The sequence below is a fragment of the Danio aesculapii genome, chromosome 15, assembly GCF_903798145.1.
Source record: "Danio aesculapii chromosome 15, fDanAes4.1, whole genome shotgun sequence".
NCBI lineage: Eukaryota > Metazoa > Chordata > Actinopteri > Cypriniformes > Danionidae > Danio > Danio aesculapii.
Window position 1 is genome coordinate 28,110,669 of NC_079449.1, and position 63,506 is coordinate 28,174,174.

At 34.1% G+C, this 63,506-nt stretch overlaps 4 protein-coding genes and 1 pseudogene across 5 annotated transcripts in view; 3 read left to right on the forward strand and 2 right to left on the reverse strand.

The window, feature by feature from the left end:
• Positions 1-1,773, forward strand: part of LOC130241794 (calcineurin B homologous protein 1-like) — a 4,312-nt gene extending 2,539 nt beyond the window's left edge. The window contains 5 exon segments of the mRNA XM_056473754.1: positions 846-970; positions 1,211-1,272; positions 1,340-1,396; positions 1,399-1,464; positions 1,563-1,773. Of these exon segments, the coding sequence (XP_056329729.1) occupies positions 846-970; positions 1,211-1,272; positions 1,340-1,396; positions 1,399-1,464; positions 1,563-1,616 (364 nt within the window). The 3' untranslated portion in view covers positions 1,617-1,773.
• A 15,275-nt stretch (positions 1,774-17,048) lies between these two features.
• On the forward strand, positions 17,049-22,403 carry LOC130241660 (calcineurin B homologous protein 1-like; annotated as a pseudogene).
• Positions 22,404-23,001: 598 nt separating this feature from the next.
• On the reverse strand, positions 23,002-25,493 carry LOC130241826 (cytochrome c oxidase subunit 7A2, mitochondrial). The gene is given in 7 exon segments (XM_056473788.1): positions 23,002-23,117; positions 23,120-23,143; positions 23,250-23,265; positions 23,267-23,307; positions 23,310-23,334; positions 24,164-24,250; positions 25,384-25,493. Coding segments are annotated over 7 exon segments (240 nt in total). The 5' UTR covers positions 25,399-25,493; the 3' UTR covers positions 23,002-23,085.
• A 2,327-nt stretch (positions 25,494-27,820) lies between these two features.
• rnaset2l (ribonuclease T2, like) lies at positions 27,821-33,775 on the forward strand. Its single transcript, XM_056473314.1, has 10 exons — positions 27,821-27,900; positions 27,975-28,068; positions 28,265-28,322; positions 28,415-28,482; positions 28,696-28,753; positions 28,860-28,927; positions 30,959-31,072; positions 31,150-31,198; positions 31,294-31,368; positions 32,923-33,775. Exons 1-10 carry the CDS (start codon positions 27,891-27,893, stop codon positions 33,112-33,114), a joined length of 786 nt encoding a protein of 261 aa, XP_056329289.1. The 5' UTR covers positions 27,821-27,890; the 3' UTR covers positions 33,115-33,775.
• Positions 33,776-35,854: 2,079 nt separating this feature from the next.
• supt5h (SPT5 homolog, DSIF elongation factor subunit) lies at positions 35,855-60,144 on the reverse strand. 2 transcript variants are annotated; one of them, XM_056473312.1, is made up of 29 exons: positions 60,041-60,144; positions 59,462-59,560; positions 58,030-58,186; positions 57,816-57,881; positions 54,842-54,853; positions 52,801-52,870; positions 52,652-52,720; positions 51,486-51,551; positions 51,361-51,391; positions 51,189-51,257; positions 48,765-49,016; positions 48,511-48,600; positions 47,279-47,349; positions 47,078-47,183; positions 46,900-46,993; positions 45,103-45,239; positions 44,786-44,941; positions 44,551-44,697; positions 43,129-43,275; positions 42,896-43,021; positions 42,728-42,812; positions 41,390-41,512; positions 40,717-40,819; positions 39,898-40,025; positions 39,715-39,820; positions 39,481-39,639; positions 39,229-39,397; positions 36,289-36,492; positions 35,855-35,971 (listed from the first exon to the last, which is right to left on the reverse strand). In XM_056473312.1, the coding sequence occupies exons 2-29, from the start codon at positions 59,540-59,542 to the stop codon at positions 35,870-35,872; spliced, it is 3,126 nt and encodes a 1,041-aa protein (XP_056329287.1). In that variant the 5' UTR covers positions 59,543-59,560; positions 60,041-60,144; the 3' UTR covers positions 35,855-35,869. The 2 variants fall into 2 exon arrangements, with proteins under 2 accessions (XP_056329287.1, XP_056329288.1); XM_056473313.1 differs by having other exon boundaries at positions 59,462-59,580; positions 60,041-60,118.
• Between the last annotated feature and the right edge of the window lie 3,362 nt (positions 60,145-63,506).

The following is a 63,506-nucleotide window of genomic DNA, read 5'->3' on the forward strand; positions in this document are numbered from 1 at the left end:
TAGTTAACCTAATTAACCTAGTTAAGCTTTTAAATGTCACTTTATAGAAGTGTCTTGAAAAGTCTCGATCTAGTAAAATATCATTTACTGTCATCATGGCAAAGATAAAATAAATTATTAGAAATGAGTTATTAAAACTATTATGTTTAGAAATGTGTTGAAAAAATCTCTCCGTTAAACAGAAATTGGGAAAAAAATATCCAGGGGGCTAATAATTCAGGATAATTAGGTGTAGGCTATACAGTGTGTTATTAATTGCAGCGCTCCTCTATTGAGAAAAAAAAAAAAAAAAAGTTCTGAGAGAGATCAAGCCTCAGCCAGCTAATAAAAATTAACGTAACACATTGCTTTCCATAAAAGGTAAAGCAACTAGTTACTTTTTTAGGGAGTAACTTAATATTTTAATGCATTACTTTCTAAAGTAACTTTCCCCAACACTGGTTTTTGTTTGGGGTTTTTCGAGTGTTTGCGGAAGTTGTGGATTAAAGTAATAATTTTGTAAATAATGTTCAATTTCTTGCACAACTCAATCATTTTGTGACCTCAGACATCAATGCGTAGTCGAGACAGAATTCATTTTGTGGTGTTTGTATGTTGTAAATTTTTTGACACTCAAAAAGCCTGTAGCTGTTGACTTGCATTATATCACTAACATTATATCATTATGTCACTAACAACAAATAAAAACAAACAAACAAAAAAATACAAAAAGTCGATTAGCATTTTGGTCAGATAGGCCACCTTAAGTTGTTATTTGACAATATGAAGACGTAATGATCTAAAAAAAATTGTTTCACCAACAATAATTATAATCGTAGTCTTTAATAGTGATGTTACCTTTTCAGAAAGGACACGGTGGATTTTCACACTTTTGTAAAGATCCTGGCTCATTTCCGGCCCGTTGACAAGGATCGACCCAAAGAACCCAATTCTCCTGAACCCATCAACAGCAGGAGCAACAAACTCAAATGTATGTTTACTTTTACCCAGATTAACCTCATCCTCTCAATAGGACGACATTTCTGCTAAGATAACGTGCATTCAGATGGTCATCATCACAGAATAAGCACATTTATCATCCTAAAAGGGTTTATGTTATGATAATGGACATCTGTGTACAACATCCTGCTTATTACTCTCTTCTCAGAATAAATGAATAAATAAATGGCTTTCAAATGATCCCCACATTCCGTTAAATCTCATCCTGCAGTTGCGTTTCAGCTGTATGACCAGGACAAGGATGGCAAGATTTCCAGAGATGAGCTTTTAAAGGTCAGTAGTTTTAATGTTGTGAGATGTTCTGCTCAAATAAACATAACTGACCGCAGATCTGGCACAGGTTCTGCGGGACATGCTGGGACTGCAGGTGACCGAGGAACAGCTGGAGAGCATTGCAGAGACCGAACGATACAGGAAGCAGATCTAGACCGTGATGATGCTATATCTTTTGAGGAGTTTCGCAAGGTATGACCCAGAATTCTGCATTCAGTGTGTTTTGTTTTCTATCTGATGTACTGTTAGTGGAATGCGATTGTTAATACTTATTTATTTTTGCATTTTAGTCTCTAGAGAAGGTCAACATTGATCACAAGATGAGCATTCGCTTCTTGCGCTAGACTGGGAAAGCTTCTACAACTTTCTATGGCTCTGGTTCTCAGTAAATGGAAGAAATATCCTACATGCACAGGACAGTCTTTTCTGTCTAACAGGAATTTAATGCACTGATTTTGACTGGCAAAAACTGCATAGATTTTCTCTACTATTTGGAAGACTGGAGCATTTTAAGTAGTTTCTGCTTAAAGTAAATGCTGCGCTTCTTATATCTTCTTATTGAAATATATACATTTCAGTTCATCAAAGCATCCTGAAAAAGTTTTCATAAAATATGAAGTAGCTATTTTCAAACTAAAAGATGTTTCAAGAGCATCAAATCAGTGTATTCAAATGGTTTCTCAAGGATTGTGTGACACTAAAGAATGGATTAATGATGCTAAAATTCATCTTGCACACAGGAATGTGTTATGTTAAAATATAATATTCAAATACAAGCAGGAGCACAAGAGACTTCAATTATCTTAAGAAAAAATCTTACAAACTCCTACATTTTAAATAGTAGAGTAAATGTTTGCGTCTTTACATTTCTGTCTTACAAATATTGTGTCTTATACAGTATTTTGCTGAATTAATTATTGAATTCATTAGTTTACTTTGATACATAATATTTGTTACATATAATAACTAGCATGTTTCCAGCAGGGAAAAGAGTTTGTAATAATGTTTATAATGCAAAGTGTCATATGTCAACATGGACGGCTTGTGGTATTTTTTTTTTTTTTTTTTTTGTTAATTTTATGATGCCAAAGTAAGATTTGACAAGTTTGAACATTTAATGGATTAATTAAAAAAACAATTCATCTCAGTAGAGGTTTTTCAGCAGGCATGGTGCTTTTCTTGGATTTTTTTCTCTGACTTTATGCATCCTGATTAAAACTGGATTTTCCCCTGTGATTTAAATATGAAAACCTAATTCCTTCAGTCCAGTTATGCTTCATGCAAGTGAGAAGAGCGGCTACCTCACATTACTGCACTTAATGCATGCTGTGGCTAAACAGTTTAAAAAAGGGCTTTTTTCATCTTTGTATTAAATGTAACTGACTTTTGAGAATGTTATTAAAATACATTTTGGCAAAGAATTGTTTTGCATCTTTGTGGCACAAATATTTATTGAAAATACCTGAACATCTCAAACCTTTCTTATGAGTTATATTAAAAGCCTTGTCTTGCAGTGTCCACTAGATGGCGCAAAGTGTTTATTAATAACAAATGATAGTGTAAACTGTTCAAATGTTTGGGGATTTAAAAAACCTGACAGTAAAAACATTAAAAATATATTTATAAGAATTATAATAAAAAAACAAAAAAAAAGTTAATATATTAAGCAGGACAACTGTTCTTTTCGCGCTTATTAGCTGACTGCTTACCTCCATACGGATGGCTTTCCCGTTGTTACCAGTTTGACCACTAGCTCGCTATGTACGTCGGCGGACTTGAGACACAGAGAGGAGTTGACCAACATGACGGGCTTGAGTCTGGCGATTAACGGTTCCAGAAAGCGGGTAAGACAAAAACAGAATCCAAAAAATTAAATAAACAAGTAAATAACAGGGTGAAAATGTGGTAAACATCTGATTAGGGCTTTTCTTTTTTTGGATTGCTTTTTAAAATTGTTGGTTGGGTTTAGGAAAAGTGGGTGGGCAGGTCAATCGGTGCTAATGAAAACACTATTGGTTGGGTTTAGGGAAGTAGGAGGGTGGGTCAGTAAATCGGTCAGTCAGTCAGTCATTCAGTCAAAACATACCTCCTGGGACATATTTGGTGCTCTCCAGAAATGTATATAAAGGTACTGTACGTTTAGAGTAGTCTAACACTATCTCATGGCAATTCGTATTTTTTTAATAGTGGCTAAATCATCTGAAATCGTACAAACTCATTGTACAATTTAGTATAATTTGCTTATCTGCCAATGACATTTGGGTTTAAGGGTGGGGTTGGGTGCCATGCCTCCTTTTAAAAATTGAACCGTTTTACAAATTACAAATTAGCCACTAAACTGACAAAACATAAAATAGTCATGTTTCCTTGTTAAATCAGGCTGAGAAATCTGTTTTGATTAGGGTAATTGAGCAGTGTTGTGGACAGGGAAAAAGAGCAAATGTAAAAAGTCTTGGAAATAATAGAATTTTGATAACATTCCGATGCACATTACATTTGCTTGATTTTTTGAAATTAGATCTTTTATTTTGCTTTTTCATATTTAAAAGCTCATGAAACCTTTTCCCAATATGCACATATTTGCTGACCACAGTAAATTAATGTACAAATAAATGCACAGCTTTTCCCAATTGTATTGTGTATCAAAAATATAGACGAATATGTGGAAACACTACTTGAGGGGGTGTTCAAAAAACTGTCATGAAACCTTTATAACAATGACATGACTCAACAACTGTTATTAAGTGTCAATAGCCACTTGTGTCATTTTAAATGCAAAGATGACATTGTTTGCTATGACAACTTGACAAACAAATTCATCACAACCAGTCTTCAGCTTTGTCATGACATTTTGACATTACCAAGACGACATAACTTGTCATAAATCTGTCATAAACATGATTGTCATGAGGGATTAAAAATCTGTCTTGAATATTTTTCTGATCACATTTTCAGTGTAACAAACTATTTGTCATTAACATTGTAATTAAAAGTGTCATTACTTCATTTTTAAATCGCATGATTAATATTTAATGACATTTTAGGGACAAATTCAGCTTGTACCACTGTAGTTGAGGTAAAAAAAAAAAAATTAGATTTATGACAAGTTTTTTTGTCTTGATAATGTCAAAATGTCATGACAAAGACAAAAGCAGGTTGTGATGTATTTGTTTATGTCAAGTTGTCATAACAAACAATGTCGTCTTTGCATTTAAAATATCATAACAAAGCTAAAGAGACTTAATGACAGTTGTTATAAGCATGCATACTATTTTGATTATTAAGGTTTAATGACATTGAATGTTCTTATGAACACCCCTTCAAGTAAAGTGTTACCAAGCATAATAGATAATACTAGAAGCTAACATTGCGTGTGTTGCATTCTGGGTAACAGTGAGTTGGCTGGGTCAGAGAATGGAATAGTGTGCTTTCACTTTCGATTTCCTCAGTTACTGATAGGTGCGATAATAATTATAGACATACTCGGATGAAAATAGCAGCATAGATTTGACAGTAATGAATATCCTGCTTATTAATTATTTATGATGTAAAATGTGTGTAAGCGGCTAAATCACATATAGAAGTACTTATATATAATAGCCTCTCTTTTGCTTGATTTGTTATAACAACACTCAATAGTTAGGACAATAGTTAATCATTTTCAGCAGCAGTAATCAGCAAAATATGCCAGTTTCGTTTGGTTCAGTGGCATTATTTATGTTCTGCTCTCTGACTGATGACGCATCATGTAAAAAAAACTCTATATCAGAGTTAAAATGTCCCACTTTGAACCTCAGTGCATTCCAGGCAATCACACAACAAAATTAGGAATTAAAGCAGAATTCAGCCTCTCCCGAATCCCTTACAGTAAAAAACATAAGCATCACATGTTAAAATTACATATGACTTATGTGACCCTGGACCACAAACCCTGTCATAAGTGGACATTTTTGGAAATTGATATTTATATACAATATGTGAAAGATTAATAAACAAGCTTTCTATTGATGTATGGTTTGTTAGGATAGATTGTATTCGGTTGTATTCTGAAAACTGAGAGTTATAAAATATTTCCAAATTAAATAATAGCAATACATATTACTAATTAAAATGTTTTTTAAATAGGAGATTTACAAAATATCTTCATTAAACATGACCTTTACTTAATATTCTAAACTTTTTTGCCTAAAATGAAAATCAATAATTTTGACCCATACACTGTACTTTTAGCTGTTGCCACAAATACACCCATGCAACCAACACACGACTTTTCTCACGGATTTGTGATACGGGTCACACATGTGAAACAAATATGTGGTTTTGCAACATTTTATAGTGAAACTCATGTGATTTAATGTTTCCCCAAATGTCGTCATCAAATGTTCCAAAACCACACCATCTGTACATGTTTCATATATGTTTCGTGTGTGTTCCACATATTTTACATGAGATTACAAATGTGATGCTCATGAAGTTTTTTCTGTATGGAATTTGTTATTCAAAACTTGTAAACTATCTAATGTCAAATATAATTACATGCAGATGTTAACACTAGATAGTTTTCTGTCTAGACGTTATTGCAAAAGCAAACTAGATGAAAATATAAGCATTCGTTGAAACAGAAACCATTTGTATGTTTTTATATACCATTGTTTATTTATTTATTTTTTTTAAATAATTTATTTTCGGGGTTTTCACCATTATTGGACAGGACAGAGGAGAGTATTGACAGGAAAGCATGGGGAGCAGAGAGAGGGGAAGGATCGGGAATTGAACTCTAACCACTACATCACTGGCGCCGACCTTATATACCATTATTAATTGTGTATTGCATATTAATATAATTCATGGAACAAAATAAAACATTTACCACCGCTCTACACTATGGTCATTAGTATCTACCAACTTAGAAATGCTGTCAATCTGCCCCAAGTAGAATTTACAATTTGTATGTTTGATTTGGAGTGTCGGTCAAGATATGTAAACCCAGGCTGATTGTAAATATATCGTAGAGCCAAAACCTGAAATACATGGCTCCAGGTACATTCTGGTGCACTTTTCAAATGCCTTAAGAGGGTGCTATTACTTAAACATAACATGTGCACTGATGTGTACAAGAAAATTGTGTTTAGGTGCTTATAAGATGAAATTACATTTGCAGAAGCAACTACTCAGCTTTTTTACGCAGCAATTACACAGCTTTTTCTGAAACAATTATGCAATTACTTGTTTTGACAAGTCTTTGAACTTTTTCTTTATGCATTCTTTACAGTACTCATACAGAAGGACAATGCCATACCATGTGAACTGTATCACAGTCATTACATCAGAAAAGCTGTAAGTATGGAGCAAAAAACCTATCCGCTTGTTAAGTGTGACGTCACACGAAACGGCTTCCAGGTCCAAGCGCTATCAAACTTTATCGGGAGACTCATCAAATGATAATAATAAACGTTTACAAAGCACTGTAATACTTTCAAAATAACGATCGCAATATATATATGCATGCCTAATATCCGATGTCAGAAAGTGATTCATTTTTTACAAATTGTTAGAATTTGGGTATTTGTGATGCAGCAAGTCCAGAGACTGTTGTGTACACCTTTGATTCTATATAAAATTTACTCTAATGTGTGATAGGACTAAAAAGTGTCCATAAACGAATAGTTTCTCAATTCAAATAAGTAGCGGTTTGGACATGAAAACAGTATTCCGTACGTCACCGATATGTCACGACTTAACGTGGATTGAACTTAGCGGATTGGTAAAGTGCTTTTACATCTCATTGTGCACGCCTTTCACAAAAAAAAAAGCTTTATTCAATAAAAACAATCTGTCCCATAATCATCATTTGTGTAAACAAACAAAAGTCGTTGCCACAAAATGTCTGGATAAACAAGTTTTTACGGTTTTAGAGAATCGTTGAGAGAATTATATATTTCCTTTGAGCATGGCTTGCCAGATATTCAGGTTTTATTTAAAATATTCAAGTTTCAAGATGTTCATATGACATATGTGAGACTCACGGGTGAGCTAATGCTGTTTTTATACAATGGAAAGTGTGTGTGTGTGTGTGTGTGTGTGTGTGTGTGTGTGTGTGTGTGTGTGTGTGTGTGTGTGTGTTTGTTTTGTATTGTTAATCAAAATGTACTTCTTGTTTTTCTGGATGCTACAACCTATATGCCGTGCATATGTCACTGGGCAACAGGAAGCTTGTGCTTTCATAAAAATGCACTAGATTTGTTTGCTGAGGATTTGGATTGAACTGAAAGCAAACTCAATGTATGACTTCTTAAGACTTAATGTATCATCGGCTGCCAGAGTGCCATCCACTTGTGCTACTGTATGTGAATCAGCAAGGACCACAGTTTGAAGTAAAGAAATCTTTAATGTTTTACTAAAAAAAAAAAAACATCTTGAAGCCCTGAAGGTGTGTACATTTCCATTCATGAGGAATATAAACTACCTAATTAATTCTTAAATATTAACATGCTTTCTCCTCCAGCGAATGGTCACATTGTCTTCTATAATGTGATATGTATTGATTTTTTGTCACTAAGACTTGTTTTTTACACCTCTTCACAAATAAAGTGGAATTTATATTAAGAACATTGGCAAAATACCCATGTAGACCAAAGGTTCTTGTTTGTGACTCGACAGGTTCACCTTCTACACCTGAAATTCCCCTTTAGCGCTATCGATTAGATCTAATTGTAAAAGTTCCAACATATTTAAACTCCTGACAATGTTATTATGCTTTGTTCACACTTGGAATATCCCGAGAAAACAAAAACAATCTGCACAAAAGACCTTTGACCATAATTTCTGCATTCTAACAAACCTGGGTCAAAGTACCATAAAAACCAGAGCAGGAATGCGTCTAACAACTAGCACACTTTCACTTTCACAGATTTAACGATTTTATTTAAGCACATCTGATCATTCACTGAATCATAAAATATAGGAGTGACTATGCAGTGTTTTCTATCTCTCCTGCATCTGTATTTATGGTCTCAGATTACGATATTGACCTTTGTTGTGGGAACTCAAAAAGTGTAATGAAAGGTTTATCCTCTATTAATCACACCAACTAGTTTCATTTCCAGGCCTTGTGGTGAAAACAGAAAGAGGTGCGGGTTACAGGAATTACACTAAATGGAAAGACCAGAAGAGTTTTCAGCAGGTAAACCATCATATAGGCTTCCCCTTAATTCCAAACAATACCTGATTCTTTGTACTATCAGCCTAAAGGATTGATTTCGAGTTTAGCAATGCTTTTGTAGTAGTTTAAAGTTTTTTTAAGGAGCTTCTTTTAATGGCACAAATCCAAGTCAATTATTTACCATGCCATTTGTCATGTATGATTCACTGCTTGGCTGAACAGTAAATGATATCATGCAGGTTTGACAGTTTAAGGAAGTGTGAATTAGGGATCTTAAAGAAAACAGGTTGCATTGCAGATGTGTGTCTACACGTAATGACTATTTTGATAATAATAATAATAATAATAATAATAATAATAATAATAATAATAATAATAATAATAATATTAATAATGCATTTTATTTAAAGGCGCCTTTCTTGACACTCAAGGTCATCGTACGAGACAGCTAGAAGAATCAGTTTAAATAAAAACACAATAAAAGTCAATAGAATACAATACAAATTTTTAAAAATGCAGTCGGGTTAAAAAGAATAAGCTGTTCTAAACAGATGTGTTTTGAGTTTGGATTTAAATTGTGAAAGAGAGTCTAAATTACGGAGATCAGGAGGAAGGAGGAAGTATATTTAACCCTCCTGTTAACTTGCATGTCAAAAATATCCTGTGCACCATTTTTAACAGCACAAAAAAAAGTTTGGTGGCTTTTTCTAATTAACAAATTAGTAAATGTAATAATCATTTTTGTCAATTTTGACCCGCCAGGTATAAACCATTTTAGACCACAACACAAAAACTACAGTCACAGACTGTATGCACACTTCAACACACATACAGCTACCAAACATACACAAGAATAAAAATCTGCTGCTTTGGCCTTAATGGACACTGTCTTGCTAAACTTTTACAATTATGCAGGTCAATTTAGCTTTAGTAAATATGCCCTTTTACTTTAGTCAGAAACGAGTGATGCCCACTAATAATAGAAAAACTAGACATTCACAGAGTTTGTGATGAAGATAAGGTTGTTTCTTCATGCAAAATAGATTTGAGGATCGAAATTACATTTCATTGTTTTATTTTAGAGGTTTAGTGAAGGCGGGTCATTTTCGACCTGAGGGATGAATGATTTTACAGAATTCTAGGACAACACAAGGGTTAAAGTCCTTTAATTATAATATCTGCATAAATATGTAGGTTTAAAAGACTAATTTAATGATAATAAATAAAAAAGCAACAATAATATTAATAATATTAATTATTATTATTATTTAAATACATTTAAAGGGCACCTATGGTGAAAAATCTACTTTACAAGTTGTTTGGACAGAAATGTGTTTAAGTATAGTGTATAAAGTCTCATATTGGGGTGAAATAAACACACCCAGTCCTTTTGTTTTCAAATTTAACAACATAAAAACGGTGGATCAATTGGAGCGTTTTCAGATCAACCGCAACTTTACGTAGGAGTGTGGTCCCCCCGCCCACCAATATTGATTGACAGCTGCGTGCATTAACATGTCCGGTAGTCACGTGTTTAATCATATCAACAAGAGAGGACGAGCGCAAAGCAACCGGGAATAAAAGGTCTGTTCAGTTCGCAAGGATCATCAATCATCATCAAACGTGATCAAGAGTGAGTTTCACAAGTTTAAAATGTTTTAAAACAGAGCATGTGTGTAATGAATTACAGCGTTTTACTTCATCAGCACAGCCGCGTGTCAGAACAATTATAAAAGAAGATGCTTCAATCCCGGTTTGTGGACGTTAAATCAGGTTTATTTTGTACATTAACGTAACAGATATATATACAGCAGTGGAGATTACCAGTATCATGTCACATATGCATGCAAAACGAGTGCAAATCTTAACGCGCTGTCTCTCTCTCTCTGTGTGTGCGTATGTCTGCGCTATGTGTGTGTGTGTGTGTGTGTATGTGTCTGCGCTGTGTGTGTGTCCTCGCTGTGTGTGTGCGTGAACTTTGTAATGACATTGTGTGTGACTCATTGTAGCAACTCCACAAAAAAATGCATCAAATACTGATTATTAAAGTTCCTACTGTAATATTTCTCACACACGTTACGTGAGATCTGCTTCCTGAGGCAGCCGAGGGCGGCGATTGCTGACTAGCCTTAAAGGCCCAGTACAAAAAAACAGCAACAACTTTTTTTCAGCTATAATACAGGAACTTCAAACAGCTATAATAAATAATCTGATAGGTGTTTTGAGCTGAAACTTTACAGACACATTCTGGGGACACAAAAGACTTATATTAAATATGAAAAAAGGGGTAACCTAGGTGCCCTTTAAAACAGACAATTAAATATAATAATATATAATATAATATAATATAATAATATAATAATATAATATAATATATATATATATATAATATATATAATAATATATAATATAATATAATATAAGTCATTCATTTTCTTGCCGGCTTAGTCCCTTTATTAATCCGGGGTCACCACAGCGGAATGAACTGCCAACTTATTCAGAACATGTTTTATGCAGCGGATGCCCTTCCAGCCGCAACCAATCTCTGGGAAACATCCATACACACTCACTCACACTTATACACTACGGGCAATTTAGCCTTCCCAATTCACCTATACCACATGTCTTTGGCTGTGGGGGAAACCGGAGCACCAGGAGGAAACCCACGCGAATGCAGGAAGAACATGCAAACTCCACACAGAAACGGCAACTGACCCAGCTGAGGCTCAAACCAGCGACCTTCTTGCTGTGAGGTGACAGCACTACCTACTATATAATATAATATATATATATATAATATAATATGATATGATATGATATAATATAATATAATGAATGTTATTACTGGAAGGTTAAATCTTACACATTACCTAAAAAACCTGATTTAACAAGAACAATGAATAGATTACTTACATCAACAAAGATTAATATGCAATATGTATAGCTAATTGTATAATCACCTAATTAAATGTTATTGTAAAGTGTTACAGAAGACCTAGTATTGTTTGAGTCAGATAAAGTCAGTGATTTATATCCTTTGTTCCCCATGTTTATGGGGCATTCCTAACAGTAATTTTATTCTGACTCTTTGAAGCCTGATGAACTGAAACGTAACTGTTTGACGAATCATGTCGCAGTACGCCAGGATTAATATAAACAAAGGATGTGATTCTGAGAGCATTGTTTTTCTTTCTGATAAATATCAGGAACAAACAATCGCTGAGCAATGCAGACCTTCAGCACGCTCTGTGTGGGTGTTACCAGCATATTCGATAATTTCAACAGGGTTTTCAAAAGAATATGCAGATTATTTGTTCGATAGTGCCAATATTGAGATGTATGAAAGTGTGATGAATATGTGTTACGTTTAATATGGAGTGAGATTGAAGATAAAGATAACAGAAGAGAGAAATGAGTCAGTGTGGTAATCTGAGGTCTCAATGTGGGACTTTCCAGAAGTGGACTCTTCTTGTCCCCAAGGCTTTGTGCCATAGTAAAAATCTAAAAGTCTAAGTTATCATTTTAAAGTGTTTAAGTTACAGGTCATTGGTTTATTTAAAAATGATGTACACCCAACTCAAGAGTTAATCATTCTACTTTTACAATACCAAAAGACAAGCTTCTGTGTTTTACGCATCTTATCCAAAGACTGTTGTTCTGTTACCCTTTGATTTTTGTCTATGGAATATCTGAAAACTTCCACAGCATAAAGTTATATAGAATTGTAAAAGAGTCAGGAAATACTTTAGCTGTGTGATTATATCAAAATAACTGTACTCCATATTGTTTATCAACCAATCAGAATTAAGCATTCAAAAGTCCCATATAAGTAAGGATAATCGACATCTTGCCATGTGTTAAGGAATTCTAAATGCATGACGTAGAGGTAAAGAATCAGAATCAGAATCAGAAAGAGCTTTATTGCCAGGTATGTTCACACATACGAGGAATTTGTTTTCGTGACAGAGCTTCTACAGTGCAACAGGATAACAGAGACAGGACAAAAAACAGATAATAAATATATATATTTTTTAAAAATAGAAGTAGTGAATGCAAATATACAAATTGACAAGTGTATGTACATGTTTATTACTATATACAACGTTATGTGCAGCTGTTATGTGCAGATTGGCATGTAAAGTGTGTTGTTAAATAAGTGTATATGTGTATAAAGGTGTATAGCAAGTAGTGATGTTGGTTTCGCAATTATTATCATCAAGTGTTCATGAGATGGATTGGCTGTTCTGGTGCGCAGTGCTCTGTAGCGTCGACCAGAAGGTAAAAGTTCAAAGAGGCAGTGTGCTGGGTGTGAGGGGTCCAGAGTGATTTTGGCAGCCCTTCTGCCTAATGCGAAACGTGCTAAGTTATAGACACGTGCTAAGTGCTTAGAAACGTGCTAAGTTATAGACACATTTCAAACTAGTTTTACACTTTGCAGCACATTGTTTGACTGAATTTTTTGACATGTATGAGATCTCCGTCCCCTCCTAGAATACCCCTTATTTCCACATCCAAATGTTGAAAGGGATTGATGCACACCAGACATGTTGCATTCAATAGAAGACAGCACTGTGAATTCGAATATTGCTGGGAACATTTAGGGTAATGTAAGTACTCACAAATCATCCAAATCTTTAATATCGCTCAAGTGGGTTTTGGATTTCAGAGGATATTTGAACGCACAAAATCTTACTATTATATTTTCGATTTTTATTTAACCTTTATTTACCTAGAAAAAGACTCTCTGTGATTAATAATCTCTTTCACAGGAGTGTCCCAGCCAAGAAGATAGAGTTTACAAACTTAACAGGACAAACTACACATTTAAGAACACCTCAAACAATTACAAATAATACAATCACCCTCCATTTCCTGAGTGATTGACTTAAAATGATTCAAAGACAGCAGGTTTTGTCATTTCAATTCAGATTGAAGAATATTCCCAACAGACAGAGCTGCGTACATAAAAGCCTTCTTACCCAATTTAGTGCAAACAATTTTGAGAACAGAGGAATTATTCCCCTGAAGTTTTCTGTTATATAAGACAGCAGAGGTATGAAGGCAACATCCCCAAGATAGCCTTGTAAACAATCAAATACCAATGCATTTCTCTCCTGATCAACAGAAAAGGACAAGCTACTCTGTTATACAATGTATAATGATGACTTAAAGGTTTACAGTAAGTTATGAATCTTAATGCACCATGATGAACAGTGACAACTCTTTGAGGAGGTGACAAAAACAAGCAGAGATAAGAGGTTATAAAAAATTCACTATTAATCTGACAGGAATAGGTATTTGCATGCATTTACAAAACAAACTCTTGCAAATGTCTATTTTAGGTGCATCTCTGTCTAGTTAGCATATATAATTCTTCAGTACCCGCTTGAGTAGTTGATTTAATAAGCGGACTTTAATGGTGCATTTTACATCCCAAGGGAAACTTTTACACTTAACACAAAAAGACAGTAGATCTATGGGAAAGTTTCCATGTTACCTGCCTTTAATGTGACAGGGAAAACGTATGAAGTAAATCCCACCACTTTTGGTTATTTGAATAACCCAGTGTTTTACATCGGAAACCCTGATGGAGACAGCATTTCCAGATCTTATTACATGTTTTTTTTCTTTTGAAACAACTTTCTTTGAATTACCCCACAGGCTTTTTTGTAATGTCTTTCTCTATTATGCCAGAACAATTACATCGGAAACCACTGTACGTGATAATCTACCGATCATGATTGCTCAATTTAGTACTTACAAGTTGTTAGGATTCATGCCAGCGATTCTTATGGTGCTTTACCTGCATCACAAGGTCTGTGACATCACATATGTTTCCCTGTTCAACCTGTGTATTCACAAATATTCCACTTGGCACTCAAACCACCTTTCATTTTCCTAAATGTCTTAGAATATATATATATATAATATTTATTTATGCACACACAAGTATGGACAATAGTTTTTAAATAACTACTATTCAGAAATCAGTTGAAGGGTTTAGAAGTTTTGTAATTTTGCCTGTGTGTTATATTTATAAAAATATAATGCACAAATATCATATATGACATGTGCACATGCCCTCATGATAAAAATATGCAAAAACATCATGAAAGTCCCCACATCCCCATGCGGCGTAATATCCCATGTACAAACTGGTCAGTTGACATTTCATTGAATCTTCAGTGTGAACTTGTCATGCATTTTTAACACAAGATTCCCCAGTAATTTTACTAAACCATCTGTTTTTTGTTTTGTTTTGCTTCTTTGGTGCAATTATAATGCAATGTCATTGTTTGGCATTAACATTTTTGTTCCCCCTAAAAAAGATCCAATTACTCAAGGGAATTAAAACAGACCACTAATCACACATCGCTGCTGATAATAAAGCTTCCCAACAGGAGCGTGTTCTTAATTAGGTCCAGCGGGGGATAAATGGTATGTTCAGTTGACAGAAAACTTCAGAAGTGCCAACTTCATAAACGCAAAGCCCCAGTTTACCCGAGGCAATGAAATAACAAGCTTTTAATAGAACAAATTGGGAGTGTATACAGATGTAATGAACACATTAAGATTTATTGCGGAACAGAAATAAAATATAAAATTCACAGTGAAATTTGTAGGGCTTTAATTTGATTACTTCAAGACCTCACAGCTTAGCACGATTTGTTTACTGCCAGAAATTCTGGGTGGGTTTGTGTATATAATGGCTTTTGTTCTATTTTCTTTTTTTATTGTTGTTGTTGTTGAAGTCTCAGATAGTTTGCTCATTCACAAGACCTGGGAAAAGCTGCAGAACTGTTTAATTAACTATATTCTTTACGTTTTTATTTTTAAACACCTGCAGTTCCACATTGCAGAGATTGTTTTTTATGCTTGTGTTATGATAAATGGCACAAAATGGCTTCAGATATCTGAGATAGTGGATGATATGCCAAATCCTCAATAAGAGGTTTGTTGTTATTTCTTTTTTCAGTTTGGGATGAATGTCATGAAGATGGTAGAGTGTCTTGTCTACACACGCATTTTGTGTGTGTGTTGTGTGTGTGTGGTGTGTGTGTGTGTGTGTGTGTGGTGTGTGTGCGTGCGCGTGTGTGTGTGTGTGTGTTTTGTATGGGGTATGAGCTTTTACAAACATAAATGAACCCTTCGTCCAAACAAACAATGTGAACAACAGATTTATAAACATTAATGACAGCATAGGTTTTTTATGGAACTTTAACTTGTGTTAAACTTTTGAAACTTTATTTTTAACCACACACATTTAAACTTGATGTTTTGTTATTTTTATTTATGTAAGAAAGTTGAATCAAAATTGTTTAAGTTGAATTATTTAGGTTGAATCAAAACTAATTTTACAAGTAATAACTTGTAGAATAAGTTTTGATTCAACCTAAATAATTAAGGCAGAGACAGATACTTTTTAAAAGTGTGAATCAGTTAATATTTTGTTATAATTTCAGTTAAAGAGGTTCCTAAATGATCAGATGATGATCTTGTGATGAATTGCCTAATCATTAAAGTCCCCTGTGAATCTATACAGAAGCAGAAAAGACAATTCAAATGATTGATTGTACCACAAAACAATACCATCAAATGAAGGATATATTAGTTGTTTAAGATGCAGCTGAAATGGAGCAAACAGTTATTTTATGGGATCATAACAATGACAGAAACGGACAATCCACTGTAGAGACAGTGGACCTCTGATGATGGATATTTCGGATATGTGAAAGACTCTGGCGCCATCCAGTGTATTAAAAGGCAAAAGGCCACATATCGCGGTGTATAAAAGCTACCAGATGCATCTGTCCTCACAAATTCTTCATAAATATGCGGAGGAGTCGCACTGTTACAGCCATGTTGCGGTATGCGTTCTCTCTCTCTCTCTCTCTCTCTCCTCTCTCCTCTCTCTCTCTCTCTCTCTCTCCTCTCTCTCTCTCTCAACACACACACGCGTGCGCGTGCACACGCACACACACACACAAATTGAGCAATGTTGGCATATATAAATAACTGGAGAAATGTGCAGAACAAAAATAACTACTAACAAAACATTTGATATATCACGTGCTATTATTCAGAATAAATGATTTCGACAATTCAGTGTGTGCCATGGAATAATAGAAAGTCCGACTCAATTCAGCAAATCGGTTCTTTTGAACAGTTTCGTAGAACCGGCTCATAAAATTGGTTCAATGATTCACTTCATACGTGACGTGATTATGTCATCACGCAGACGCTCAAATGAACTTTATACTCATTAATAAACAAATTTGTTAATATTCCATCGTGTTTATATTAGTTTTTAGTGATTAAAATTCTATGATTTTTTTTGTAAACAACCTATTGTATCCCTGCCATAGATATAATGCTCTATGATTTCGATGTACAATTATGCATTCTTCCATCCTATATTTAAACCTATTTGTTTTCAAAAGTGTGTAGATCAGATCAGGTAGTAAAATATTTTAAGTAAAAATAAATATTTGTTCATTACGAGTCTGACGTTCAAACAAAGATGGCTGTGTGCGTACACAGAAATCAGTGCATTTCATAAATGAATCGATCAGGATTCATTCAAAAGATCCGACCGCAAAAGAATCAAATTTCTTCAGTGTGGTGGGCGTAGTAAAACTGTGTACACAGAACGTGAGTTATATTCTGAGCACCAGGCACAAGAAACAACAACGGCGTATACGAACATCTTGCAACTTTTAGCCTTCCAACATCTCCAAACTCCTTAGTTTGTACGCATTTCTGCTTTCAGTTCTCTGGATATGGGCTAAATGTTTTGGAAGCGGTCGATGAATAACTAAATAACATGGGTTCGTCGAGCTCCACCCTATTAAAAAAAAATCCCAAACGTCGACGAGTTGATGCAAGAAACGGGCTGTGAGTGATTTAAACACGTGTTTTTTCACTTTGTTGTTGTCGCGCATGAACGAGTAAACAACGATATAAAATGATTCTAAGCACTGCACATTTGTTGCTATTTATATCTGTAACTTTCATGGGCGAAAAGATAAAAGTATGTCACCATTGTTGGGAAAAAATTGATTGCATGAGGGAAATTGTTCTAGAAATTGTCATGTTTGCAACACCCATCACACACAAAACACTTGGTCGCTGCACAGAAACTACATATAGAAGTTTGTGTGTGTGTATATACAGAGCAATGAAAAATATCAAACTGCACTAGATTTCATTATAAGTGATAAACTGCATCAAATATACAACTGCAATAGATTACATTACAATTGATTAATGTTCAGTTCAGTTTGTGTACGGTCCATCACTCTTGATGAACTCATCTCATTTCGTATTTGTTGAGTCATGGATTCATGGATGTTCTCTTTTTCAGTTTCGCCCTGCCCACATTATTCGCCTGTATGAACGCTTTGAAGCTCTGGATAAAGAACGACGAGGCCATCTCTGGTGAGATACTATCCATGGTCTTACACTGTTAGCATGTTTAATAATTAAATAGTTACCTGCTCATATGTTGTCTCATTCTCAAATAGTCCACAGGATTTTGGAGCCATAAGGAGCTGGCAATGAACCCCATTGGAGACAGAATAATAGATGCCTTCTTCTCCCCAGGGTAAAAACAAATCTTTAAAAAAAGAGAGAGAGAAAGGAAGTGAAAATCATCACATATTTAAGAATTGAATGTTTGATTGAATTGTCTATGAATTATTCATTTAAAGTCACGTGGTAAAATCAAGTGTTTAATAAAGTTTATATATTTATCTGGTGTTTTTAAAGACGGGCCTTAAAGACAGACCTTGCGTCTATATCAGTACTATAGAGTCCCAAAGACAGTCTCAAAATGCTGTACAATCTTGTAAGATTATGGGACAGTGCTTTTCCTATCATTATCCTCCACTGAATTATTTGACGCTCAAAGCATTTCCGCCCAAGGATGTTTATATTTCTAGCATGGTTGACTGAGATTACGAAACACAACATCTTAACTTTTGCAACACATCAGAAGTATAGCATAGTCAAGCCTAATGGTGGTATTAGAAAGTGGTAGAAAGTCGTACTTAAAAGTGATGCATTACATTCTGATGAAGTGACTGATACTGTGCCAGGCTAACCTGCATATTCATGGTTTTATGCCCACTAAATTCATTTAGTGTGTAAAGTTATTGTCAGGCCATTTCAAAATATCTTCTTTCATGTTCAACAGAAGTCAGAAACTCAACAGGTTTTGAACAAGTGTAGGGTGAGTAGATTAACATTAAGACACTTTTCATTTTCTGGTGAACTATCTCTGTAAAGGTATAAATTAGTGAGTGCATGGGGCTCTGGGATAGTTTTTGCCAGTGTTGGGGTAACACATTACAAGTAATGCCAAGTTACGCAATAATATTACTATTTTAAGTAACAAGTAACGCATTAATTTTCAAAAGTAAGTATAATATTTGAGTTACTTTTTTTGAAAATGTAACGCGAGTTTCTTTTTAGTTGGTTTTAAAATAAATTATGGCTAAATTAAAATTAAAGTAGTCAGAACTGAATCACGCAGTCAATGAGAGAATGTGTTCATTATTTTAAACACATCGAAGGAAAAAGATGATTATAGTCTCCATGGACAGAGATTTACTTAAAGACAAGAAGTACAAAAGTAGCACACACATTGCTTTAAACTTTTAATAATTTGTATATACGGCATGTATAGCTCTGGGGTCAGGAAGGTCTCAGATAACATTATCCTCAAAGATATTTTTGATGTGTTTTTTTAAACGGGGTTTGAGCAGGGTTTCACCAAGTTAATGTAAGACTTTAAGAAATTTTTAACTATTATGAGTGAAATTAAGGATTTGTTTTCAAATATCCCAGTTAGAAAAGATTTTTACTTGCCCTATCAATTTTTTTTTAATTAATACTTTAATAAGCAATAATAATACTATTTGCTGACATATTTTTTTAAATTAATCTTCAAATACAGTTGAAGTCAGAATTATTAGCCCCCCTTTTAATTTTTTTCCCTTTTTAAATATTGCCCAAATTATGTTTAACAGAGCAAGAAAATTGTCATAGTATGTCTGATAATATTTTTTTCCTCTGGAGAAAGTCTTATTTGATTTATTTTAGCTAGAATAAAAGCTGTTTTTATTAAAAAAAAAAAAAAAAAAAAAACATTTTAACAAAATTATTAGCCCCTTTAAGCTATATTTTTTCTGATAGTCTACAGAACAAACCATCGTTATACAATGACTTGCCTAAGTACCCTAACCTGCCTAGTTAAACCTAATTAACCTAGTTAAGCTTTTAAATGTCACTTTATAGAAGTGTCTTGAAAAGTCTCGATCTAGTAAAATATCATTTACTGTCATCATGGCAAAGATAAAATAAATTATTAGAAATGAGTTATTAAAACTATTATGTTTAGAAATGTGTTGAAAAAATCTCTCCGTTAAACAGAAATTGGGAAAAAAATATCCAGGGGGCTAATAATTCAGGATAATTAGGTGTAGGCTATACAGTGTGTTATTAATTGCAGCGCTCCTCTATTGAGAAAAAAAAAAAAAAAACAAGTTCTGAGAGAGATCAAGCCTCAGCCAGCTAATAAAAAGTAACGTAACACATTGCTTTCCATAAAAGGTAAAGCAACTAGTTACTTTTTTAGGGAGTAACTTAATATTTTAATGCATTACTTTCTAAAGTAACTTTCCCCAACACTGGTTTTTGTTTGGGGTTTTTCGAGTGTTTGCGGAAGTTGTGGATTAAAGGTAATAGTTTTGTAAATAATGTTCAATTTCTTGCACAACTCAATCATTTTGTGACCTCAGACATCAATGCGTAGTCGAGACAGAATTCATTTTGTAGTGTTTGTATGTTGTTAATTTTTTGACACTCAAAAAGCCTGTAGCTGTTGACTTGCATTATATCACTAACATTATATCATTATATCACTAACAACAAATAAAAACAAACAAACAAAAAAATAATACAAAAAGTCGATTAGCATTTTGGTCAGATAGGCCACCTTAAGTTGTTATTTGACAATATGAAGACGTAATGATCTAAAAAAATATTTGTTTCACCAACAATAATTCATAATCGTAGTCTTTAATATTGATGTTACCTTTCAGAAAGGACACGGTGGATTTTCACACTTTTGTAAAGATCCTGGCTCATTTCCGGCCCGTTGATAAAGATCGACCCAAAGAACCCAATTCTCCTGAACCCATCAACAGCAGGAGCAACAAACTCAAATGTATGTTTACTTTTACCCAGATTAACCTCATCCTCTCAATAGGACGACATTTCTGCTAAGATAACGTGCATTCAGATGGTCATCATCGCAGAATATAGCACATTTATCATCCTAAAAGGGTTTATGTTATGATAATGGACATCTGTGTGTACAACATCCTGCTTATTACTCTACTCTTCTCGGAATAAATGAATAAATAAATGGCTTTCAAATGATCCCCACATTCCGTTAAATCTCATCCTGCAGTTGCGTTTCAGCTGTATGACCAGGACAAGGATGGCAAGATTTCCAGAGATGAGCTTTTAAAGGTCAGTAGTTTTAATGTTGTGAGATGTTCTGCTCAAATAAACATAACTGACCGCAGATCTGGCACAGGTTCTGCGGGACATGCTGGGACTGCAGGTGACCGAGGAACAGCTGGAGAGCATTGCAGACCGAACGATACAGGAAGCAGATCTAGACCGTGATGATGCTATATCTTTTGAGGAGTTTCGCAAGGTATGACCCAGAATTCTGCATTCAGTGTGTTTTGTTTTCTATCTGATGTACTGTTAGTGAATTGCGATTGTTAATACTTATTTATTTTTGCATTTTAGTCTCTAGAGAAGGTCAACATTGATCACAAGATGAGCATTCGCTTCTTGCGCTAGACTGGGAAAGCTTCTACAACTTTCTATGGCTCTGGTTCTCAGTAAATGGAAGAAATATCCTACATGCACAGGACAGTCTTTTCTGTCTAACAGGAATTTAATGCACTGATTTTGACTGGCAAAAACTGCATAGATTTTCTCTACTATTTGGAAGACTGGAGCATTTTTAAGGAGTTTCTGCTTAAAGTAAATGCTGCGCTTCTTATATCTTCTTATTGAAATATATACATTTCAGTTCATCAAAGCATCCTGAAAAAGAGGTTTTCATAAAAATATGAAGTAGCTATTTTCAAACTAAAAGAGTGTTTCAAGAGCATCAAATCAGTGTATTCAAATGATTTCTGAAGGATTGTGTGACATTGAAGAATAGATTAATGATGCTTAAAATTCAGCTTTGCACGATAGGAATGTGTTATGTTAAAATATAATATTCAAATACAAGCAGGAGCACAAGAGACTTCAATTATCTTAAGAAAAAATCTTACAAACTCCTACATTTTAAATAGTAGAGTAAATGTTTGCGTCTTTACATTTCTGTCTTACAAATATTGTGTCTTATACAGTATTTTGCTGAATTAATTATTGAATTCATTAGTTTACTTTGATACATATAATATTTTGTTACATATAATAACTAGCATGTTTTCCAGCAGGGAAAAGAGTTTGTAATAATGTTTATAATGCAAAGTGTCATATGTCAACATGGACGGCTTGTGGTATTTTTTTTTTTTTTTTTTTTGTCAATTTGATGATGCCAAAGTAAGATTTGACAAGTTTGAACATTTAATGGATTAATTAAAAAAACAATTCATCTCAGTAGAGGTTTTTCAGCAGGCATGGTGCTTTTCTTGGATTTTTTTCTCTGACTTTATGCATCCTGATTAAAACTGGATTTTCCCCTGTGATTTAAATATGAAAACCTAATTCCTTCAGTCCAGTTATGCTTCATGCAAGTGAGAAGAGCGGCTACCTCACATTACTGCACTTAATGCATGCTGTGGCTAAACAGTTTAAAAAAGGGCTTTTTTCATCTTTGTATTAAATGTAACTGACTTTTGAGAATGTTATTAAAATACATTTTGGCAAAGAATTGTTTTGCATCTTTGTGGCACAAATATTTATTGAAAATACCTGAACATCTCAAACCTTTCTTATGAGTTATATTAAAAGCCTTGTCTTGCAGTGTCCACTAGATGGCGCAAAGTGTTTATTAATAACAAATGATAGTGTAAACTGTTCAAATGTTTGGGGATTTAAAAAACCTGACAGTAAAAACATTAAAAATATATTTATAAGAATTATAATAAAAAAAAACAAAAAAAAAAGTTAATATATTAAGCAGGACAACTGCTTTTAATATGTTGAAAAGCAACTCTGCATAGGTTATAAGGGGAAAAATAAAACTGAAATTATTTAGTAAAATAAGTGCTAAATTGCCAGGCACAAGTAATTTTAGGTAAACAAATACATATTTTAATATTAGAGTTTTTTTTAAACATGTTTATTGAGCAGCAAATCAGCATATGCTGTAACAAATTATTGAATTTGGTAAAATAAGTGCAAAACTTGTGAGCATAAGTAATTATAAGTACACAAATATTTATTTAAAACATTAGACGACCCCAGTTGTTTGAGTGGTAGTGATATCCTGTAAAAACTAATCACAATTATATGAAAGAGACCAAATGTAGAACTTAATTACATCTATGTTTATTGTTGAAGGGTTTTGAAATAAAATGGATTTTATACAGAATCACGGAACATGAGAAGAATTATGCTTTTCTTTTGGGCATAGCAGCGATCACAACCAGTAAAGGGAGTAGCCAGTACCTAAAGAGAACCACAGTGAAAGATTAGATTCTTTTAATACTGATACGGGCACATTTTTACAAACTTAAATATGACAGAATTTTTGTGATTTTAGGAGATTCTTTACCTACTACTGTGAGGGTTCATGGTCAGACGGTACAGAATTGCATCGGTGGCGCCTCCTTAATGTGGACAGGCAGACCATTATCCTCCTGAAGGTGAAAGTACAAGTTGCAAACAAAAATTCAACAAAGATTTGTTAATCTTAAAATATTAAACTCCAATGCAACATAAACTGCATAGTAAGTAAGCCCATGTATGTTATATGTTTAGCATAAATAATATAAAATACATTCATATTAATTCATTTAGCAGATGCTCAAAGTGAGAATAACAATCTTACAAATGAGAATAAACTAAGCACTTCAAATCACTAGAGCAACAATATATATATATATATATATATATATATATATATTATATATATATATGCCATGACAAGTTTAGGCCTTGTAGGAATGTGTTTGGTGTGTATGGAGAGGAAAAGGAGTGTCTACTACAGGTGGCTTGTAATGCCCACTCGCCTGTCTGAAGCACACTCAGAATTGCACAATGTTTTCACAGAAATAATAAGATGTCTGGTGTACATAGTGATAAAACAGTGTGTCGCCTAGCTGTGTCTTTATTAACAACAATATTAGTAATAAATGATTGAGTTTTATAATAATTAATCCAAAATACATTTATAATTATCCATCATTTATAATCATTTCATCTTTTACTTTTTTACATATTAATTACAGTAATGATTAATTATTTTATCATTACATATTGTTTACTTGGTATAAACCTGGATGTAGACACCTAAAAGCTGGATATTTACTTTATTAACGTTGACCGCAGTGTCCCCAGTGTCTTTTATGTTTACTATTTTGAGTTTATGATGAAATGTTAGACAGTGCGGACATCATCTGAACTGATCAGTATTTTATGTATGAGACTGCACTTTCTTCCTCATGTCAGGATGAAAATAGATCTTACCAGGAAAATTTTCTGTTTCTCCGGCACCCTGTTCTTCATTTGCCGGACTGTTGTGCTGAAGGCTCGTGAAGCCAGCTGTGGAAGTCCCTGAAAGAGAGAGAGAGAGAGCGTCAGTACTCTGTAAATGATTTGTATGACATAAGATTTATTGAAGCATAGCAGTCTATCAATCTGTTAGTCTGTATGTTAGTCTGTCTACAGCATACAGATTGCATAAACTTTTAAAACATTGTTTAAAACTTTTATCTTTGAAGTAATCCTTATTTAAGTTTTTGTTTGTTTTGTTTTAAGCCATTTCTAATTAGGTTTGAAAAAGTCATCAAGTCAAGTATATTTTTTGAGCTTCTTGTATAATCTTTTTGTACTCTCAGACCTAAAAAAGGTTAAGCAACTTCAAGCCTGAATATAGTGATTATATTCATAAAGGTCTGATTTCCTCAGATAGCAATCTACTCCAAAAGTTTGTAACATGCATAAAGATAGTTAAGTAGAATGAAATGTCTGAGCATATTAGGGTTTCGAAGGTCATCTCGGCTCATCTAGAGCAGATATGGAATGCTGTTTTAGCCAACGGCTGCTTACCAACACCTGCAGCAAACCAATCAGAAAGCAATAAACACTGGTGGGTTGGACTTCCCTGTGCACCAGTGTGTGTGTTTGTCTGCATGTCCACATGCTAAATGTGGAGAGGCTAATGGTGACATGACCTCCCCAATGTCCGGTAAAAAAAACAAAACACACTGATATAAAGATATATATTTTGATATAAAGACACTTAAAGCAGACACTCAAGTCAATGAGTTGTGTGTTTTTGATTCCGTGTAGAGTGTTAAAATGCTAAATAAACAGCCTGTTTAAAATAAAAAACGGTTCAATTAAACAGTTTGTAATAAAATGTCAAACTTGATTTGTTTGCTACAATATCAGATGACTGCGGTATGACCGAGTCTTTTCTGTAGAGGTCATTTACGATTGACACTCATTTAAAATCTGCCCACGTTTCAATCTTTATAACAACAGTGAAATTTGTTCAAATCAAAGCATGATTACCATCCAACAACTAGTTTCCCATGCAAGGTGTGCAGTACTGTGGTCATACAGTCTTTGTGTGACATAGTTCCTGTTTCACAAGTATTTTAGCAGTCGATTCTTCCTGATCTAGTCTACACCTGTTATGCTTCAAACTGTGCAGAAATAAAGAAGAACAACGGTGTATTTACCAGTAAATGCCTCATGTCCGATGCTGCTCTCTGTTATGCTTGTTGATTCTCGTCTAGTCGAGGCCCTTAAAAGGACACACACACATATTGCAGAACTTCTGAAGTGGAGCCAAGAACAGTCAGGCGGGGAAAGATAAACCAGCTGATTTAATACATGCACGTAACACTTAACTGCAATAGTAGCAGTAGTTGATTTTTCATGTTTTATGTATACAATACATACAACAAAACTTGCTGTGTAGACTTTTTTAAAATTTAACCATATGTTTAATAGCTCACAAAAAATGTAAATATGCTGTTAATTTACTCACCTGCAGGCCATCCAAAAAAATTCTTCAGTAGACCATTAAGGAAGTTTTTAGATGGTGTTCGGTGATCGATATAATGCGAATCAATCAATCAATCAATCAATCAATCAATCAATCAATCAATCAATCAATCAAAAAAAAATCAGGCAAAAACAAATTAGTACCTGTGGTACCTGGCAATACATTGTACAGGAGGCTGAAATTAATTTACAACGTAACTATTGCCCGAAGAAAAGGCCTTGAGTATATAAGTGTGAACACATTTTGTCCTGATGTATAAACATAAAAATGTTATTTATTAGGGCTGCATGGTGGCGCAGTGGGTAGCACGTTTGCCTCACAGCAAAAAGGCTGCTGGTTTGAGCCTCGGCTGGGTCAGTTGGCATTTCTGTGTGAAGTTTGCATGTTCTCCCCAGTGTTCAAGTGGGTTTCCTCCTGGTGCTTCGGTTTCCCCAGACATGCGCTATAGGTGAATTGGGTAGGCTAAAATGTCTGTAGTGTACGCGTATGTGTGTGAATGAGTGTGTGTGGATGTTTCCCAGTGATGGATTGCAGCTGGAAGGGCATCCGCTGTAAGGGCATTCCCTGCGTAAAACATATGCTGGATAAGTTGGCTGTTCATTCCGCTGTGGCGGCCCCTGATTAATGAAGGGACTAGGCCGAAAAGAAAATGAATGAATGTTATTCATTAACCGATTAAAAGCCTCCATCAGCATCATGCTGTAGGAAAAGTACAAAACACATTCTTTTGATAATATATTAAGCTATACTATTACCCTTTAACTTGCACTAATTATTTTTTCCATTTATTTCATTTAAATTTAAACCAAATTTTAAGTTTTTTTAAATCATAAATTATGCACAAAAGGTCAAACCAGCAGATCCTATGCCTGTAAAATGGTTAAAACAAACAAACAAACTTGCATCAAAAATCCAAAATACTGCAATTTACAATAGATCTGTACATATATACATATATATATATATATATATATATATATATATATATATATATATATATATATATATATATATATATACATACATACATATATATATATATATATATATATACTATACATATATACTATATATATATATACTATATATATATATATATATCCATTCAAGAGATTATGGTTGTGACAGTTGCTAAAAGATAATGTGACAGACTTCTCCAAAAGACTTGAACACACTGATTACAATTATGTAGAAAACACTAATGATAAAGTATATTTATTATTATATATTTCAAACTATTGTTACAAACAGCCCACATTCTGTGCTAAACTACATCCATTGGTCTTATACTGCTGCTGACCACCTTAATCCTAAAGTTAAAGACTATTTGACAGTTTAGCAAAATCATTATATTGACCTGACATCTATTCATTTTTTTTGTTTTGTTTTATACCTCAAGAAAGTTTGTCTGGCAGAAAAACACTATTACCATTCTATTCTGTATTGCACTCAGAATAGATTTTAAAGTATTATTACTTGTCTATAAATCACTAAATGGTCCAGGACCTCAATAAATTACAGATGTGCTGACTGAATACAAACCTAACAGATCACTCAGATCAAGTAAATTAGAAATTCCAAGAGTTCAGTCAAAGCAGGATGAATCCACCAGAGCTACTAAGCCCCCTGCTGCTGGAATTAGTTTCCAAAAAATGATCAGATGTGCTCCAACATTAAGCACATTCAAATCAGGACTTAAAACACATCTGTTTAGCTGTGCCTTTACTGAATGAGCACTGTGCTACGTCCAACAAATCACACTATTATGTCTTTCTTTAATTTTCATTCTTTTACAAACTGTTTTAACACAATTTCACCTGTTTTTATCTGTTTTTAATAATTTTAAATTCTTTAAATCATTTTTTGTCTTGTTTATTTTATTCTTGTTTATGTAAAGCACCTTGAAATACCATTGTGTTTGAATGTGCTATATAAATAACCTTGCCTTGCCTAAAAGCTGCACTTTTTCATAATCAAAACAAAGATCACAGACTTTTTTAGTGTTTCTCTTAGCAGTCTCTTTCTAATCTCAAAGCATCACAGTATCACTTCCATTTCTCAAGCACGCAAACAGAGAACCCTGACTTGTTAGTGGCATGTTTTACTTCTGCATTACACCAAAGCAAAGGAAAGCGAATTAGCCACTGTGTCACAGACTCTCAGAATAGACGGATCAGCATGACCTACAGTAAGAATCTACCTGAATAGCTATATAACCTCTGTTTAAACGCATATTTGCTGTAATAATCTGTATTGTTTTAGATAAACACATTCTCTGGGCCTTCACTGCTGCTCTGGTCACAGGCTGGGTCCTAAGTTATGATGAAGGATGCTATTATGAGACTGTCATGAAGCAGTAAGATTTGAATATACTTTTGTTAATAAATCAGGGTATGTTTAGCAAATGGCATACATTTATCAATCAGATATTCAAATGTTGACATTAAATAGACTGTACTTGAATGTAAATGAACAGGAAATAATTGGGTTGAGTTTAAAGATGTGTCGCAGCAAAAAGGAAGAAAAAAAGTGTGACTTCTTTTTATTTTCAGCTCATGTAACTGGACTTGTATGCTGCTCACTCTTCAATGGCCTGGAAGTTTCTGTATAGTATGTCCTTATATGCATTGGACTTAATATATTATATTGAATTGAGTAGGTTGAAAAATGTTTAACAAATATCTAACATTTCTTACTTGCAGGGTCTTACTAATAAAACTATTTGCAAAATACCACTGACTATTCAAAACTGGACCATCCATGGCCTATGGTAAGAAAATTTCTATTATTGTAGGATTACTGTATTCTATTACTGTAGGACAATTTGTATTATTGTATGTTTTGTAGGACTGGTCTTTTTTTATTGTTTATATCAGAATTGTTTTTCAAATGTAAGTTTTACTTTGATGACAAAAGTTAAATTAACCACCAATTAAAATAAAAAAGTACTTAATTATTTAATGGTGTTTTATTTTACATTTAGGCCGACGCATACAGGTCTCTGCTGTAACTGTTGGCCAATATTTCATTCCCACCTTCAGGTAAAATGATTTTATAATTGTTTTGTTATGAAGTTTCTTAAATTAAGAATTTCATTTGATTCAGAAATGTGAACTATACTATTTGACATCATCTTTATTTGTTTAGGAAATAGAGCCTGAACTCACTCAGCTGTGGCCATCTTTAATAAAAGGAAAGAATTTCTTCAACTTTTGGTAAAAGGGGTTATGATCATTTACTGTTTAAAATAAAATGTCTTATGTTTGAAGGATATTTAAAACACGTTTCTAAAACACTAATGTGAGGTTACATTAGAGAATCTTTGTGTGAGGTAACTCTTATTTCTGTGGGGCAGGGTGGCAAATTCGCATGATTGAACAAACGCAATGCAAAATATGTATGTGGCAATCCTTCACCATCATATACAGATTCCTAATACATGTTTTCTATACATTTTAAGCATGTTGTTAGCAAATATTTAGCACATTTTAGCATCTTCCTATACTGACTAAGTGTGTTGCTATTTTTGTTATTATTATTGTCCATACTGTGGGTCATAGCAGTAAATTCACATGAACATGATGCCAAATTTGTGAGAAATTCTTTCACCCTTAAACACAAAATTCTATTTAAAAAAATAAAGCGGTTCATGTTTAATGTATTTAACAGTTTAACACATTGCTAGCATGTTTTAGCACATTGCTAGAAAGGTTAGTATGTTACCATTAGTGTTATTGTCAATTCTGTGGGTGCAGCGAATAACCAAATGCACTGTCAAATTTGTATGTAGAAATATTTTACCGCTTGGCCCTTTTAAAACTAAATAATGTATTTATTGGCATGTTTTAACACATTGCTAGAATATTTCTACAATTTTAGCATGTTTCTAGAATATTTCTAGCATGTATTAATGAGCTGCTAAAATTTTAAGCCTTTTGCTAGAATGTTTCTACCATTTTAGCATGTTGCTATTTTTAACATGTTTTAAAGAGCTGCTGATGTTTTAGCACAGTGGTCTTAAACTGTAGTCTCAAATTCCTGGAGGGCCACAGCTCTACTTAGCTCCAACCCCCTCCAACTCACACCTGCTTAATAGTCTCTAGTAGTCTTGAACACCTTGATTAGTCGGATCATCTGTGTTTGATTAGGGTTGGAGCAAAATTGTGCAGAGAATTATAACACGTTGCTATGATGTTTCTACCATTGTAGCATGTTGATGGAAATTTTCCAGCACATTTAAATGAGCTGCTAATACTTTAGCACACTGCTAGAATGTTTGTAGCATTTTAGCATGTTTCTAGAAAATTTCTAGCACATTTTAATGAGCTGCTAATATTTTAGCACACTGCTAGAATGTTTGTAGCATTTTATCATGCTTCTAGAAATATATTTCTACCATCTTAGCATGTCGCTAGAATATGTCCAGCATGTTTTAACTAGCTGCTGATGTGTTTTAGCACACTGCTAGAATGTTTCTAGCATTTTAGCATGTTGCTAGAATATTTCTGTTTTAAAAAGCTGGTAATATTTTAACACATTGCTAGAATGTTTCTACAATTTTAGATTGTTGCTAGAATATTTCTAGCATGTTTTAATGAGCTGATAATATTTTAACACAATGCTAATGTTTCTACAATTTAGCATGTTGCAAAAAAAAATTCTAGCTGTTTTAATGAGCTGTTGATGTGTTTTAGCACACTGCTAGAATGTTTCTAGCATTTTGGCATGTTTCAGCACAATAAAATCATGTTTCAGTACATTATTTTTATTGTTGTCGATTTTAAGGGTCACGACAGAACCCAGTTCCAGTTTTTTGTGAGCAAATCATTTACACTCTTTCATGGATTATTAATGAAAATAAACAGTTGGACAAACTTTAGTGTTGGCTTAAGAAAGACTGGTGAATGAAAAGCATGAAATGGCAAAAACAATTTGTGCTTGAAAGTATTTAGTTTTAACATTTTTAGTCTGAAATTGTCTTACATTTGGAATAGTTTAAATTTAAACACATTTAAACATCCATAGCATTTTCTGAGCAACTGAACCCAATAGTAAATGTGTGTGTATATTCTTAGCTCTCACAATATTTTTTTCAATAAACAATGGTGTATGTGACTGCATCATCATGAGAAAGTGAATAAAATAATAGGAACAGAGCATTTTAAACATCGTCACGCTGTGTCTGATAGAATCTCATGCATATTTCTCACTGTTGAGAAGCACTAGTGATTGATATGATTTGGCAGGAGGGAGGAATGGATTAAACACGGGACGTGTGCCGGCTGTGACGAGGCCATGGGTTCACCACTTCTTTACTTCCAGACTGCAGTCAAGCTTCGGAAACTCTTTGACATTAATAGGTGGGTGTTATAAGCACATAAACCATGATATCATCCTATCATGAGCTCATCTATTTCCCCCATGTCATTTTGTATAGTGTCTTGGAAAGCTCTGGAATCAAAGCCTCATGTGAGGTGTCCTATAAGGTGAGTTTATTGAAATGGCCAAGAATCATGATGTCTCAGAATTAGTACATTTATGAAGTAACACTTCATCAATCTTTCCATCACGTGATCTGCAGTATGACGAAATAAGCAGGGCCCTGGCCTCACTGCTGGGAGACAACTATGATTTGCAATGTGTGACTGACAGTAAGGTGAGAGAATCAATGTTGAATTATATCTTCTTTATATTTTGTAAGTAATCGGGTTCCTGGGTCTTTTTTTTTATAACCCCTTGTGAGTTATAAGTTATCTTCATCATCTGAACAATCCCACTATTGATTTTTAAAAACTACTCAGTGTAAAAAAACAAAAACATTTCATTATTTTAACTGTTTTTGTCCTTCAGATGTTCTGCAGGACAGACGTTTTAAATCATTTTTATCTAATTTGTAAATGTAATAATAAAGGTATAGATAATTACAGATGCTTATTAAATAAATACTTAAAATGGACTATCTTTCCACAACATTTCCTTTTGACACTTTTGTGCAAGTTATTGGAGTAAAGGTTTATTAATATTATTAGTGAATTATTAAAACTGTTACATAATTACAACTTATGCACTGGGAGTTTTCTGACGTACGACTTGTACTAGGTGACCACTACACCTCATACAGGACCAGAGAAAAATGATGGTGCTTCAGTAAAATGTAGGCCTACTTAAGCAGTTATTTAATAATATTTATGTTTCTAAAATGAGCGTTACTGGTGTTATCTCCCAGCTTTAGGAATATTCCAGTAAAGCAGACGTGAGGGAGGATTTGAAGATAAAAAAAAAGAGCAGAGCACCCTGGTGAAGTACCAGGGTTTTTTCTGCATAGAGAATTACATTTTGTACTACCTCTGACTTTTAACACAAACAAGCAGGCAGTTTATGCATACTGACCCAAAAGTGATGCTCAGCTCAAGCACTGGCCATGTTTTAAGCTAATGTTAAGCTAAAGCTAAGGTTTTAATTTATGAAATTTAAAGATTAATGCAAAATGTGTTTGTTTCAAGTAGCAAAACTTTCATGTCATGGTTCATTACAGTTTCAGTAATTTTGAGTGATGAGATTTTCTTAACAGCAAGCGGCGGTCACTAAATGTAGGCCAAATGTAAATGTTCGGTGGGCAAAACGTTGTATAATAACATTAACAACAACAATAATGATACAGTTTAAGTATCTTACAACTATGACGTGATTTTTACTCTTATTAAAGTTACTTTACCGTTTGTCTTACCTTAAACAACTCCTGCCAGAGGTAGAAAACCGTTGTCCTGGTTCAGTAATTTAGCCTACATTGTCGGTCCAAGGAGATTTTGTAAACATACATGTCAGTGTCATTATTTCGCAATTTTTTTACAAAAATATAAGCTCTCACCTCTGACAAACGAACTTCCTTGCTCTGTCAGACGTTAGGGTGCGCGCGCGCGATTTCGCTTTAAAATACGTCATACATAAATCATCGCTGACTTCAGATGATTTTTAGTTGGTTTTTTCAGCTAATTAACACATTATGTACAGGTGTTGACAGATTCACGAAATCTATACTATAGTCTATACTGTTTGAGTCCAATTGGGACTCATATGCAAACAAAAATAACGTTAATACAAATACACATAACTTGGGAAAAAAAAATCAATGAATAAATTATCTAATCAATTATAGCATTTATTTTTTTGAACCCAAAAGCATAACTGTCCTTCCCTCATTTTTTTTTAGGGTCGTGAAGCATGGATCCAGCTGAAGATCCATCTCTCGAGGAACCAAACCATTGGATGCCCCACAGAAGAGCGAGACGAAGCATTCTATAAATTAGCGTGGTATAAAAGCCCTGGACATCCTTGTCCAAAGAACACCACCATCTTTTTTGTCCCAATTAACTATGACAATCCTCATGAGCCATGTAACTAAGAGAAGCCACCTCATTTCACTGAAGCTGAAACTATAGACGTGTACACATTTGACTATCGTGTTCTATTTTACAGATGTGTTCTGAATAAAATCAAATTCAACTTTGGATGCTTTATTTCCTTCAGTGAGCCACAAAAAAAAAAAATCACAATAAACATGCAGAAATGGTGAGAGGGTTTTGAAAAACCTTTAATGTGCTCAGTCAGAATGTACATCAACTATCAATGACATTAAAGGTTGAGAAAGTAATGGACCATGATGTTGGATAATCTTTTATGGCGCTGGGAACAGCAGTTTTATCTCAGCTGCTGGAGCTCGAATCACTCGTAAGAGTATAACAATGGAATTCTTCTTTACAATCGATGTTCCATTTATGGGCAGGCAGTAAAAGTTTCAGAAGGAACAGCCAGCAGCTATGAAATCTTTCATGCGAACACTCAGGATGGATGGATTTAGGAACTCACAGTTCACATTTTATTTGACGTGGAATCAATTTGCCAAAAACGTTTCTACACCACAGAAGAAACAGAAAAAGAAGACTATCCACTAAAACCTTCCACTAATTAAAAAAAAAAAAAATTAAGCTCACGGAAAGTGACTATTCTGCAGCAAACTGCATTCAAATAGAAAAATGAGTTTCAATGTGTGGCGTTCTTCACACTTCCAGTTTCCCGAGGAAGCGGAGATTGAGAATCTTCAGCTGCTCATCCAACTCCATTCTAACAATGCCGTCTTCACCATCGATACTGAGCAGGACTCCTGTGGCCTCCCTGTCCTCTCCCAGAATCACCTTCACCTGAGGAGCACATTTACATGCATTCATTTCAATCATTTCACAGTGACTGTGACATAAAACAACATGATTCTTAAAGCAAGAGTCTGTTTCCATTAAATTTGGGATGCTCATTAGGAGGCGATATGTGTAACACCAATGAATATTATTTGCCTCTGTTATTGCATGTTTTTTTTCTAAACTCTTCACTGTTCATTCCTTAAAGATGATTAGCTGATACAATCAAACTGTGCACTATGAAGCATGGATTTGACATTTGATAAAAGCTTGACATTAACCTTCTTGTGGATTTATAACAAATATTTTCAGATTTTTCTTTTTTTTTGTAACTTTGTCGAAATGCTACACAAATAAGCAAATGTCTTTAGACTTCTCATTTGAGGAGGGGAAAAAAGTCATGGACCTGATTAAAAAAGCTAAGTTTCTGAAGAAAATAGCCTTGTGCTTGTGTTGTTAGCAATATTGGCATCAGCAGCTGTGTTTCCATCCAAAGATCCAAAATCATCACTTCCTGATTAACTGGTGCCAAATATCAAAAATAAAACTGAATTTGCTGCGTGAATCGTTTCTTTATTTAATAATCAGAAGACAAATGCCGACGTGAAATGAATGCGTGATGGTGTTTAAAGGCTTGAGACGTGGAGCGCAGACGCTCTTGTCAATTCTGGTGGTAATTAATAATATAATAACACTAATACTGAAATGGTTAAAGCATTTTAGAATGATCAAAACAACCTTTCAGATGTTTTACAGTGTGCTCAGCCTGCTAGTTTTTTTCCATTCACACACATTTTTATCATCACATGATCTCTTATAACATCACATGACTTTTTTTATTGCACATACTGGAATTTGTTCGGTAAACATGTTTCCATCGCAGTTTATGCGCATCTTTTCTTACAGAATAAAAAGTTAATCCTACTCGGTTATGTGCATATGTTTTTTATGCGCAATTTTAAAACTTGCACATCATGGCATTTCCTTCAACCGTTTTTTAAATGCATATCCAATGTGCATAAAAATAGGTGGATGGAAACATAATTAGTGCAAATTTTCTGAAATGCTTTTTGCTTAAATGTATAAAACGTTTTAAAAACTAAACAAAACATCTTTTTCAGATGACATCTAAACAACAGAGATGCCTAAAGTAGGGCCTGCGGGCCAAAGTTGGCCCATTGAAAGCTTTGATTTGACCACCATCCAATCTAAGAAGAGAGTGAGAATGTAGGAGAGAGTTGGGGCAAATGACTTTAAAATAGATCGTCATTTCTAATTTGATGTCAGCTTTTTTGTTTGTTTTATTGCTGAACTACAAAAAAAAAAAAATCAAGTTTCAATTATGAATGTTATGAATGAAGGATTTTTAAAAATGTAAACAACGTCACTCGACGGATAGAGGACTATGAAGAAGACATAGGCGAGCAAATCAAGGCAATAACTCCATTCTGTTATAAATGAGATTGTTTTTTGTTTTTACTGTAATAAGTTCATTATAAAATGTAAAAAAAATATGATGTATTAGTTAATATAAAGCAATGTTTTCTAGTTATTTTTCAATACTATTAAATAAATTAGGAAATTACCCATGGCAACTATATTCACCTTCAGCCCTCTATCCTCAATCAAGTCTGGTTTTTGGCCCTTCATAAAAAAAAAGTTTGAGCACACTGACATAAAAAAATAGTATTTTCATATCCAACTTCAACATTTAATTTCCCCCATTTTTGAAAACTATCAATACTTATAAAAATATGTTTATAGCTGTCTAATCATAATTATGAGAGAATTAAAAAATAAATTTAAAAAAATCAGTATTCAGAATTGTGCACCTCCAAGAAAAGAAAAGAAACTGAAAAAGCAATTGGGCACCCGCAAGACACCTCCACCTTGAGATTGCCAAAGACCTTGCATTAAATAAAACATAATTACAATAACTCAATCACTTGTATTTCCATGAGCTAATCAGTACCTTATTGTTTTGGTTGGTGTTACAGGCTCCAGGTGTTCGCTTGAAATGCTAACAACCTTCTCAGTGTCTTGCAGGAAAACAGAGCACATTCCTCCCTGTGAAAAAGAAACAGGATTAAGTTGTTGTTGTTGTATTATTTTTTTTTTGTTAGACGTCACAAGCATGTAGCAGTGACGTCTAATAATAAAAGGCTCTAAGAGCTACTTAATCAATCAATGGTTCGCCAGTGTCTCAGTTGCCAAATCTAAAGCTGAGCCATAAAACTGGGGTGTTAACTATTACCTGTTAGAATCTGCAAGCAGAAACATGTGGGTTATGGATTTGCATATTCCAGTTGGCCGTCATAAAGTATCTAAATAGCCAAATGAATCTGACAAATGTCTAAATGAACAAGATTCAAAAGTTGACTCACAGTGACGCTGCGGATAATGCCGGTCTGATTGATGACGGCTCCATCCAGGAATGTGTCTTTCACACGCACCATGATGTCTGTGGTGACCCAGTCGTTGGAGGCTTGGTCAATGTTGGAGCCAGGGGTGTGAGGGTTGTAGCCTCCAGGAGACGGAGCGCCAGGAGTCATGGGACTGTACCCTACCGGACTGGGACTTGGACTGGCCTGAAGATCAAATAGAACACAGTTCAATTCTTTATCATTATAAAGCCAATAAAAAGACATTTTAAAGCCAATAATTAAGTCGTATTGCTCCAAGCTACACTGAATCAGCAATTGAAACATTTTTAAAGGGCAAATTCGTTGATCAAATATTAATTTCAGTTCATTAAATGTTTTTAAAGTTCAGGAAAATATAAATATCTATTATACAAATATCTACAGGGAAGATATTAGAATATTGATTATAAATTAATTTATTAATTCACTCAAGAATTGATGCTATATATAATAATTTAACATGATTAATGCAGATCCCGGTCTAGTTATAGCACAAAAAAACAAGAATGGAATTGATGTAATGTATTTTTTATTTAATGCCATGTCAGCAACCAAAGCTATTATCATGGCAAGAACATTTCAATAATAAATATACAATTAAAAACAACAAAAAAATTAATACATAAGGTGAATAAGACTTTTTTTTTTTACTGTTAATACATGATAATAATTCTAAATATTTTTCCTGGTGTCACTTTGTTAAAAATGTCCTTAAGACTCTAGCCTCTGCTAGACATTCACTCTGCTTCCTTTGTTCACACTTAAAATTGCTCTGAAGAGGCATTTTTATATCTTGTTGTTTGAGTTGTTGTTGATTAGACATTATTCTTTCAGTTTTATTTAAATTGTTGTCTGTTATTGTCATTTCTGCAATCTATGTTTGTTTTTCTTGGGCATTACAAATGTGCTATATAAGAAACTAAACCACAAACTTTAGAAGTTATGCTTAAAAAGCCATAAAAGTAACAGGAATTCTCAACCGGTGGGCCTCAGCGATCCTGCAGGTGGGCCGCGAGAGAGCTTAAAATGAACTCTCAATATTATACTAGAATTTTTGGATTTCATTATTAATATGCTATATTAAAATGATCAAAGTTCTGCACTTTCTCCTGTTTTCTGATTGATTACTTCAAACTCAGCCTCATGATCGCATCTGCAGCTAGTACACACAAGTCTGTTCATTCCCAAAGTGAAGTGAAAGTGTTTCTTTGTGTATTTTTGTGTAAACTATTTAATATATCCTCATAGTTGTCCAAATGATGGTCCTGTGAGTGTTTTATAATAGACATGCACCCATACAGGAGGATCTAGGCTCAATTGTGTTTCTGCCGTAGAATGTAAAATAAACTTGGATATGAGCTTCAGACGCGCTCTGGCGGAGCTTTTCACTGTTCCTGTCAGCGATCTCCCAATATCCAGCTGCAAACCCAACCGCCATCAGATTGACGCGTTTTAATATATAATGAGTGTAATATATATATATATATATATATATATATATATATATATATATATATATATATATATATATATATATATATAAAAGAGAGAGGAGAGAGAGAAAGAGATTTAATATAAAATAGTTTTAGTTTTATATAGAATTAAATTTTAAATTTAAATAATATAATAGAAATAATAGAAGGCACAACAAATATACATAAAAATAATTAAATAAAAGTTTAAATGAGCATTTCATACAAACATTTTTTAGAAAATGTCAGACAGGTGGATCTTCAAAAAATGATTAGAGAAAAAAGTGGGCCCAAAGTGAAAAAGGTTGAGAACCCCTGAATTAAAACATGTAATTGTTTGTTGTAAAGATTCGCAATAATGACAAAAAAACACTAATCTTTACTTCCATGTGCAGCCATGCTGTCGTTGTAGATGGTGTATTTCGGGAAATTTTCATATTTTCATTTTCTAGCTCTTACCTTTAGCCCTACGCCTTCAAGCTAAAGAGAATTGGGACACCCCTACCCCTTCATGTGAACACTCAAAACTAGGTGTAGGGGTAAAGGGAAGGGCTAAGGGGTAGAATTGCGATTGGGCCTTAGTCTAATCTAGTCTTCTGTGAGAATGCTACCTTGCTTAAGGGTACTTCAACAAAATGAGCTGGTCTCATGTCATTTTGAACAAAACTATTTTGCTTGGAGTTTGCTTCAAGAGTTTGAAACAGATTTTCAATGTATACTTTCCAAAGAATTTTGCTCTGGCTGATAAAGAGCTTTAAACTACAGTTGGCCCATGGTGGTAACATAATAGCTAGATGTGCTTTGAGCCTCTGCATTTGTTGCACAAATGAAAATATGGCAATAATCAATTTATAAATGTGACATGACTTGAACTGAAGAGCTTGTGCAAAGATACCCACATCACTATGATTAAAGTGTACTAATTCTTCTTTGTTCATTATGTACTGCTAGACCCACATGGAATCTGTGCATGCAGAAATCCACAGATTTTTACCCCATAATTGAGTCTATTTATTTACTTGTAAATGTATGTAAATGTATATTTATTCAGTTTAAATTAATTTCAGTAATATCATTGACTAATATGAAAATGTCCATATGATTTATTTATTTAAAATACAGTTTGTAAAGTCATATTTTCTGTCTTTGAGTAGAGATATTACAGGAGAGTCTTGCTTTGTTTACCAAATAAGTGGATCTAATTGGATTTGCATTATAAACACTAAATAAAAGTTAAAAATTTGATTTTTTTACTTTATATTTTAAGTTTTTAGTTATGATACTCGCAAAATCATTCCACATAAATCCACAGATTTTTTTTTTCAAAATTTAGCAAAGAAATAGCAATAAATGTCTGCAGATTCTCTCTGGTCCTATTTTATATATTGCTGAAAAAAATCTAGAAGTTGACTAACAACCAAAACTGTACCTGGTAAGCCATGGGTGATGGAGTGGGGTGGTAACTGGCAGGCGAGTGTGTGTTTTGGTATCCCACCGGGCTTGGCGCCACTTGGTGGTAACTCTGTGGACTGGGACTGGGCTGGTAGGAGCCCTGGGGTGAAGGTGCTGCATATGGGGAGTATTGGTCTGTGTTGTACCTATGGCGCAAAAACACACTCACTTTAATATAATCTATAAACAGAATAAAAGAAAAGTATCCGAGCATCTAAACGATCCTCACATAGCAGGAGTCCCAGGAGTCTGTGGGTTATACTGAGGGTTGACCTGCGGAGAGGGCACTTCTGGGTATCCAGGCGTCTGAGGATTGGGCGTCCCACCATAGCCTTGAGGAGACGGCGAGGGTTCGTCATCATAGGCGAACTCATACTCGTCGTCAGGCCTGAAAACAATAGGAAAATGCGTTGAAGCAAAGGTGCATGGGATTGATTGCATCTGGCCGTGTTGTGCTTCTTACCGTGATGGTGTGTTTGGGTTGTTGGGGTCCCACGCACCACTTTGGCCTGGTGTCCTGCTCCCATCATGAAGAGGAGTCTGGGAGCCATAGTGAGGAGTACGACTTCCTGTGAGCAATTAAAGGTTATATTAATTAAAGATGTTGTAGAATATGTCTAAAAGAACATATTTGAGAGTTTCTTACCATCATGGAGGGGTGTCTGGCTACCATACATGGGAGTACGTGAGCCAGTACCATAAATGGGTGTCTGGGAACCATACATCGGGGTTCGTAGATGAGTGGAACTTCTTCCTTGTCTTTCTTTGCCACCGCTGATTCGTAGAAAGCAGAAAAATATAAAGGTGGAGCAAGTTACACATTAAATCTACCACTAACATTAAAAAAATTTGTCGTGGTTTCTAAAAAAAAAAGTAATGAAATATTACAATTTAAATGTACATTTTAAAATAATATATTTAAATATGCCAATCTTAATATAGTACAGTATTGCCACAATATTTAAAAACAATTTGTTTAGTTTAAATCGAAATATTATTTGACAAAATTAGCATTTTAGTTTAACATCATATTTTTTATTATATAAATGACTCTTCATTAGCATAACATGTTTTCTCGATCGGTTTAATCCAAACATTTGAACAGCAGTGTTGAATTACAGATATCAACATATTAACAAAGGGACCATCTACCCAGAATGTTCTGAGAAGTACAATATGCTCCTAAAATTGGCTGATGCTATGAGTTCACTGCAGCAGCTTATGGGCTGAAGGCAGATCAAAGATACAAACATACAAGACAAACAAAATATAGTCTGTAGAGTAATGAGGGTAAGGGAGTGGGAAGTAGAAGCAGAGACTATTGCACTTTTACTGTTAGCTTGAATATGAATAAACAAATGTGGATAAAGCAGAGGAAGGATAAATGTTGTGTGAGTGTTTATATGTTGAAAAAAAAGAAAAAGAAATGCTGCAGGTCAAGTTACTTGGCCAACTGATAACATACACAGTTGTAAGGCGCTGGCGATCCACAGAGATGGTCTGGCAGGTTGAGTGGAGCTCTACCCTAGCGGTGGATTCTGTGGCATCCTTCACCACACCGATGTAGCCTGAGGAAAAAAATATATATTTCATGATTCATGTTGCTTATTTAAATACATGACATACTTCATGTACACTGGTCAACAGTGCTTTTCATATAAAATTATATTGCTTCAAATTAATTTGCATGAAACTATATACATGTAAAGAGTTGCATGAAATTTGGTATCCTGTCAAATTTTCACATTTCAAAGCTCAAATAAAGCAAAATAAGAACCGATTCTGAACTGATTCCTTTATTTTAATTTCCAGGAATCTAGGTAGCTTTACAGCTATTTCGCCGTTTCATACTGTCAAGCTGAGATTAAATAAATGGTTATATACAATGCATTGAAATTCTTAGACATTATGTGTGGCTTTCAGTGCTCCATTATGTCTTTAAAAGCTCTTAATTTTTCCACCCTGCCATTAAGAGCCATTATTACTGTTCATATCTAAATTTCATATATAGTAATGAACCTGATGCTACCTCTAGCACAATATTAGGATTCTTTAAAATGGTATAATAGGGTCAGTTTAAGCCACATTTAAAAAAATTATATTCTAAAACAAAAAAAAGTCATTTGAAGTGATTAAACCTTTGTATGGTCCCTGGGATATACGAACAGTCTGGCCAATGAGATCATTGTCTCGTCGTCCACGGCCTCGGCCCATGCCGCCACCACCACCACCACCACCACCTCCACCTCCACGCGGCTGACCTACAGGAAAGTAAAAAACAACAACAACAACAACGATCAATTTATAATTATAAAATAGCTGTAGGTCAATGCTAGGATCCAAAAGCTCAAATTAGATAGACTACAACTTAATGTTGCTAAAGAAACGTATTATTGAATTACAAGCTATGGATAGACCATATGGACAAAATTTTTTTTTCCATATTCATTAAAACGTAAACAATAAATGTTAAATCTCCATTTTCTTCAAGTTAAAGGGCAGATTTTTAAAGTTTTAGAAACCAGACACTTAATTGTTCATTTAAACTACTCATTCATTGTCAAAACAAGGTAAACGCATGTCAAACAGATTAACATTTCAGAAATGATAAACATTTATCCATTCATTTAACTTTCTTGTTCCCTGACTTGCACTTAATTCGTGTGCAGTAAAAACAATATCATCAGTAAAACTATATTTAAATATTCTGACCTTACTTCTAACAATGTAAACATCGTCATGCATCACATCATACATTCAGAAGATCATACAGCTCAGGGGTCACCAATCTCAGTCCAGGAGGGCCGAAATCCCTGCAGGGTTTAGCTCCAACTTGCTTTAACACACCTGCCTGGGTGTTTCAAGTATACCTAGTGAGACCTTGATTAGCTTGTTCAGGTGTGTTTGATTAGGGTTGGAGCTACAATCTGCAGGACACTGGCTCTCCAGGAATAAACTTGGTGACCTCTGATATAGCTAAAACAATTCATATATCATCCCATTACCATGTGAAAAACTAACCAGTTTCTTTTCACATGAAAACACTAGACTTAACACATTCAATTTTAATACAAATGCTGTAGTGTGATAGCACAAAAGTGATTGAATGCCATTACTCCTTTAATACACATCTACATAATATCAGACCCTAGAAAACAGAATCAGTTTTAAATTGCACAGGTATATTTGTAGGAACAGCCAGCAATAAATTTATTGATTTTTAAGTATTCCATGAAGACATTAAGCATTTTTTTTACTTTAAACATATCCAAACCTAATTTCTATTCATTATTATGCATTGCTAAGAACAATGTGGTTAATGTCTAAAGGAAATTGAGGAAAAATAATACATCAGTAATAATCATCATTTAATTGCATGTTTAAATACTGGAAATACTTCTGTAGGACTTAAATCTTCCCCGAAGCCAGATCTTCCAACACTGTTTCATAACTCTTAATTACATGAAGACACTTACCGCCTCCTCCTGGGTGCATTGGGCTGCTGATGCGTGGGCTCATGGGAGCAAAGCCGCCCACTGTAAAATTGGTCACATCTCTGGGCTTTGAAAATAAAGGAGGACTGTTTAATGACTGCAAAGTTGTGAAAAGCATTTGTGTCCAACGTTGTAATTAGACTGACAAACCTTGGAGCCGCCTGCCAGAACAAGGTGACGTGCTTTACAAACAAACATGCCTCCATTTTCAACCAGCTTCTTGCAGTGAAGAAAAGCAAAGCCTCTGAATATGTGGCGAATTTCACCTTCACGGCCCTGAAAAATAAATAAATAAATAAATAAATAAATATATAAATCACACAGAGGAAACCCAATGCAGTTTTGCTATGTAATAACTGTCAAAGCAGGTTTCATGTAATTACCGAATGAGGTCCATCAATGACTTTCACAATATCCTTAACATGGATGTTGTTTTGCTCAGAGTCGAGAGCGACAGCAAACCGGTTGTCCTTCCGCCTGTTCACTGCTTGGTGCCGTACTGTTAAAACTTTCCCATGCATGTTCAATACCTGAAAACAAGTCATTTTGGGGGAAAAAAATCTGAGTTGGCAGAAAACATCAATCAATATGAAAACTGTAGGAAAAAAAGTCCTACCTTTCAATCAATGACATGAACAACAAGTTTGACTTTTTTCATGTTTGTTAAAAAAAAAAAAAGACCGTAGTCTATACTGAATGTTTTTATAATTTATTCTGCTTATTTAAATACATTATCATTCAAAAGTCTGAGATCAGTAAAAACTTGAGAGTTTTATTCAAGTCATTTATATCACTTTAAACGTTTTTAAGTCACACTTTAAGATGATGTTCCATTAGTTTTAGTTACTGTGTTTACTATTGTAAGTTAAGAATGAATGATACATATACAGCCTTTCTTAATTATAGTTCAGCATTTATTAATACATTATTATAATCCCACGTTTTGCTTGTTAACATTTGTTTATGCATTGTGAGTTAACTAACAACAAACAACATTATTTTCCGTATCATTAACAAAGAACACATACACACTGTAATCTGTTATATATAAAGAGTTCATATGCAAAAACCTCTAAGTGCCATCTGATATTTACTTTTAAATGAGTATTTTTCTGAGTTTTTGCATCTGAACTCTTCATATATATATATATATATATATATATATATATATATATATATATATATATATATATGTACTGGACTAAATGGAGCCTCATTGTAAAGAGCTACCAGATATCCAATTTAAGCGCTGTAACTAAACATGACTTTTCAGCAGTCCTAGGAAAAATTTAATTATATTAACAAATAATAAAATATATACTTTAAATAGTTTACATCACTGTTTTTACTACATTTTGGATCAAATAAATGTAGCTTTGGTGAATATACACACACGAGAAAAAAGGGTAAAAAAAAACGCAATGATTTTGTCTAGTTTATTTAGCTGAATTTAAAAAATAGGTATAATGGGCAGACATTATTCTTAAAAGCAAATAGAATGGGTTGACCTCTGAAATCATTAGTGCATGTTGAAACTACATACAACAAACTTTTGTTTGTGAAGCCCTGATTCATGGTATTGTTGTCAGATGGATTTGAAGATTTGACATGTTACCGCAATACAAACTTAGAGACTGCGTGACTAAAATACAGCCCTGGGGCACTTCTAGGATAGGCTCAGAGTAACCTGACTAACCTTAAAAAGACTTTAGAGAGATTGTAGTAAAAAAAATGACACTCAGCAAGTGCATACAATTAGATGGTTTTCTTTACTTTTGAAGAGGTCACTTTCACTAGGCATTTACCTGAAAGGTCTCTCTCTCCAGCCTTACAATGACACCTACAGTTTGAGGGTCTAACTGTACTAGCTCCCCCCACTCATGCTGGCCTCCAGCATCCACACCTGAGGCTGTCTCAGAGCACAGCTGCAGGTCCCGGGGCAAAACTTTCAACTGCAACAGAAACACAACATTTTAGACCAAAAAAAAACAGTGTTGTTTTTCTAAACGTGGTTTTCCTTAGTTTAATAGTGAAACCTACCTCATGCATGGTGAGATCAGAGAACAGAATGACAAAGTTCTCCTCCACACGGACTATGAGGCCTGTATCCCCTTCATAACGCCCTGCAATGACCTTCACATGGTCACCCATACGAAAATACTTTTTCAACTCATGAGCTGGAAACTCAAGAGGATCCTAAAAGAAGTCAGGAGAGTGAGCAGATAATCAGTGTAAAAAGGGATTTTTTGCAGAATGAGATTTTCAGGATACTTAAACACATTTCACGGTGGCTTAATAGGACCAGGTGAGCATGATTGACATCTCATTCACACTGCAGCTTGTGCCAATTTCTTCACCTTGAGGTCCTCGTGCTTGGGCATGATGGTGATTTTGTTGCCATCCACACTCAGGATTTTGCCCTGAAGGTTGATCAACTCCCCTTCACACACCTCCACATTATCTCCTGCCTGGAGATTGTGTTCCCGCTCTTTACCTGCCAAAAAAAAAAAAAGATAGCTGTGTAATTCACAAAGATTGCTCAATAAATAGTTGGATGGTGTTCAAATTTCAAATCCTCCTGGGAAGATTGCATTCATGAGTTAAGACATTAGATGTTTTCAAGCAGTGAAGTACCTTTTACAAAACGTGTTTTTGTAGTTTTACTATAAATACAATGTGCCTTTTTATGCTTGTCAAATTTTTAAGGTGATGTTAATTTGTAAATGTATGTTTTATGAGCTGTGCATGCGTAAGGAGAATGTGTGTGTGCTAGCGTGGGCTTTTTTGGGGGTATATAAAGATCCTTGTCTGTTATTGCGGGAGTTACAAGTTGAAGAGAATAAAGAGTGTAAAAAATAGGAAGAACTGTTGTGGGGATTTGATTTAATAAATTGTACGGTTATATTTTCAATCATTACTGTACACAATTTTGTAGATGGCACTTATACGATTGTAGTGTAATAGACCAACAACATTAGAATTTACAGTCAAAACAGACACTGCATCCATTGCACTGGACATGTTTTCTCACAGACACGCCATCATTCATGTACTTTCAACACAAAAAATATTGATATCACTTAAATGTAGCATTAAACATGCTGTGTGGGTGTTGTTTACAGGGTATAAATGTAAACATATTTGCAGGGTTTCTGCAGGATTCACAAAGTCTAAAATTAAAACTTTTAAAGACATTCTTTTTTAAATGCTTTTTAAAAAGCATTTAAAGACGCACCTTTTTGGTCAAGCTTTTAATTAACAGTAGAAGTGTTTCTGTATTTGGATTTTTAGTTAGTTTTAATATGTTTTAACATGTTCTTTTATTCATACGTGTTCTTTTTACTTGTTTTCTCTTATTGTAAAGCACTTTGTGACTCAATGTCTGGGAAAGGTGCTATATAAATAAACCTTTACTTTACTTACTTTTTAAGACCATTTTGAATGAAATTTCAGACATATACAGGATTTTTTTAATAATATATTGTTATTAGTTATTTCTTAGGCACATATTAAAATAAATCTTCAAAACAAGCAAACCCTATACACATTTTTCAACACAACCTATCTTAAAAATAAAAAATAAAATCTTAAAAAACTATAATAAACTAAATGTGAGCACAACCAGTCTGTCCAGGTCAGTGTCCTCACCATTTAAGGACTATAAATACACAGAGAACTTTAAAACAAATATTACTGTAAAGGACGATAATTAAACCATATACTGTAGGTAAATAGTTTTTAACAAAACTGTATTTATATCTCTGAGTTCTATTGAAATGGATTGTTGGTAACTGGAAGACTCGTGTATAATTAAGACTGAATTTCAGTGAATTTAAGACCTTTAAGGCCTAAAATCTTTAGTTTTTGAAATCCAAGACATTTTATAACCTTTTAAGACCACGCAGACAGCCTGATTTGGCCTTTCGGTTACAACAGCACTAAAAACTGTTGTATGAAGAGTGTTTTACAGGCAAGTTGCAGAAGTATTACATACTTTTATCTATTGCAAAACCATAGTTTGTGCAGTAAAGCGATGTCTAATTAATAAAATAAATAAATATGATAATTTGTTAGCCTACTTAGAAAGTTGCATATTTAAATACTGCATATCACATGTAATTGTTGTTGTTTTTTTTTTATCTAGATGTCTTTACCTGTTGTTTCTGTGACCACTTCAAGGTCAATGCCCTCTGGCTGGTCTTCAAACTTCTCCAGCTCTGACAGAGTGGGCTTCACCCCTTCTGTGATCTGTGCAAACATACACACGAGTTGAATAAGTGAACAAATAAGGAGCAATTAGGTAGAACTATAAAGCGCTCCCAGAACTCTTACCACAGCTGACATGGCAAAGCTTTTGAACAGGAAACCTTTTCTGCTGTAGCGGTTCGCTTCAAATATCATGAAATCACCATCATGGCTGACCTCACCACCAAGAGACCTGTGAAAAAATAAAAAAATAAAAAAGCATGCATGCGTGTTAGTACGCATGATGTGTTTAGGTAGGTTTGATTATGAGGCTGACGATCAAATCACCTGATCTTTTCAGCATCAAAAAGCCTCTGTGGTGGCCTCTTGAACTTCTTTCTCTTTGCAAACCAGTCTTTCTGTTAGATGAACAATAAAGCCAGAGTCAGACCACATGATGTAAAAAGATTATCATTTTTAAGTCTCTTACGCACAAACTGGTTGAATTTATTTGGTTACAAATGCATTATAATTGTAAGAAGAATAATATTGTGAAATCAGTTCATTTTTATGTATTTTATCATGTCATTTAGTACTCAAATTGTGAAGCTGAATTTTCAGCATCATTAAGGCTGGCTTATATTCAACACGTCTGCAAGTTTGCTTAGGTGTGGACAGCAAATGTGATATCATCGCGGTGTTGGCAGATCTTCACTTTGGCTGCGTGCTGCCTAATTTCGGCTGGTGGAGCACACCACATTTTTTGTAAATTTTGTAATTCAAAGATGCAGTACTTGGGAGCCGAGTCATTGCAAAGCTGGGTAAACGTGCATGTGAACACCTTTAGAAACCAAAAACAACTGCCTGTGTAAAGTCCTATAGTTTTCTTTTGAAGATTGAGTGTATATTTGGTGCACAGGTTGTCAATAGCTTAGGTAAATTATGTTTTATTTTGAATCGCATAAAAGGTTTTGCATTAAGAACGCAGTTATATTGACCATATATGTAGCCTAAGCCTCTACTAAAAGCTAAAATTTTCTCTAGTGTCAACCAAAATTATCCACAACTTATTTGTTTTATATATTTTAACATTCATTCATTTTGCAACTCTACTCGCCATCGTCTTTACTACTGTTTCACCATGACAGTCACTCCAAGTCGCCCCCTATTGTTGCAAGTATTAGTACAACAGCGAGCACATTAAGCATAAAAGCCTTCACAACTTGCAGCTGTGCACAAGTAGGTATCGCTGCAGCCCGGAGACCTCCAAGTGGGAGGGACTTATGCCTCAGGTTAATTCAATGAAAACTCCAGAAGGTTTGTACAGCACACTTAAAGCTTAAGTCTCATCCACTTGGAGCTGGTGCCGATCTCCATTTATACCCTTTTTTCTGTGCGGTCGCACTTAGTCGAGGCTCACACTGCAGAGCCAGGTGAAAGTATAAATCAGCTTATAAATTTTCTATCTTCAGTGCTCCTTAAGAAATCCTTCTAATATGCTGATTTTCCATCAGGCTAGATTTCTGACCTTTATCAAATATTAAGATATATTGTGCTTTTGTAAAAATTGAGAACCTTACCATACTCATCCTTGCTTTGATACGATCCAGGTCAATACGAGGAATCATTTTCAGCGAAATCGTATTCTGACTCGGTTCAACATAGTCCACCTGAAAAAGGTAAATAAAAAAAAAAAAACATACATCAATAGTTTATCACGGACATATGCAGAGCTGTATAACTAGCAAACCTAATAATTATTACCAGAACACATTATAGTATCAACAACAGGGAGCCCTTTCCAGTTACATCATCTATATGGCCAAGTACTCACCTGGGCAATGTCATCTTTATAAAGGCCTCTTTTGAGACGAACCCAAGACTTGGGTTTAAGGTTGGTAACTTCCTTCACCACTTTCAGCACATCTGTCATCTCTTTAATGGGCACCATCTGCTGGTTCCAGAAGCCCATGCGCAGGTTTCCCACACCCTCAATGGCAGCTTTGACATGGGTCTGCTTGTACGCCTCAACATAGATATAACCTTTGACATGTTCAGGGGCAACCACTGATTTGATTTGAAGTGGCTGGACAAAGAAACAAAAGCACAAAGTTAATACAAATACATGTATGCTAAATATCCTGTCCAAACTGTAGCACTCCTCTAATGTCTATTGTAGGTGTGAGCCGGTATAAGATTGTGATGGTATGATAACCTTGGATTTCATGGTATCGTGGTATTGTGATTACTGCTCTAAAGTATGCTCTTTTTAAATGTCTGGGTAAAAACCACAACTTTTCCCCCATTGAACACAATATATTTTATTTTAAGGAACATTTAAAATATTTTAGAACAGTAGCTTTTGATGGTGGATGTGAATGGTAATTTTCTGCTGGAGATACTGCTGCCCTAAAAACCTAAATAAAATAGTAGCCAAAAACATGTTTATCTATTAAAAAAAAAAAAAAATTATAAATAAAAACTGCGCTTATACTGTAGGAACGGTATAACGGAAAATTCTTGAAACCGTTTATCATCCGATGCTTAATCTAATTTGACCTACAATATGCCTTTGGAGAAAGGATTGAAGGATTTTATAGATTTATTACTGAATTTATTTTATTTATTTATTATTTAACATCATGCCAGAATCAAGGTCATCTTCAAGGAACACATTTAATAGGTATACAATTCAGAAAAATGTATATCTAATATTTTAATATTTTGTTGTGCACCGTTCTCATGCACAATCATTGATTTTGTATCATATTCTGTCATATGTGCTAATATAAGCATGCAAAATCTTTATTAATTATAATCAGGGCTTGACATGAACTTTTTTGATCACCAGTTACTGTGGCTAGTAGTTTTCTAACATTACTAGCCACTCGCCATTTTCACTTGCCACAATTTGGTTGCTGGGAAAATATATTCCACATGCGTAAAATTTGACTTTGGCATGCTAAAATTACGTGATTTAGATCTTGTGTTATTTCCACATGCCTCCTCATTCATTTAATTTTTTTGTGTTGTGTATGAGCTGGCTCAATGAGCATGAGCAAATGGGTTGGTAGTTTCATTTCACATGACTTTTCAGGGCTCAACACTAAAGATTTATCTCAAATTTGATCAAAACAAAAATAAATAAATATTTCTTAGCCTCAATATTGAAATAATGTGTGAAAACAAGCTAAATATAGCTGTATACGTGCACTTTGATCCAACAAATTTTTTTCTTAAAAAAACAAACAAACAATTGACATTTAAAAAAAAAGATTGCCATGGATCTAAAATAATGGCTAGGTGTCTTAAATCACCAGTTAACTACACATAAATGGGGAGTTAATCTCTTATTAAAAGCAATTCTATTGTAAAAAATGATAATTAAAACATTAACAAAAATAACTAAGCAAAAGAAAGCAGGTGATCCACCGAGTGATAAGGAACATTTGATCACGTGCATAAGGTAAGGCCAACAATAACCTGTTCAAAGAATGGTTTAAAGCAAAAGTGGCAACAGATGTTGGTTGCAAAAAGACATTTTAAAAACATCTGGAGCTCTTGAGAGCAGCAGAACTGTGGGTGCATAAGCATCGCTTTTTGTCCAGTCTATTTCAAAGGTTCGATCGCAGCAGTAGCGTTTCCAGGCACAGCTGCTTCATGCCAGGAAACACGAGTGCGCATGCTTTTTAAACAGTTGCAAACATCACATCACCTGTGCACACAAGTGATCATCCTGCTTTCTTTTGCTCTCGAGAACATCATTTTTGTCAGTCGTACCGCTTTATTCTAAGATCACATTTGCATGCATATTTGGCCATCCTTGTTGTCGAACCCCACTTTTAAGAAAACTACAATCCAAAAATTAGTTTCAACCAGCCAAAGTGGCTAGTGTGAGAGGCTGTCTTACCCACCACAGCTGAAATCTACCCTCATTTGGTGGGTAGGCAGGTGTTAATATCAAGCCTTGATTATAATAGGTTTTATTTAGGTTATTTTAATAGTGTTAAAATACATCCAGGTGATACTTTTTCAACTAAATGAGTTAAACTCACTGTTATCTGTTTATATTAAAAACAGTGCAGTCAGACAGATTATGCTAGGACACTTATTAAGCTCTGATGAAGGTTGTACGGTTTGTGTCTTACATAGCAATGGCTGAGATGGTGTGAATCAGTTATTTACCAACCATGGCACTTACAGTTTCATGACAAACTAAATGGGTCTAAAGAAGAGAGAGGAACTATGGAAAAAGTACCGTGTCGGTGCACTGATAAGCAACGAATTTTCGCATCAAGGAGATTGCAGTTGCTCTCTCCTCTCCAATCTGCAAATAAAAACGAAAAACAGATTGATTAAACCTTGCATTTACCATAGCCTCATTAAGTCATCCATTAACCCCATTAATCTTAAGCATTTCCAGTACTAACCTTACACTTAACCGTCCACAAATTAGGATCCCTGAATAAAAAAAAAGGGGGGGGGGGGGACAATTAAACACAAGTCCACTTAATTCAGCATGTTTAATGATCAATAAATGAGAGTTTCTTCATACTTGACCCCAGGAAGCAACTGTTGCTGTGTGATGTCATCAGAAAGATCCTCAGAGCCGCCATAGAAGCTGAGGGAAAAGACAGAACAAATGGATTTAGTAATCAGCAGAATAGTGGCTGAAATTTCTTTGCTGTACTTGTGATAATCCACAAATAAAAAGGCACTTCACGGTCTTTCTCTTAGCTTTATGACCAAACTAAAAGAATATTTGAAGGTTTTCACTGCCTTTAAAAAAACATATAAGCATATAAGCATACCTGCGTGTTTGTTAACTATTTATGCAGTGAATACTGCTTATTTTTATTATTCCAGCTTTTAAGTCAAATAAATGCTCATTGTTACAAAGAAATTCTCACAATAACAGAGAGATGTGTGTAAATCACCAATTCATGAATCCCTCAGAAGACATTTCAACTAAAACACAGAGTAATGTAACTACGGATGGGTACCAAAACTCAGTACTTTATCGGTATCAGTGCTAAATTATAAAAGACCGAAGTATCGATAAGCTCTGACGTTAATGGTTCTGCAATCGGTACTGGAGAATTATTGCTGAATAAACATTACTTACAGTAGCATAATTTAACTGACCAACCTTCTCTAATTCGTGATATTTGTCTGCACAGTTGGCAATCTCACATGAGAAATGCTTGTGTTTCCGCCCAATAGTAAAACGTCTAAAAAAAAAAGTATAAAAGCCTTCACAGCGCACACAGCGGAGGCTTGCGCTAGGCTCACACACATAGCTCATGACACAGACTCGCGCACACACACACACACACAGCTCGTAAGCTTGCAGAGTGGCGGAGAGAACCAAACGGGTTGTATTCTCCGAATGGACAATATATGTTGGTTAATGAGCATCATCATTAATATAAACATCGCTGTTTTTTCCAGCCAGACTGGTCAAGATTACTCGACACCCAGAAATCCTATATATTTGAACCAATCAGAAGACCACTGAGGATCTGCTGAAGTGTTTTCAGAAAGGTTTAGGTCAGACTTTAAGCCACAGATCCATGGGCGGAGTTTGGTATGATATTTGAAGCTAATACTACCAGCAGAGAGGCCAATGCAGTAAACCAGCATTCCTTTAATTCCAACATATGCGATTGGCATCTTTCATGACAGATGACAGATGGAAGATTTGAGAGCAGTTGAACTTACTGTTCGCCTCCTGAGGACTTGGCATATTTTCTCATGTAATACTCCCCCAGAGCTTCCTCACGTGAATCTCTAAAAAGATAAAAAAACAGGTATTTGAAATGACCTTAATTTCAGCAATGTGAAAGTGTGAATGTGAAGTGTTCTCGCACCTCCAGAGATTCTGCAACCTCCTTGAACCCGAGTGATCCTCATCCAGAACTACATGGTCAAGGTTGGACACTTAAATAAGAAAACAGAGAAAACAATTATATGGCTAGAAGAACAAGAGGTTATATTGCAACTAGACAAAAAAACTCCATAATTACAGTAATTGTTAATGGCTGTATTTATATCCAGTGTAATAATCTGTGAATAATTTAATTAATGAGGTAGAGGCCCACATAGAATCTGCACGTGCAGAAATCCGCAGATTTTTAGCCCTTCATTGAGTCTATTTATTTACTTGTGTAAATGTGCGTAAACTTATATTTATTCCGTTTATAAATTGACTAATATGAAAATATTCATTTAATTTATTTACAATACAGTTTGTAAAGTTGTATTTTCTGTCTTTTAGTAGCTATTTTATAAGAGACTTGCTTTGTTTACCAAATAAGTGGATCTTATTGCATTTGCATTATAAACATTAAATAAAAGTTGAAAATGTATTATTTTTTATTTCATTTACAAAGTCTTTAGTTACGATACTCTCAAAACTCTCCAATTTTTTACTAAATTCTGTGCAGAAATCGCAAAAACGTGTGCAGATTCTGTCTGGCCATACAAATGACTCAAGCTTAACGATAGACTTAATTCAAATAAAATTTCTGTACAACTGTGAGATGTTACATATATCTGAATGTATGTAACAGAAGAATTGTTCCGTTTTCATATCAATGGAAAGAAACATAAGCAGCACACAACAAACTTCAAAAATAAGGCACTGCAAGTTTTGTTTTTGGATTTTATATTTTGCCTTACATTCAATAAAGAAACACTTTTTAGATCAAGAATACAGTAAAAAGTAACTTTTTGAGTTGCAGTATATTTAAAATAAAATTTAAACAGTTTTTTCCTGTTATGGAAAGCAGAATCTTTTAAGCGGGTATTAATTTTCTTTTGTCAGAAATATGTTTTATGCTAGTGCCAAATAGTGATTACATATTATTGTATAATATTACAAATTACTTTATGTCCCCTTTGATCACTTATTATATCCACACAGAATAATTAAGAAAAAAAATTGTTTATTAAAAAACAAATACAAAAGTGCTAAATTATTGAAGTATTAATTTTTCTCAAACAATAAACTGAATGCCAATCAACAGTTAAAGGCAAATTATTAGTCACCTGTTATAATATTAATAATAATAATAATAATAATAATAATAACAACAACAACTTTCACAGTTTTTCCCATAATACTTTTTTCTTCTGGAAAAAAATCTCATTTCTTTCAGTTTGGCTGGATAATTTTTTTGAGGTAAAACATTTTTTTAAGGTCAATATTATTGACCTTATTCTTCAATGCGGAAGTGCGCTCATTTTTGCGATTGTTTTTGAACTTCCGACTCAGCTGTCTATGGGAGAAATGACTAGGAATAATAAACGGCACAAAACGGTCAAACTACTGGCTCTACACGCAAGTGTTTTCATGACTATACAGACAATGTAGAATAACATAATAAGAAAATATCAGTTTGCAACATCAAGCAGCAAACAAAGCTGTTTTTAACGTCTAAAAATGAATGTAAGTGAATGAGACCGGAAGTCTCGAGCCAAAAAGATTCCAATGGCTGCGCCCACTCGTACGTGAAGAATAAGGTGAATTAGCCCCTTTAAAATAAATTTTCGTTTGGCTGCAGAACAAACCACTGTTGTCCAATGCCTTGCATAATAACCTGATCAACCTAGTTAAGCTGAATACTAGTATCTTGCAATATAACTAGTAAAATATGATGTACTATTATCAGGGCAAAAACAAATCAATTATTAAAAATTATTTAGTAAAACTATTATATTTTTAAAATGTGCTGAAAACAAATTCTCTCTGAATATTACATTTTTCAGGGGGACTACTAATTTTGTCTGTAAATTCATTTATGTAAAATTTGAAAAAGAACCAAAGCAGTGCATGTAAACAAAGCTTCAGATCACATAGTTTGACACAAACATAAATATACATGCACTCCAAAAGATTTAAGCACATACCTTCAGCCTCTTCTGCTCAGATCCAGCGTTGAGGAAGGAAGGAAGGGAGGGAGGAACATGAGCCAAAATACAATGTCATGAGCACACATGAATTTCAGGCAGAGACAGGACCAGGTGAACAGAAATAAAAAGGAAAATTAACACTGATGGGCAGGCTGACACTTGTGACATTTGAAAAATGGAAACTACATGATAATGGTGTCATGTCACAGTTAGCTGATGCAATACAATAAACACACTTGAATACTATCAACAGAAGGAAGTGGGTTTTCCTTTTTTTGTTCGAAGGAGCATTTTCAGGCAAATGACCATATAGTTAGTTCCTTTTCAGAACTCACGTCCGTCCCCTCTATTCAGTCCCCTGTTCTGTAAATGTTTTATTTGAAACGTTTAGTCTTATTTACTTTTAAAATGATGCAACAAAACAAAAAGTGTGCCATTTCAAATTGTATTTGCCATCCATGCTCCTTGTAAGCAAATTAAACATTAATGGTTTTAAACATCACAAACATGTTAGAGGGGTGCAGATCATGGGAATGGATTTTACCGAATGTGAAACAATGACTTGAGTAGGGTTGTAACGATATGAGATTTTCACAGTATGATAAAAATATTGCACAATATCTATGCTATATATCAAACAAAAAACTCTACTAATAACAATTACTTTAAAAAAATGTAAAAACAATAACCCCTTTTTTTTGAGTGAATAAATCCTGTTTTTACTAAATTTACCAATTTTAATAAAATCTCTCCCGTCTAAAAAAATGCATTCATAAAAAAAGTCTAAAATAAAGCTATACATCTCCCAATTAAAAAACTCAGAGATGTTTATTATATTAATTATTAATTATATAACACTCAACCAATGCTTTGATATTCACAGACACATTTTATATCTACATTTAGGCCTGTCACTGTATGTTTTTTGTTGTACGATATACTGCAATAAAACATATTGCGCTAAACAATATTATTGTCACTTTAAGACCATTTTGTGAAACCATTTTGTTATGCCATAATGACAATATAATAGCATCATAATACAAGAGCACTCTTCCAAAAAATACATAATATTCTATTCTAATTATAATCATTTGAACAAATTAATAATGAGGCATTAAAATCAGAATGTGAAAGCATATACTCTAAACTAATAAATAATAATAATAATAATAATAATAATAGTACACAAAAAAAGTGCAAAGTAAAACTAGTGGTGCTCACTGCAGAGCCACTTGGGCACAGCTGAGCTTCAGCAAGGGGGAGCTTGAGCTCCAGCTCCTCCTTCCGTGCACTTCTTCTATGAGTGATGTCACTGGGAGTTGGGGTTAGGGGTGGGGTGGGTGTACGCATTAAAACAGCTTACAGGAGGAGGAGCGAGAGCACAAGCTCCCCCTCGCTGGAGCTCAAATGGCTCTGCAGTGAGCAGTGTCTCTGGTAAAAAGCTACCAGATCTATTTACCCACATGAAAATAGTGTTTTTTTAACCACACTGACACGGTAACCTCCAAAAGAGATAGAGAGGCTATGCGGTCAGCTAAAATGTTTCTAAAATTGGTTATGTATGGGCGATATATATTACATTACCAAAAATGATTGAGATCATGTCCATGTATCGTGGGATATATTGATTATTGTGATTGGCCTATCTACATTTCATTTATTCACCCATGATCATCTTATGTGACATCATTATTACACTGTACTCAACGTTCACTTCTGCGTCAGGATTTATCCGACATCATTTGTTCATTCTTTGGGGGGAAAAGATGAAGCTCACACTGAAAGTCTGACTTTGCTATTTTCCTATTGGACACGTGTAAGCAAAGAGGGAGAGAGAAGCCGCGGAGAAGCAGAAAGTTGCTTATGCACAGTTATTTTTATTTAAAACTGCAGATATGAAAACCGTACTGTATGATAACCATACACGTTCAAACCGTCATACTGGTATAGCGTTACAACCCTACACTTGAGAATTAATCAGTTCAATTAGACAGAAAGAAAACAAGAGCAAGAAATCTGGAGTTGGTTTACCGTTAACTGAAGGAGGCATGCACAAGAAATAAGGAAACCAATGAGCGCAAGAAATACATACAAAATCAGTTCATACAGCATAGTTCATATACAGTACTTCATTTTAAATGCCTCCGTGTTGTCAGTTTATGAACATGATATAACTATAAAACAGATAGCACATACTGATAACAAAATAGATTTTATCTCCAATTCACAAGGTTTATTATTACAGGGTGTAAATATATATAGATTACACTATATATATATATATATATATATATATATATATATATATATATATATATATATATATATATATATATATATATATCTTTATATATATATATATATATATATCTTTATCTATATCTATATATATATCTATATATATATATATATATATATATATATACACCCCCCCCCAATACACCCCCCACACTCCTCTAACTTATACTCCTCACAATCACTGCACTATTTAACATTTGCACATTTAAAGTTCGCACATATTCATTGCACTGATTAATTTATTTGAACTGTACATACCCAGTGCACATGGACATTTGTAATTATGTTCATCTATCTGCACACTTCTGATTATTAATAGCATCCTGTACATATATTCATTTATTGTAAATCTTTGTTCATAGCTAATACAACCTGTATATAATGTTCACAGTACATCCATCTGTAAATATTACCATAGTTTTTCTATAACTGCACTTTATAACATGTACCTGTATCCTGCACTTGCTGCTATTGGACTGCTGGTTACACCAAAATTGAATTTCGTTGCCTTGTACTTGTACATGTGTAATGACAATAAAGTTGAATCTAATCTAATGTAATATAGAGATGGCATCATAACATCAGCTATAATATCAGTAGAAAACATAAAAATATATACATTTTGACAAAACAAGCAGAAATAATCAATTTTTTAAAATCAATTTCTCACCTTTTTCTAAGATGTCTTCAGCACCATCTTCCCACGGATCTTCATCTTCATACTCATCATCAACATCTAATCAACAACAAAAAAAATAAATGCATTTTTTTTTCAGATATAAAATAATAATTTAAAAAAACGCAAGCTGAAGATGTTAGAAACAAGTATAATTAGAAGTACTAATAAGAAATTTGCAAAATTGAAGTGTATTTTTTCTTCTAACCGGCTTCATCCAAGATGAAGCCACCGTGCCGAGCTTTCTTCCGAGGTCGGTCATCATCCTCCTCTTCCTCTTCATCATATTCCTCCTCATCCTCCAAATCCTCTCCCTCTTCCTCAGCCTTGTCACTGCCAGCTACACTTCCCTGTTCTTCTTCGTCCTTCAAGAGATTAATAATTAATAAGTTGTGCATGTTTACATTTCTGCATGTTTGCTTTTCTTTTTATTTTCAATCTTTGAACTATGATAATAAACTGTAATCAACCCTTGAAAAATAAAACGGACCGCGATAGGTCCATTTCATGTCAACCAGAGACCTTGAGTCTCTTGGCACTTATCGGAAAACATCAGCTTCAAAATGGATAGGAATCTAGCAAAGAAAGATCATTTAGCAATAAACTATCTACAGACTATTTTGAAGGACAAATACGTGAATAGTCCAGGAACAGGTGACTATCATAAGCACTAACTACATATTAGAAAATATATATTTTTTAAAATGCACAAACACCTAGACAAAGATGCTAATTATTTTCAAAAATGAATTAAATCAATGAGTGAAATAAATACATTTTAAATCATTAAATAAACAAAAACAAATTTGTTCTCCTTAAATTACAATGTGTTCTGTTTGACTAACTAAAAAACAAAACCTTTACCAAAAAGTATATATTGCATACCGATTTTTCACAGTATTTCCTATAGTTTTTCTTCTGGAAAAGGTCTTGTTTTATTACGGCTAAAACAAAAGCAGTTTTAAATTTTTTAAGGTCGATATTATTAGCCACCTTAAGTCACATTTATATATATATATATGTTTTTATTTTTTAACCAAGTAAAAACAATTACTAGGTGACTTTAAAATCTTTTCAAGAATCAAAGTGAAGCCCCTTCAAATATATTTAAACATTATTTTAAAATCGAAAAAATCATGTTGAGACTAGCAGCTCTGCTTCCATGTAATTGCAATGCATAATTACATTGGATAATGCAATATTTATTTATTATCCTGATAAAATTTTAAAAAGTCATTTATTCCCATTAAAGAAAAGCTTAAGATTTAGCCGACATTACAAGATTTAACATATTTTTTTAAAGTGAAATCTTTATTTTAAAAAAGTCACAATCAACAAATATTATTTTATATATTAACAGTTACAGTTCAGCGTTAATATCTGCATAAAACATATCTGTAATGCAGAATGACCATGCAAAATGTATTTTATAAGTTAACACAGAATACTGTAGGCGCTTATCTTGCATTTAAGGTTTCCTTTGAAAATTTCTGATTCTAAATCACTTTCCTAAATATATTCCAGGCATCGAAATGAATCTGTGGGTGAATGTGGTTTCAGCTGCGATATACAGGTATATTTATTGACCTCCAGTTGTTTTGTGATGATAAATGGTTAGTATTGTAAACAGTGTCTCTCACCTCATTCTCCTCCACTTCTTCAGCCTCGCTGCTCCTCTCACTCTGATTATCAGAGAAATCACTGTCCTCGCTGTCTGACATCTCTTTGTTTTCTTCTTTCTGTTATCCACACGGAAACACTGCCGTGAGAATCACATCAAACACAAGCAAAATCCTATAGATATTAAACAACGCATGAAGCAATAACGATTCGTTCACGATCATCACAATAATCCTGCCGTTAGACTAAAAGCAGATATTTAACAACATGACACACAGCATATGCGACCCATGATGTTTGCATTGGGATTTAATTAAATAAACGACGTTAAGCTTGTTATTAGCATATAAATGGCACGACTTAGGAATTTAACACAACATATTACCACCACCTAGTTTTATTTTGCGTATTTTATTGTGATGTGCTCTGGCTAATCCAGGCCATTTGGAATTAGCACATGTGCTAGCTAACATATGCCAGCCTTTACAAATGAAGCTCGTCGTGTAATTTCCACAGACATGTTTCAATTTTTCAAACAATATATTTAACGCTAACAATCATACACGCATAAATAAAACGCCGGTAAAGTTTAATTTTACCTTTTAACAGCTGTCTTGTTCGCTTTAACCTGGCAGCGAAGGCCAATGTTTTCTTTCCGTGAACTTCCGTAAAAACACAGACGACGCAGATGTACAGCGCCCCCAAGAGCTTTGGAGAAAATCCTGTTTCATGCTAAGAACAGTCACAAATAATACAAACAAATCAATAAGGATGTGAGTAGCACGATCGCCTCACAGCGAGAAGGTCGCTGGTTCGAGTCCCGGCTGGATCAGTTGGCAGTTTTGTGTAGAGTTTGCATGTTCTCCCCGTGTTCGCGTGGGTTTCCTCCAGGTGTTCCAGTTTTCCCCACAAGTCCAATGACGGGTAAGCTAACTTGTTTGTAGTGTATGTGTGTGTGAATGAGAGTGTATGAGTGATGGGTTGCAGCTGGAAAGGCATCCACTGCGTAAAACATATGTTGGATAAGTTTGCGGTTCATTCCGCTGGGGCGACCCCAGATTAATAATGGGGCTACGCCTAAAGGCAAATGAACGAATATTCTTGCAGTTAGTATATGCTTTTAATGCTCACAATCAGATTACAGGTACTGTAAAGCATTCAATCTAAAAACATAGCACAAAATAGAATGGCCAAAGCCAGGAAATGTCATGTAAATTCCTTAAAACTCTTGCTTATTTTTGAATCAGTTACAGAACTATTTGTAAAGGAGACTTAAGATAAAATAAAGACTTTAAAATCACCAGCCATTAGGATACATTTTTTATTTTTCCAACTAAACTGTATGTGTACTATTTAGGTATAACAAATTGCAGAAACACCTTTATAAGCAACTTGTTACCATTTTTGTTAATAATGTTTCCATTTACTATTAGGCATTGTTGTTTCCTCAAATAATTGTAACTAAAACAGTGCAACTGTAAGTATTTAAATAATATTATTCATGTGAAATTGTTTCATATACTCACGTTATTTTTTTCTTATGTTTAGCACATGGAGAGTGTCGATTTCAGGCCCTATATCCATCCCAGCCTTTTCATTTTTTTCAAAACAAGCCAGATGCATCATAATTTTTCATTTTCCACAGCTTTACACGAGATTAAATACATAAATTAATAAATAAATTAAATGCATATGCGCAAGAAATAATCTACAACTCAATTTTTATTTAAGCGGTATCATTTATTTGATGAATTTTGACAATTCACAATAATTAGATGCTTACTGCTACAACATTGCTATAAATTAGTGTTGATTTTCCTGTCTAGTAGCAGTTATACTTACAGTTATTATGGAAAATGCTTCAACAGGCAGCAGATTCAGGTTGTATGAAATACAAAGCACTGTATGTTGAAAGACTGCCAAAGTGTAATCTGTCAGCATGTCCCTGAAATTCTTGAATGCTGTCAGGTTATTTTGTGTCATGAACTGTACATCAGTTTACAATTGTTGTGGTCCGTTTTTTTTGCAATAAATCTACAAGCAATCAGTCAACATATGGTCCATTACAGTGGTGTAGTCCTTGCTATACGCACGTATACTCAGTATGCTTACTTTTTTTCAACAAGCTGTTTGGGTATTACCACTTCTGTGGATCAATAATTGCATATACCCTCAATATACTCAATTATTTTTCTGATTAAATTACCAAATTTTTTGTGTATTATTTTAAATTCTTAATTAAAAATGTATATGTGTGTAAATGTATATAAATTTTTCTTTGTTTACCCCAAAATGATCTGTTCCTGATCTGCCCCAAAATGAAAATCCTAAAATCGCCCCTGTACAACAGTATTTAACATTTGTGTTAATCGTGCCTACCGCTACAGGGAATGACACTATATATATATATATATATATATATATATATATATATATATATATATATATATATATATATATATATATATATATATATATATATATATATATATATATATATATAATACTAAAATGTTTTTTTATGAGGCAAAGACTACTCTTAAATCGCGTAACAATATGCTATTTAAAAGGGTAACTAGTATATAATAGCGACAACAGAAGGCAGAGTCCTAATAGTTTGGTTTAAAACAGATATGCACGAATGTGACAATCAAAAATAATGGCTGATTGATGTTTAAAGGAACCTATTAAATGTAAAGTAATAAGCCCGTAAAGAAAGTCAGTTAAAACGTCTTTCCATGTATGCACAGGCCCTATTGAGTTAACTTAAATAAAAGTTAACTAAATTGTTGTAACTATCTTGATTGACTCTTTTTTTCAGTATTAAAATGATTATATAAGCTACATACTGTATACATACAGCCAATTGCCAAGGCTAGCTTATATATATAGCATATAGCTAATGAATCAAAGAAACACTGACTTTCATAGTTTCTTTGGCTACTTTTATTTAAAATTTGGGTCGAGTGTAATAGTACACCACCTTTTTTTTTAGGACTACACCACTGGTCCATTATATAACAGTTCATTTGTATGCTCAAATGTTTTACATTTTATGTAGTCTAAACTATAGAAAAAATGTGGCAGATGTTAAAAGATTTTGTGTCTCTGCACGCAGATATTCAGCAGTATCTGGCTTGCATTATGCAATCATGTGTACACTGTCTATATGCCAAGTTCATAGCCGAACTGCTGTTAATCTCAAGAGTACACAAGGCATTGAAGGCATCATGTAACACTCAAAACTAAACATGACAAGCCATTTTAAGACTGATAATCATCTAGATAAACAATAAATGCAAGGAAGAACATTGCAAAAAATCAAAGCAGGCTTGGCTTGTTTGTCAGCAATGGTTTTGAGTGGCCTTTTGTAACGTTCATTATATTATGCTTTCTTCTACAACCTTAAAGACGGTGCAGTGAGTGAGTGTTGAGTAACATTGCATCATTGTGATGTAACATGTAACAAAAGGTCAAAGTTAGTTCAGCGAACTAGTCTCATCACATAGCCCAGGTTCATTTAAATCCCTCTGACAACTTAAATACTTTACATTATTCTATTTGTTGTACTGTGCAAGTCCCCCATTTCGTTAATAAATTCCTAATTTTAATATTAGATGCATAAAAGATGTAAATAAATAAATAATTATGTTCTCATAATTAATGCAGCTCATTTTACAGTTCCAGAAATGGTGTTTTCAAAGTTCCTGTTTCTCTAAACCCCACTTTCCGAGAACCTGATCTGATTGGTAAGCTGGGACAGTCTATTTCAGGCATGGGCAAACTTGATCCTGGAGGGCCGGTGTCCCTGCAGAGTTTTGCTCCAACACTAATCAAACACACCTGAACGCCCTAATTAGTGTCTTTAAGATCACTAGAAAGCTACAAGCAGGTGTGTTTGATTAGGGTTGGAGCAAAACTATGCAGGGACACCGGCCCTCCAGGATCGAGTTTGCCCATCCCTGGTCTATTGTGATTGATCTGCAATTTATAGGCTGCAGTCAAAAGCTCAACGAATCAGGTTGAAGGCTGACTCAAAGCTGCTAAATGCAAATATGTTACAGA

Coding starts and splice junctions, on each gene's coding strand:
- supt5h (XM_056473312.1), bottom strand. CDS start 59,542: ATGTCAGACAGCGAGGACAGTGATTTCTCTGATAATCAGAGTGAGAGG. Junction 44,698..44,785: donor CTGATCTCACCATGCATGAG/GTAGGTTTCACT, acceptor TTTCTGTTGCAG/TTGAAAGTTTTGCCCCGGGA. Junction 35,972..36,288: donor GCATTATCCGCAGCGTCACT/GTGAGTCAACTT, acceptor TCTTTTTCACAG/GGAGGAATGTGCTCTGTTTT.
- rnaset2l (XM_056473314.1), top strand. Junction 28,323..28,414: donor GGCCTGGAAGTTTCTGTATA/GTATGTCCTTAT, acceptor TCTTACTTGCAG/GGTCTTACTAATAAAACTAT. Junction 28,483..28,695: donor TGGACCATCCATGGCCTATG/GTAAGAAAATTT, acceptor TTTTACATTTAG/GCCGACGCATACAGGTCTCT.